Raw genomic sequence first — 69,165 nt, 5'->3', positions numbered from 1 at the left:
ACATGGCAAACTAAAATGCAACTCTTGGTCTCATATGACTAAAGAATGTGCTTCCATAGACTTCTTTTCATGTTCTTATTAAGTTTATTCTTATCGTTTGGTACCAAAGAGCTGTTCGGCTCAGATAAGAGGGGTCCAGCGTTTTTGGTGTAGGCTAAGGCTACCACAGTGTATGCAGTCCTGACAGTGAAACATGGGTATGGGCTGTGATGATATGTCTGTATGAGTGCAAAAGGTGTTGGTGAGATGACATTTATTAAATCAGTGTTTCTCAAACTTTTTTTCTGGGGACCTACTTTTTTAAAAATGGCAGACTATCGCGACCCAACTTTTTCTTTCATTCCCCACTTTGATCAAGGGGGCATTCTCGAGCCCCACCTGTCCCTCATCGCTCTAAGAAAGTGGTAGGTCAAGCTTAAAATTGTCAAATTTATTGAAATAATGACAAGTTCTAAATATATCCTCTTCAACAGAGTTAAAATCAGCTGGTGCTGCAGATATAATAATAAATAAATATATAACACACATATTTCTGTTTTCCAGCAACATATTAGGAAGCATAGGCCATTTTACAGCATTGTAGGCCTACAATATATTCAATGAAATACCAACATGCTGCATTAAATGGATCCATAATCCAGTCATACTGAGCACTGCTGGTTGGGAAATATTTTTGAAATAAACTTTGCAGGGATGTGATGTAGGCCTACTGTTTAATACATGGGATCACAAGAGTGGCTCCCAATCAGACGTTTCAGCGATTTCGCTCAGAAATCTCAAAGTCTTAATACTGTCGCGATCGAGGCGCCTGTCCCATACGCAAGTGTTTTTGGTGAATGCAGTAATCTTATTTGCTAGGTGAGGTACAGTAGGTGCTTGTCTTTGCCTTGTAACTGGACATTTAACTCAAATGTATCGCTAAGATATATCAAATATATCGCTAAGATAGGCCAGCTTCGTCAAGAAATTTTCATTAGTGAACGTGCTTGCAGATTCAAACATGCGCTCTTCCTCCAAGAAGAGGCGACTCGGAGCTCAAACACGCGCGACAGCACTTTACCTCGGGAAAGCCACCTTGCCTCGCTGTGAAACAGTACAGCCTTTTGGTCAGCTACCATCTCTTCGCAAAGTGCGGAGAATAGACGCGCTTTTAAGGGCCGGGTTTTGATGAAATTCATCACTCTCACAACAATGTTCAAAATCTCATGTAGGTCGGGACTAACTAAGCTGCCTTGACACAAGCGCTCCCCTGTTAATAACACAGTGCATCCATTGCGCATCGGGTGCTATACCTGGGCCCAGGCTACGCTGAGTTAAGTTATACTTTATTAATCCTGTAGGAAGTTCTCTGAATTGTACCCATCCAGGGGCTAGTGTACATCCACACTAGGATCACACATACACACCCAGAACAGTGGGCAGTCCGGGGAGCAGTTGGGGGTTAGGTGCCTTGCTCAAGCTAGGCATCATATTCGTGGATGTCAATGTGGGAGAGCACTTTTCAATCACTTCCCCAACCCACATTTTTCCTACCAGTCAGGGATTGAACCAGCCACCCTTCGGTCACAAGTCCAATTCCATAATCAGTAGGCCATGGATGCCCCAAGGGTCCCAATGGCACCATGCCTTCTATAAACGCCAGTGAATGCCTGTGGATAATCCAAAATACTGTCTGACAAGATGATTCCCAGTCCCCAAAAGTTTAGCTGAAGAGGAACATTGTAGCATGATAATGATTCAAAGCATACTGCTAAAGTCACATGATTTCCCAAAGTGAAAGTGAAACTATGATCTACCTTTTTTTTTTACAATGACCTACATACAGGAGCCTGGTGGAGGACTTTGTGCAGTGGTGCAAACTCAATCACCTTCAACTAAACACTTCAAAGACCAAGGAGATGGTGGTGGATTTCCGCAGGTCTAAGCCCGCTCTGCTACCAGTCTCCATTGTTGGGGTCAATGTGGAGGTGGTAAGCACCTACAAGTATCTGGGTCTCCACCTGGACAATAAACTGGGCTGGTCAGCCAACACTGATGCACTCTATAAGAAAGGACAGAGCAGGCTGTACTTCCTAAGGAGGCTGCGGTCCTTCAATGTGTGCAGCAAGCTCCTCAGGATGTTCTACCAGTCTGTTGTTGCCAGCGTCCTCTTCTATGCAGTAGTATGTTGGGGAGGAAGCACAAGGAAGGATCTTGGGCTTAATTGACAGGCTGGTAAGGAAAGCTGGCTCTGTAGTAGGAGCTGAACTGGAGTGCATCACTTCACTATCTGACAAAAGGACCCTGAACAAACTGATCAACATCTTGGACAATGAGTGTCACCCACTCCACAGCACTATTGTTAAGCAGAAGAGCCTGATCAGCTGGAGACTTCGCTCACTGCCTTGCACAACAGACAGACTGAGAAAGTCATTTGTCCCCAGGGCCATTGAACTGTTCAATGCTTCACTTAAGGACTGCTTGCTCCTCTCTGGAGCAAGCAGTCATCCCATCACTTTTCAAAACTGCCACCATCATACCCGTGCCAAAGAAATCATCACCATCATGCTTCAATGACTACCGTCCTGTAGCACTCACGCCCATAATCATGAAGTGCTTCGAACGGCTAGTCATGTCACACATCAAAGCCACCCTACCCCCCACCCTGGACCCCTTCCAGTTTGCATACCGAGCCAAACGATCCACGGAGGATGCAATCTGCTCTGCCCTCCATCCAGCCCTCACCCACTTAGACAATAAAGACTCATATGTGAGAATGCTGTTCATAGACTTCAGTTCAGCATTCAATACCATAATACCACAACAACTCATCAGCAAACTGGACAAGCTAGGATTCAGTACCTCCCTCTGCAACTGGCTGCTGGACTTCCTGTTGCAGAGACCACAAGCAGTACGTGTCGGGGACAACACTTCAAGCACTCTGACCCTGAGCACGGGGCCCCTCAAGGGTGTGTGCTCAGCCCCCTGCTCTTCACACTGCTAACACATGACTGTACAACCACTCACAGCTCCAACCATCTGGTGAAGTTTGCGGATCTATTACAACACTGGTGGGCCTCATCACTAAGGGCGATGAGGCTCACTACAGAGAAGAAGTAGACCTGCTGGCTAAATGGTGCAAAGACAACAACCTCCTGCTAAATGTCAGCAAGACCAAGGAGATTGTTGTCAACTTTCAGAGAGGCCACAAACAACTGCCACCACTGTCCATCGACGGAGATGCTGTGGAGAGAGTGAGCAGCACAACATTTCTGGGGGTGCACATCAGCGACGACCTCTCCTGGACCACCAACACAGCATCACTGGCTAAGAAAGCCCAGCAGCAGCCTCTACTTCTTTAGCAAATTGAAGAAGGCAAGTGCCACGCCTCCTGTCATGACTACATTCTACAGAGGGACCATCGAGAGCATCGTCTCCAGCAGCATCACAGTGTGGGGCGGAAGCTGCACAGATCAGAACAGGAAGACCCTCCAGCGCACTGTTAACACAGCTAAGAGGATCATTGGAGCACCACTCCCCTCCCTGCAGGACATTTACACCACCCGCCTCACCCGCAAAGCACTAATGATTGTCAAGGATACAACCCACCCTGCACACAAACTGTTCAGCCTCCTGCCCTCTGGAAAGCGGTACAGGAGCCTCCGCTCCCGCACCACCAGACTGGCAAGTAGCTTCATCCACCAAGCAATCAGGATGCTGAACACTCTACCCACTCTCCCATCACTGACAGCCCCCCCCCCACCCACCAGCCAGCCAGGAACCTAGGAAACTAGGATCCTGTCTACCCTAACCCCCCTCCCCCCCAACACCGCCCTGTGGAACTGCACTGTGACTGCGCAGCCTAACGTGTTGCTGCTTCACATCAAGCCTGATATACTTGAAATTACTGCATACTGCATATCAATGTAAATATACAGGTCACACAAGCACAAGTTTAAACTTCATGTAACTGTTAAGACTATATAAATATACAACACAACTACCTCTATTTTTTTTATATATATGTCCGATATTTCTATTTTGATACATACATGTTCTATATTTCAGTCTTGCACTTTAATTTAATGTTTATTGTCTATGGCTATGTCTATAGTATGTCTATGTCTGTATTTAAAGCATGTCTATGTCTGCATGGGAAAGTAAGAAACGAAATTTCAATTCTTTGTATGACCAGTGCATGTAAAGAAATTGACAATAAAAGCCGACTTGACTTGAAAGGAGAGATAGACTTCTCTGCATTTGGATGCTGTCTCTCCACTAGCCACTTTTACCACTGTCTTTCTGCCTCATTGTTTGCGTGCTATATTAGCACATTAGCACATATGCATAACCCCTCCCTCCATGCCACAGCCGAACTGTGGCCATTTGCACTATCACCATGACACTCATTCACACAGAGCACCTTACCTTACCTTACTATGCACAGAGAATCACAGGCTCAGTCCCTGCCTCAGCCATTACAAGCGCCGCTGATTGATTAATCACCACTATGTGGATACTATTTTTAGAATTAGATTTAGTGTTAGTTTAATTTGTATTTTAGTATATTTAGCATATTCTTTATCTTCTACTGTCCTTATTGCTTAGTTGTGTTTTTATATTATATACTTTAATTACTCTTTCTGCTGTTAAAGAATGTGTTTGTGTTGTCTGTATGCTGCTGAGACCTTGAATTTCCCCTGGGGATCAATAAAGTATCTATCTATCTATCTATCTATCTATCTATCTATCTACATAATGTATGACTATGACATACACTGCATGACAACACCTTGCATTGGACAACCCCTCCAGTATGAGCAGCTGAAAAAAATGCTTCTGAAGAATTTAGTTCCGTACCGGAACCGATTATAACCGTACTCCTGTTTGTGCAATAAGGTTTCCTGGTTTTGGGACCAACAAGGTAAATTAAGGACAAATGATTTATCTTGTGGGTAAAGGTGTTGAGAACCACTGGTTACTGATTAATAGAGTGTTGGGCTATATACATATCACTATGAGTTATTATACTGATGGGAATGAGAATGAAAGCAGGGTTAGGGGAGAAGGGGAACATTAGGTCGCGGAGAAGAACAGGGAAGGGAAATTGCAGAAAAATGGGAACACAAAAGACGGAGGAAATGATTTTATTTCGGTAAATATACAAGTGCTGGTCATATAATTAGAATATCATCAAAAATTGATTTATGTCAGTATGTTTATGTCACCATTCAAAAAAGTGAAACTTCTATATTATATTCATTCATTACACACAGACTGATATATTTCAAATGTTTATTCTTTTAATGTTGATGATTATAACTGACAACTAATAAAAATCCCAAATTCAGTATCTCAGAAAATTAGGCTACTTAAGACCAATACAAAAAAGTTTTTTAGAAATGTTGGGCAACTGAAAAGTATGAACATGAGAAGTATGAGCATGTACAGCACTCAATACTTAGCTGGGACTCCTTTTGCCTGAATTACTGCAGCAATATGGCGTGGCATGGAGTTGATCAGTCTGTGGCACAGCTCAGGTGTTATGTGAGCCCAGTTTGCTCTGATAGTGGCCTTTAGCTCTTCTGCATTGTTGGGTCTGGCGTATTGCATCTTCCTCTTCACAATATACCCATGGATGTTTTATGGAGTAAAGGTCAGGTGAGTTTGCTGGCCAATTAAGAACAAGGATACCATGGTCCACCAGGTACTGGTAGCTTTGGCACTGTGTGCAGGTGCCAAGTCCTGTTGGAAAATGAAATCTGCATTTCCATAAAGTTGGTCAGGAAGCAGGAAGTGCTCTAAAACTTCCTGGTAGATGGCTGCATTGACCTTGGACCTCTGAAAACACAGTGGACCAACACCAGCAGATGACATGGCACCCCAAACTATCACTGACTGTTAACACTTTACACTGGACTTCAAGCAACATGGATTCTGTGCCTCTCCTCTCTTCCTCCAGACTCTGGGACCTTGATTTCCAAAGGAAACTTTGACTTTCATCAGAAAACATAACTTTGGACCACTCAGCAGCAGTCCAGTCCTTTTTGTCTTAGCCCAGACGAGATGCTTCTGACGCCGTCTCTTGTGGCTTGACACAAGGAATGTGACAGCTGAAACCCATGTCTTGCATACGTCTGTGCGTGGTGGTTCTTGAAGCACTGACTCCAGCTACAGTCCACTCTTTATGAATCTCCCCCACATTTTTGAATGGGTTTTTGCTTGTACACTTTTTTCTACCACATCTTTTCCTTCCCTTCGCCTCTCTATTAATGTGCTTGGACACAGAGCTCTGTGAACAGTCAGCCTCTTTAGCAATGACCTTTTGTGTCTTGCCCTCCTTGTGCAAGGTGTCGGTCGTCTTTTTGGACAAAAGTCAACAGTCTTCCCCATGATTGTGTAGAGAACTAGACTTAGCTGATTAGAGTGTGGCACCAGGTGTCTTCAATATTTAACCTTTTCACAATATTCAAATTTTCTGAGATACTGAATTTGGGGTTTTCATTAGTTGTCAGTTATAATCAAAATTAAAAGAAATAAACACTTCAAATATATCAGTCTGTGTGGAATGAATATATACATTATACAAGTTTCACTTTTTGAATAGAATTACTGAAATAAATCAACTTTTGATTTCACTTGTCATTGTGTTGAGAGATTGTGTTCTCCGTTTTAATTGCGTGATTCACACTGCCTCAATTAAATTACATTTTATTTATTTGTTTTGCATCAGTACTGAACATTGTCTCACAGCTCAAGATCTAAGACCTGACCTAAACCCTCTTGTGCAAACAGGCAAGCGATGACAGAAAGGAAAATGACCCAAATAAAAGAGTCCATGGAGAGATATGAAGGTCAAAAGACGGGAAAGCAGGGAACCATACAAAGAACCACGCAAAGTTCAAGGTGTCCTCCTGTGACAGAGATGGGCTATTTCAGAAACGTTATACTTACAGACGTCCAGCCTTTCTCTTGTACAAATCCTATTCCCTGCTGCAATATTACTGGGGTAATTTTAGATCTTCATGCAATGGTGCTCTATCCTTGTGTGATTTACTGCAGGTAATATAGATGTAATGTAAGTTTAATAGGTAGATTAATTCCTGTAGGCGATCCTTTCTTTTATTGGACTAAAGAAATGTCTATGGTTTTTCATTTCAGTTACTTGTTCATTCATATCACTTATTGATGATCCATTACATAATCCTGTTGAGGAGATGCTAGATGTTGGACACAGTCAGACCTTGAAAATAAATATCACAAAAACATATAGTGACATACACATGTGAAACCTGTGTGTAAGTGTGTCATGCATTGCATAGCTTTAGTTGGGTGAAGACTTCGATTCTGAGAAAATACGTCTGTCTTCAGTACTCCTGAAGCTTGTCCTAGTACTCCTGTGTTTGTCTCATTTACAAACGGCCAAGTGCAGACACCAGAATTCTTTGAGAGCACTCACAGTAATTGACAGCTAGAGGAACATGAGCAGAAATATTCTGAACCTAAAATTATATACTAATATTTTAGAAAATAAATGTTGAAAGTTTGTTATGAAAGTTATGTTTTAGCTCTTGTTTAGCCCTTTTTGCACCTCAGCCATGCCTACTTTGAGAATCTGATCAATGGTCTGATGGTCTGATCAAAGCATAAAATAGGTTTACTAAGCAAATCCCTCAATGTAACTGCAGGATGGACAACCTGAAGTATCATCATTGTCAGAGGTCATTTGCATACCGGTAACTTGTAGGCTACCTGAACTCTTCAATTGTTTTTTAAACGGCAAACCCTTCAACTCACCCTGGGAGTTCACATCCTTCCGCATATGGTCAGTGTGTATTCCACCACAGGCAAACATGACATCGAAGAAGTTGAAAAAGTGAACCTGTGGAGGATCTCCATGTAGGTATTGCCGTTTTCTGGATGGTCTGGATGTCCAATTGTCTGGGTGAGTACAGAGGCCATGACATCCTACTGTAAATCCCCTTTGCTGTGGAATAACACAGACAAGGGTGAGTTCCAACAATGACTAATCCAAGTTCACAGCTAAATTAACACAGCAGCTTTTGGAAAAAGGAGGTATTCAGGATCAAGGAGAAAGACAGGTTTAAAAAGGCAAAATACAGATTCAGCAATGAGGTGAGAGGCTAAACGACTGAAACATCAATAACTATTCCTGACTCTGCCTCTGGAAACAATCTGATAGATCCCAAACCACAAACCTAAGGCACCACACTCACCACTCCATCGACGACTTGCATTTGGCCAATGACCTGAATACTTTTTGTTTATACTGAAGTTAATCCCTTCATATTAATCTTGCTGACACCATCACCTAAAACCTCAGCAATCAGCATCAACTCCATCTTCCAGCTCAGCTTCCTGCCTCAGCATGCCAGGATCATTCAGCTGGTCACATCAGAGACCTCCCTCCTTTCTACCCAACAACAACTTACTGTCACCCTATTATCTCAGAGAGGTTCACAGACTATTAGATTTTTGGGGCAGCCTTGGCCTACTGGTTAGGGCTTCGGGCTTGTAACCGAAGGGTTGCCGGTTTGATCCCCGACCAGTAGGAACGGCTGAAGTGCCCTTGAGCAAGGCACCTAACCCCTTACTGCTCCCCGAGCACCGTTGTAGCAGGCAGCCCACTGCGCCGGGATTAGTGTGTGCTTCCCCTCACTGTATGTTCACTGTGTGCTGAGTGTGTTTCACTAATTCAAGGATTGGGATAAATGCAGAGACCAAATTTCCCTCACAGGATCAAAAGAGTATAGAAATCTAGACGCACCCTAGCGGCAGCAAATTAAATTTGCTGCCAGGGCTAGTCTAGCAACTCTCCGTTGGCTTGTGAGCTCGAAAAATTAAACTTCTATCAGGCCAATCAAATCGTGTATAGAGTCGTTAGGCGGGCTTAACATAATGATTGAGTTGCAACGGTTTGGCTTGAATTCCCTGCTACTTGAAAACAAAGAAGATGGATGTTGCTGTTGGCCAACAGTATGACACGAGTTAAGCTTGTTTTAAGATGGCAAAAGTTTGAACTAGCCAACTAGCTCTGCTGGTGGGAAAACTCATGGGACTCAGCGCTGTCCTATTGCGTGCAGAGGGAATTTGAAAGACAACCAATTATCCCGCCCCTCGGACTGAGCACTGCGAACGGTGAGTGCCCAGACCCTACATTTAAATGTGGGTCTGGCTCGTCAGGCTATAGTGCCCCTGCAAAGCAGAATAACCAGGCTCTATCTGATGTTCATCAACAACTCCAACACCAATGGAGATATGGATACTTGTTTCACATTTTCCGCCATAAGTAGTTAAGTAGTCAGCATTGTCTTCCAAAAGCCTACATGGCGACTTAATGGCTGCAGACCACTGTGGCAGTGAAAGCATTTGAGCACATGGTGCTATTCCACCTCACCATTATTGATCCACTTCTGGACCCCATGCACCTAGCCCACCGATTCAACACAGATCTACACACATAGTGAACATGACCATCCACTTCATCCTCCAGTACCTGGACTCTGTAGGTGACAACTCGTCTGCAACTCCAGGATCCTGTTTGTGGACTTCAGCTTTGTGTTCAGCACTATCATTCTGACCCTATGGCAGGACTATCCCAGCTAAGACTATGACTCCACCTGCTCCATCACTTTGTGGTACCTGCTCCACTGCCAGGGACAAGATGAGTGCGTCATTTACTCTGCATAGAGGGTGATTGGTTGCAATCTGCCATTGTCCCAGGCCCTGCATGACTCCACGGACCTGAAGCAAACAGGGAATATCATGGCATAATACATATTTCACACATGACAGAAACTTTTTGAAAAACTTCTTTCTGGCAAGACACTGCGGCCCATGTGGATCAAAACCTCAAGCAGTTTCTTCCTGATGGCAATCAGTCTTTCCAGTCATTCCTTGTGTGAATACTTGGCAGTCAACCTATTTCTGACGAGTTGTGATACTGAAACACAACTTCAAAATCACATTCGAATTAGGCTACTCCATTCTAGCAAGGGTACAACATCTTCTCTATTATTTTATAAGCATTGTTTTTTGTTGTTAACCCAACTCTAAATCCAGAATTTTAGATGGTAGTGGGGTTAAGCCCTATGTCTGTTTTGTCTATGCTCCCCACACTTACACAAGTGGTCCCACATTTCAGTAGGCTATTTAAGTATTAGATGCCCATGGACCACATGAATTGTGAGTCCCAAGACCCTAAATGCTAAATGGAATGAAATGAAACAAAAATAATGGAACCTCTGTGTTTGAAGATGCTGCAGTCTTGTATGTGTCTTTTGTAGAGCACTTTGGTGATGTTGTGTACACCAGACATAATTTAACTGCATTTCTTACTTCCAGTAACTATATGCATGTGACAATAAACTTCCTTGTATCCTTGTATTGGTCTCTGATTATAGTGATTAGTGAGATGCTTGGGCGTTGGTGTTGTTGCTATCAACGTTTTCTGTCTGTCTGATGAGTGCTGTACTGTACTGGGCACAAAAGACTGATACATATCTCAAGAGAAGTGTATCAGTCTTTTTAAATGAGGGGCATGGTCAACAGGATATTCATTGCATGCTGTAGTGAAGCCTAAGTAGGCCTATGTTGTGTACCGATATTTTAGGTTTCGAACTGAAATGGTAGTCCACTCAAATAGTCCTATTCAACTTGTATCACTGTATAATACCTTGCTCAACATTGAGAATCTAAAAACGAAATTCACCTCTAAACTGCTATTGTTTCCAGTGAGTGAGTGCACATGTTTAGATCTAAAATAATATTAAGTGGTAGCTTCTACCTCCCGCCATTGACCGTTACAGCCACCGGGAACTTTATTTCAAAACTTTCTAGTGGAAGAAAATGCCTCCCCCTCGCTGAGTGAAGGTATTAAAAATGAAACAACCCGGTCGCACATTCATGTTTACAGCTGATGTCCCTGGTGTTTGCGCTAAGCATAGAGAGTTCCTCCCCGTCGCTTTTGGTCTTTTGGTAGTGTCCAAACAGACAGTGTTTTTTCACGCCGGTCAAGATGGCGGCTGTGCCGAGGGAAAGCAGCCGCTCGGCGTGAACATTTTTTTATTGAATATTCAGTAATTCACCGTGGGAATCGGACTTCGTATATACGTATTCAATTGGATAACAATTTGGAATCAGTTTCAATCTGATTTTAAATATTTCATTTATAAATCATTCAGCATGTTAAAATTGTATTGCTAGTTGTCGGTCATCTAGCATAGCTAACGTTAGAAATCGCCGGAGAAAGTACTGTAGAATGGGAGAGAAGCTAGAACTGAAGCTAAAATCGCCGGTTGGAGCCGAAGCAGCGGGTTATCCTTGGCCATTACCAGTATATGTAAGTATTCAGTTTGTCGCTCTTTAAATTCTCCAAAATCACAAAGAAAGAGTCGACACTCAATCGGGATGATAACAGGGGTAACTGGTTGACAAGCTAGCTAACGACCTATCCGAGCTAGATTCTAGATTCTAGGTTACTGTTCCATTTCACATCGAGTGAGGGAGAGATGTAGTCATGGTCAACCTAGCTGTGTAGTCTGTTCAACGTTCACCATAACCTACAACACGAGTCGAGTGTATTATGTGCAGTAGATTTTAGTCGTGTGCACCATGATTCCGCTCAGTTTATGCATGGGGGAAACTATTGCTGTAGGGTAACTTATGAACATTAATGTTGAGTTAACATTGCACGTGTTTGAGTAACGTTAGCTCCCTAGTAGACAACCAAATCGTTAGCTCGCTTGCGAGATTGATAACGTTAGTTATGGTGTCTTAAATTGGTCTGGTTACGTTAGCTTTCTATGATAGTGAGCTTGTTTACTTTTCCGATCGCTTCTATCTGATTGTGATTGTTAACTTACCCTAGCTCACTAATGTGATTCTAATGTCTAGAGGCTGGGGTTGGTCACTGTCACGGAGTATGCTCGATAAATTTGCGCTAGATTAAAGGAAATAGCAAATGTTGGTAATTACTTTGTGTCTAATGAAACAAAATACAGATAATATGTTCAAATGCTTAAACTGGTTTAAAGATTAATTCAATTTGAAAGAAAAGCTGGTAAAACAGGCTCTCACTGGTTCGCCATCAAGTTCAGACAGCTGACAACATACTTGAGTCGCTGGATTGTTGACGATCTAGTTTATCCATAAACATTGTCAAGTCACCCGGACTAAGCTGCGCTAGTTTTATCAGTGGACGTGCATTCAGTCACTATCCATTACAAAGCTTCAACGCAAAAACCGGTACTAACCCGTTATATTGGCTTTTTGTCGTCAGTATAGCTTGTAGGCAACTACACTTTGAACAAAAGATGCCCATGGTATGAATCCCAGGGATAACACTAGCTAGTTAGCTAGCAGGTCAAAGCTGGAGATGCCTTCTGTCACATCTCAACGTAGTAGTCTCCTTTGTGGAACGTTAAAATTATACGTGCTGTCGTCTTGTCAAATATTGTCAAAGCATCAATGGCATGTTTTGTGATTTGGTGACGGTCGCACGTTCAACGCAATAGCGTTAAACGTCTAATGACACGTTAGCCTACTTGGCTGGCTTAGGTTTCTACTTGGCTGGCTATGTGCCTAGCGTTAACGTTACCCAACGTTAGCAGAAACAAATCTCTTGATACTTCAACTCAGTAAGCTAGCCAACTTGGCTAACGTGAAGTGGATCAAGCCAAAGCCACAAAATAACAACCAGGCAACTAGTCACAAAGCTAGCTTGCTATCTGCTATCTTGAAACAAACAGTTCTCTTCAAGAAATACAGTAACATCGTGTTGTAACATTTCGTAACATCTCCACTTTACAGCAACAACAGTCGTTTACATTTTGTGTTGTTGCCAACTTTGTGGTTTGAAAGGTTAGCTACTAGTTCTAGCTTTGAGGTGGATTGAGTGTATGTTGGTAGCGTTACTTTAGCAATCGAGGAAACTGACAACACGGAACAAAGTATGATTGTAACCATATAGATAATGCTATTATTTTGTGGATTGCCTTCCATTAACTTTAAGTATGTGTTGTGGGGATTTTATTTTGCTAGTGTTAGCTGTCTGGCTACCTAACGCTACGAGTCAGCAGATGTTTTGTTTTGCTCTGGCAGGCAATGGTGATGGCACTCCATTGTCGAGCGGGGAAATTAGACCAAGGAAACATATGTCTGTCGTAATATTTATCATTTGCCATTGTAAATGAATAGATTTTTCATTAGTGCATTCTCGATCAAACGCATTAACTAACGATTTGGTTCATTGTAACTAGTAGGGCTTTCCCAGGCAGCCCATTGTTTACATAGCAATCATAGCACTCATGTGTCCCGTTGTCGGGTCTGAAAGCTGCCGGAGGTATGCCATACGAAGAAGCGATATTTCAAACATACCAGGAAGATAAAGATTTGGTCCATTTATGAAACCATGGCAGTCAATGTCATGTAGATTGTTCGCATATAGTAGTTAGTGATTTGCTTTGGCTACAGTGGTTACCTTAAGCAACCCCACTGCAACCTAATTATGGCTGGCGGTGTTTGCAGAATAGTCGTACCAGCAAATGTCGCCTCTGTTAAACAAAGCAACACATTCGAGCATTAGGTGCAAAGAGTGAGGTATGAGGTTAGATGTAACGTTCTAGGCTACAGTGTGTTGTTCCTCATTGGTAACACATGTTTATCCGTTGTCTCAGACATAATGCATTTGTAAAGAGCTCTTGCCTGCAGCTAAGGAATGCTAAGTGAGAGGGAGACTGCCGAGTAAAACCACCCCAAACAGGAAAATGGGTGTACGTTGTGAAGGAGAAATTATAACCATGCTCAAGTCCTGTGGGATGACTGGTAATAGAGTTCTTGAATGAAGAATGGTCCTGTTGAAGTTACTGAGTGCAACCCTAATGCGTGAAACTGAAGGGGTTTCTGTGGGCAGGAGCACATTCCATGAATAGTTTTTTCCCCTCAGTGGAAGTAGTTCTTCATCCCAAGATTCAATGTAAGGCATTTGGTAGAGCAGTGTGGTAGCCATACATACTGAATGGTTTTTCTTATGGTTTTTGGTTGTTGCACCATTCTAAAACTATTCTGAACTGTTTTATTACATGCACTTATGTGCAGGTTCATTTCATGTATCAGTTGTATTTTGTTATTTTGAAAAGTCCTTAATTATAAAATGTGTGGGATATGTGTGTGTGGTCCACAAAATCCATTCTTGGAACACACTGAAGCTATAAGTGCAGTAAGTGGTACCCGATTCAAAGAAAAAAGTGGCACACTCGAAGAGTGGATGAAAGGCTGAGGCTTTTTTTTTTCTTCAATGGGAGCATGTGTGCCTCAGCTGTGGCCTCTGCAGTTACACACTCAAAGCCTCCACAGGCAGTCATACGTTACTGGCAAAGAGTCAGGCATGAGTTTCACACCGTACAAATTAAAAGGAAAACACAACCGCTTGAGGTTTAATAGAGAAAGTGGAGGTGCGTCTCTGCTGCCTGTGGTGTGGTTTGTATCTGCCGCCTTGTGCACTCAAGCACAAAAGCACGCAAGGGTGCTGTGAACGCGATTGTGCTCAAGCAAACAAGCCCAGCCCGGCATCATCTCAAGGCTTTGGCCACTGATAAGACCAATGCTCCAAAAACAGCCACTCCCATGGAAGTACACACAGCGGAGATTGCGGTTGTCTTGGTAGCTCTTTGTCAGATTACAAACACAGACCACACTTGGGTCCATGGAACTGTGTCGGCTAAATTGCTCAATCGGTAAGTGGTTCACTCTGACAATTAACTTACACTATAATCAATAGAACTGGCTACACCATATGTGATAGTGGCACGTACGTTCGAAAAAGTTAGGCCAATCTTGTAAAGCTGTTTTTACGCTATGCAAACTGAGCGCTTCAGTTGCGCACCAGGTGTAGCATCCCTTTTAGAGTGGATTGCATATATGGAGTCTATAAAATTGAGTTTCTTCATATTTCTCCTACACTACACACACACACAGTCTGTGAGGTAGCCATGCAAACTGGTTGATTCCCAGCCCACATACTTTATCTTCAATCAATCCGCAGACCTTAGTCATCTGCAAGTGCTTCCACATGATGGACTCCTTTCCCCCAATGCCTTCTTTTCGAACCCTTTGTGACCCTATCTGACCCTACTGTTTTCTTTTTTTAAACCTACCTTGCAGTTTGTGCCAGTACGGCAACTGCTTTGCTATCCTGCACAGAAATGAATAACATCATTACCTCTGCTACCCCCACCACCACCCACATCTGCAAATGTGATTTTTCCCCTTACTTAAGCAGATACGACACAAGTCTGTGGAGTGAATACATTGACATATGGAGACAGACTGTGGCCTGCAAACATACTGATAAGCACAAAGCGAAGACTCTTCAGTCTACCGAGCTCTGTCTCACATGGGAGGATGGTCATGCGAGCCAGGAATGCGTCAGGGCCGAGTGCTGTCGTCATCTGGCAAGGTGTGGTGAGGGGAGGACAGAAGTTTGGTGGAGAGTACGTGGTGGACAGGAATTTCTTGCCCTTTTTGTTTTTCGGATGAAAGAGCGCTGCTGACATATTGGTTAGTCACATATTCTGTGGGCTGCATAGTAGCAAGGTGTAGTCCCCCACACACAGACATACGCCTTCGATTGTGACTCATGTGCCCTTTGGTGAGGAGGTGTGTGTGTGTGTGTGTGTGTGTCAAATCCGGAACACGGCACTCACGACATCACTTATTTTAATAAGGGAGAGAGAGGGGTGCAGTTAAGGAGACCAAAAGAGAAAGCCGGTCTGATTTGGTTGTCATGGTTTCTTACTCGCTTTCTATTTCTTTCTCTCGTTCGCCCTCCCCCTCCTTTGGGTGTTTCTTTTCTCAGCCAGAGTTTATTTTTAGCTGCCACACTAGTGTTGCTGTGCGGCGTGAGTGTGTGAGCCTGCATGCGTGTGTTTCTCTGTGTGTGTGTGTGTGGGGGGGGGGTGAGTGAGTAGGAGCAGGAACACCTCCCACTCACACACTGACGACACAGTTTGCGTGTGTGTGTACTGCTCACATACTCTGCTCTCTGTGTCTACACTGGCCTCCATTTTGAGATGTGGGTGCCGTGATCTTAACCCTGCACTTTTCACGACCCACATGAGCTGCAGCTTCGGTGACATGAGCAGACTTGAGACCTGGGAGTCAGCACTGGCTCTACGTTAGCCGTTTGTAACAGAGCTGCTCTTAAAATTTGTCTGCGTGTTTCCTGGCAAGGCTGTCTATGGGTGTGCAAATACAACGGTTTGATTTCAAATAGGATGTGTGTGTGTGTGTGTGTTTGCAACTGTGTGTGTGTGTGTTTGCAACTGTGTGTTTGTGTGTGTGTATGGTGTTCGCGCGGCAATGTTGAGCGGGAACACTTTGACACTCCCCAGAGGAGGAGTCTTGCTGCGGCAGAGCGCCGCTGTTCAGCTGAGGACAGGCTCTGAGGCTGGAGCGGGCAGGAAGGGGCCGTAGGAGGCTGGCTGGAGCCAGCGGTGGTGGTGTGGGGCTCGTGCAGGAGCTGCGCACAGCCGGAGGGAGGAGGAGGAGGAGGGCTGGACTTGGCCGGAGCTGGAAGAAAGGGGTTGGATTTGGACTGAGGCACGCAGGAGGGGTCCTAGCCTGGCGCTCAACAGCAGCAGCAGCAGCAGCAGCACCAGAAAGTAGGTCATTGGGTCAGGCAGAGCGGGAAGAGAATCCTGTGGAGCAGCTTGAGAGCGAACTCGATGCACTGCCTTCTTTCTCCCGTTCCATATTCAGCTTTAGAGGTCCACCCTTCCCAGTGTACCCTCCTCTTCCTTTCCGTCCCCCTCCTCACCCCCCTCCTCCTCTTCTTCACTGCTTATCCTCATTTCCACCCCCCCCCCCCCCCCTCCCTCATTTTACGGTTTCCTTTACCACAAGCACAAACAGGCTCACTGACTCCAGTGTTTTCCCACAGGTCTGAAACTTGCTCATGTTGACATGTCAGTCCTGCTTCACAGATATTGCACTCCAGCGAGAGGGAAGGAGAGCAAAACAAAACAAAACAATGAACGTGTGTTGGAGGAAAGTAAAGCCAGTGTGAGCAAAGCTTTCTGTTCAGCCTAGCGTGATGTTAGCAGAGTAGGTGTACCAGAGCATATGGGCCACGGGCCACTCAACTGCACCGCAGGCCTTCGCTTATGATGCATTGGGATTTTCTTATACCTGAGGTGTTGAGTCGTCCAGACCTGTTTTAACAACTCCAAGGTCCAAACTAGAGTGAGGTTATTTCCCCCCCCCACGGTCCTTTTCTCATCAACCACAAGGGTCCGTTTGGCATCAACAAGCAACATAAGCAATGTGTAACGTGCAAAATAAGGGAGGAAAAATAGAATGCCTTTGTTTTCTCTCATCTGCTTGTTAATTGGTCCTTTTCTTGCTGCCAAATAAGGCGGCAATGCAGTATTAATTTGCAGAGCGCATATGTATACCATTACCATACCATTAGTATGAATGACTAGGTAGCTGTCCTTTGGTCAATATTAGTGCGACTGTCAGCATTTTAGAAAACTGCATTTAATGGTGATGTGGGAGAATTTGATCAATCAGTGGCAATAGCATTGACGTTGTTTTAGATCCGGTAGCTTTCACACCAAATAGGAACCACACACGAGTTGGTGTACCCCAAACCTGTCTGTTGAACACAGTACCAGGGTGCACACCCGAGTTGAAATCATTAACATATTATTGACTGCTTGTCTGCTTGAACTAATCCCAGTCTGCACCAAAAGCTCTATTAAGAAAACACCCCTAATGGTTTCATAAATTGCATTTGTTCATTTTACATGTTCATAACATTTTCATAAACGTGTGTCACTCTTGGTCCTTTTGGCACATAGCCCCATTGGAGTCTCTCTGTAAGATCACCCGCTGTAAACACACGCTCACAGTAGCACAATCACGCTTAAACGCCTACACACCCACACGCTGGCACTGGACATGCTACTGAGTGACGCGCCGGAAAGGGAACTGAAGGCCGCAGATCGCTCAGGTTCGCTGATCGACTGAGTCTCTCGTCTAAGGGCTCGTCTCACGTCAAAGACGGGCTTCCCATATGTTGGGAGGCACACGAGGCCACCCCTGCATGACACGTTGATGACGCAATTTTAATTGCACGCCATGTGCGCGGGACACAGATGCAGGACTATATTCAAGATGCAGGACTATATTTGACACCCCTGGGTCACAACCGCCCTCAACAGACCTCTGTAAAACACTGTGCAGAGATTTTCTTCTGTCCTTCACGGAGCTGTGTGTGTGTGTGTGTGGGGATGTGTGTGTCTGGATCTGTAGAGAGAAGACTTACTCTGATGCTGCTCTGTTTTGCCAGTCTGTGTGGCCTGGCAGGATATGAGGGGGTGGAAATGAGCTGTTGTTAACGTTTAACTTCTAAGTGTCTTCCTGTGTGTCTCTAATCACACCTAATTGGTCAAGGGAATTGTTTGTAACCCTCCCTTCCTCCTCTTCAGGACAAGCACCATGATGCTGCGCACGAGATCATCGAGACCATCAGGTGAGTGACCATCTCAATGCACTTCATTGTCATCTGATCAGACCTCGGAGGTCCATCATGCCTTATGGTTGTTTCTCTTATCTGTCCATCTGCAGGTGGGTCTGTGAGGAGATCCCTGATCTTAAGCTGGCCATGGAGAACTATGTTCTCATTGACTACGACACCAAAAGGTGAGCTACGGTCCCTCTTGGCCAGTTTTGGGCATGTTTCATCTGAGGCGTTTGTTCCTAGATAGAAGATCAAAGATGTTATTGTTATTGTTTTGTATGGGCTATCTTTAAATACATGTACTTGAAACTGGCCCTATGAAAGTGTCTTGTGGATTGTCTTGTGTTGCTCTTCCTTCCTGATCAATTGTTTTTTGGCTCCTGCAGCTTTGAGAGCATGCAGAGATTGTGCGACAAGTACAACCGGGCCATCGACAGCATCCACCAGCTGGTGAGCCCACACATACACTCATGCTCACACTTATTCTTACTGGGGAGCAGGAACCTGACACCTAGGCTTTTGCTGTCAAAACACCAGGCCACTGGTAGGAGCCCCTGTGCAGTGTTGGTTTGTCTGCTCCCCTCTCCCTGGCAGTGGCCTGCTGGAGTCGCCTTCCCTGCAGTGCAGGATGGAGCCATTGCCAGCAGAGCAGAGAGTTCTCACACAGAAATGTGAAGATCCCTTACCGTCTGCCTATTTCAGGACTGTCAACTCATACTCTCTCTCTCTCTCTCTCTCTCTCTCTCTCTCTCTCTCTCTCTCTCTCTCTCTCTCTCTCTCTCTCTCTCAGCTCCTACACAACCCTCATGGCCTGTAAAACTAGTCAACGGTCAGCAGGCATCTGCAGTTTTTCCTTTTAAGAGCTGCCGAGGGCCTTCGAAAAAAAAAAATAGCAATTCCCCCATGAGCTGTCTTGCATTTTCCATGCTGGAGTAAATAGTCCGTCTATTCCTCCACCCAGAAAAGGGCGAGCTTGACACAGGTCCTCTGGGGATTTTCCATCTGCGCCACCCGTGTACTTCCTGTTCTTTGCATTTCTGCATATATGATTATTTGCTCACTGATGATATTGTCTCTGTGTTTATGTCTGTCTCTGTGTCTGTGTGTCTCACAGTGGAAAGGCACCACGCAGCCCATGAAGCTAAACAAGCGGCCGTCGAACGGGCTGCTGCGGCACATCCTGCAGCAGGTCTACAACCACTCCATCACCGACCCCGAGAAGCTCAACAACTATGAGCCCTTCTCGCCCGAAGTGTACGGCGAGACCTCGTTCGACCTGGTGGCGCAGATCATCGACGAGGTGGAGTTGATGGAGGAAGACACCTTTGTGGACCTTGGCAGTGGTCAGTTCAAATGGTCTTTCAAGCTGACAAAGAGCCATTTCCCTGTGTTTTATAATACTATAATTCCTGGTGAACTGTACACATGGTGTTTGAATGGCCTTGTTCTATGCTCCATCATTGCAGGTGTGGGCCAGGTAGTGCTACAGGTTGCCGCAGCGACCAACTGTAAACACTACTTTGGAGTGGAGAAAGCAGAGACCCCTGCCACTTACGGAGAGGTATATTGACCTGAATTTACATAGTTTTATAGACCTCCCGTCATACCTGTACACTTCAGTTAAGTACACTTCAAACTGTTTTCATACTGTAAAGTGCAGTAGTGAATGACTTAACTCTGTGTTTGTGCAGGCAATGGATAGGGAGTTTAGGAAGTGGATGAAGTGGTATGGGAAGAAGCATGGAGAGTACACGGTGAGAGACCATCCGTGAACGTGCATTTCTGAACGACTAATCAAAGGGACTTCCTCCTGTAATCAGCCATGCATGCTACCTCTGTGTACTCATTGTTTTCTGTATTTACTTTTCAGCTAGAGAGGGGTGACTTCCTCTCAGAAGAGTGGAGAGAAAGGATAGCCAACACAAGGTATGAAGGCCTCCTCTTCCTCTTTCTCTTATGTCACCTCTAGCGTATTGGCAGTGTGTCTTCACCACTGAAAGTGCTAGAGGAGATTTGTCCAAGATAAGATCGATAATATGAGATGCGCAGCAGTCATAACTTTCAGATTTATCTCAGAATATTCTATATTCCACCTAACTTCAGTGATTTCATTTCTGTGCTGTTCATGGCATCACTGTGGAAGTGTGAGATCTGATTTGCTATCTCTCCCCTCTTCAGTGTTATTTTTGTGAATAACTTTGCCTTCGGTCCGGAGGTGGACCACCAGCTGAAGGAGCGCTTTGCGAACATGAAGGAAGGTGGGTAGCACTGGAGCTGGGAAAAGGCTCCTCCTTGCAGCCCGTCTGTCTCTTGTGCTCAGGCCAAATTCAGTTATAGCCAGCACTTTTATTACCACCCGCTGCCTCATGTGACTCCAATCATATCCATTTCTAAAGGACTAAGAAGTGCTCAATGGAGCCCTGGTGTATGTTGAAGATTATGGGCCGTTCACACCAACGATAACTAACGTTAACTGCAAAAAAGTATTGCTCTAGCTAATAACAACGTCCACACAGAAATTATAAGGATGACCCCATGCAGAATGATATTGTCAGGTATCACGATCAGAGCAATTTTGAGAATCCATCCGATCAGAATCCATCAAATTTTAGACATCACTTTCACCAACATGATTAGAGACTTTCCTTATTGTTGGTCAGTCTGTGTTAATATTGTTATAGTCATCGTTATCGTTCCTTTGATGGGTTTGGTCTGTCCACTATGTAGCCAAACAGGGATCATCAGTGATAAATACCTTCAGTATCTTAACGACATGAGCAGTGTTTGTCCTGTTTTAGGGGGATTTGAGGCTGCCTGTGCTTTGTACTTGCCGTCTAACAGTCATGTACTTCTGTCGTTTGTATAGGTGGAAAAATTGTATCCTCAAAACCCTTTGCACCTCTCAACTTTAGAATCAACAGTCGAAATTTGAGTGGTGAGTGAAGAGGGGGGTGCTGTGGTCAGTGTTGTCTTGCCATAGGGCTATGAGCCAGAGTGTAAAGGCTGTTTTTTTTTTCCCCCTCTCTCTTTCTCTGTGTGTGTGTGTGTCTGTGTGTGTGTGTGTGTGCGCGTCTGTGTGTGTGTGTGCGTCTGTGTGTGTTTGTGTCAGACATTGGCACGATAATGCGAGTGGTGGAGCTTTCCCCCCTAAGGGGCTCGGTGTCCTGGACTGGGAAGCCAGTTTCCTACTATCTCCACACGATAGACCGCACCATAGTGAGTCTCTGCCGCCCTCTCACTCATGCATCTAATCCTTTGTGCTCATGCAGAGCTAAGAGCTCCGGTCTGTCTTATCACACTTTAATCATGGCTTTGTGTTTGTCTTCTGCAGCTTGAAAACTATTTTTCTAGTCTCAAAAATCCTAAACTCAGGGTGAGTCCATCGTTCTTCTTTGTCTACCTCTGATGAGATGAGGATATGGTACACAAGTGTAGGAGGATGGGTAGATCTTTGGAGACCTTCAGACGTGGGGATGTGTGTGTTTGGTTGAATGTGTTGGCTTATGTGCGGCCTGTGTTTCAGGAAGAGCAGGAGGCGGCCAGGCGGCGCCAACAGAAGGACAAGGACAGCAAGAGCAACACCACCACCCCCACCAAGGCCCGGGAGCAGAAGGTACAGAGTGCAGCCAACGCACACACACACACACACACACACACACTAGTGTACTTCTGCATTCAATCCACACCACAGCTTCTGATGTGTTCATTTTGAGTTTTGGTTTTCATTCCTCTTCTAAGTTCTGCATCAACCTCAAACGTCCTCAGCGGGTGACTCTGTGGAGGCGTAAATAACGGTTCTGAGTGTGTGTGATTGTGCATGTTTGTGTCTGTCTGTCCATCTGTTCTGTGTGTGTGTGTACACTGACTTGTGTGTCTGTGTATTTGTTTTGTTTTGTTTTTGTTTTGTGTGTGTGTGTGTGTGTGTACATGCAGCAGCAGCAACAGCAGCAGCAGGACTCGTGTGGGGAGGACGAGGGGCCGGGGTTGCTGAACACCACCAAGCCCTCGCCCAAGCGCCGCTCACGCCTCATCGCCAAGGGACGCAAGCTGGGCAACAAGAAGCGTGGCCGCCCCAAGAAGGCCCCCGGTGCGGCGTGTGCCACTGGTGGCGCTGTCCCCGGCGTGGCCACCACTCAGCGCAAAAACAAGAAGGCCCAGAGCGCCCTGGAGCTACTGCACGCCAAAACGCTGTCCGCCGTGCCATCTCAGGGTGAGCTGGGCGCCGCAGCCGGGCAGTTTGTCATGCCAGTCTTCCACGTTAGAGCACAACACATTCTACTCAGATATAGTTATCAACCAGTTCTCTGTTCATGGATTACCTACAACCCTAGACGATAAAGACTTTTTCAATAGTTTAAGTTTTCCTTTAATGTAGGACTAGGTCCATGGATCCATGTACAGGATGTCAGTAGGTTGATTTAGATGGGCACTTTTAATATCATTAGAATCGGAATAATGGCTCAAACCGGCGATCCGATTAGAATCGTAATCGGAATGAAGGTGTATTCGGTTCTTATTCCGATTGAACAGCCATGTGCACAGTAAATCGAGTTGCCTGTTGTAGCTTCTCAAGGAAAAGTAAAGCAGCAACAGCTATTCCGATCAAAGATTCAAGAGCGCTTACAACTACCTGATCGGAGTGGAATGTACCCCATGTAAACAAATGACACAAAGTTTTCATTCCGAATGTTTAATCAGAATAACAAATAAAAAAATCTATGTAAACCCACCTAGTGTCAGGGCAGATTACTCCTGGTCGTCGTTGCTCTTCACCCTCATGCATCTTTGCATTCCAGCATAGTCTGTTGTTCCTGTTATCCTGGTACCAGCTGGAGCCCTTATTTAGAGCCTGCCCTTATTTATAGCCTGTTACTGATGGACAGTAGGTCACCACTCTGTATGTCTGTAGTATGTTGCCCAGAGCAGTTTGTGTCTCAACCTTGATTTGGTGTAATAGGGGTATATTTAGGTCGGTGTGCTGCAGACGGACTCATTGCTCCCTCTTGTCTCTGGTTGGCTTTGCAGATGCATTCCGGTCATCTCAGAGCCCCTTCTACCAGCTACCTCCCAAAGTGCAGCACTACGCCTCCAGCCAGCTTCTGCAGGGGCCCACCCCACCGGCCCTCCAGCAGCTGCTGGGTATGCTGAACCCTCCTCACATACCTTCTCTTCTCTTCTCTTCTCTTCTCTTCTCTGATACTACCCTTCTCTCTGGAGTGTTGTCTCATGCTTTCTAACCTCACAACTTGACGCCACCATACTTACATACAAGGGCGTAGGTTTGGTCTTAGCTTTGGTGGGGACACACTAACCCCCCCACCACCACCAAACTCAACTCTTTCACCAGCCACTATAGATATATAAAATTATTAAAATGTGCTACTGTCCAACTACTATCCATGATTAAAATATGCTACAACTTGATCTAACTATACTGTGTAACCTACATAATCTGATTTTAATATGTATAGATATGTAGGCTATATTTAACATTTAACATTTATTTTCCATTTGGTCTGTTCATTGACCCATTTAAGCACAGCTCAGTTTTAAGAACCTTAAATACATGCACGCTTAGCATTTTGTGAAAAGAAATCATTAAGGCTACATTGACAAACTCTTAACTGTGAGCTGCCTATATATTCTCTGATTCTAATATTTACAGATATCTAGGCGATGTAAGCACAGCTCAGTTTTAAGAAATGCTTAAAGCTGAAAGACCATGTTGAATTTTGCTACAATTTATTTCAAACCCGGATTACTCTGGAACAGCTAACTATACACGAGAATGCATTACACCATTGTGTTCGGTAAGGTCTGCTGTTTATTCTGATATGGTTTGTCATGTGTTGCGTGAAGAGTGTGTAGGCCTACGATATTCCACCAAGACGAATGGATGTGGAGATGGGCGCAGAGAATAATTATTACATCTAGAAGTTATTTTTCTAGCGAACTGTTTATCACAGCAAATAGTGGCAAGCTAGCACCTTTTAAAAGCTGAGAAAAGGCTCTTTCACATGACTGAAAGAATGGGTGAATTTGGACGCCCTTCATATGCCTTGTAGTGAAGCTGAAGCGCTCACTGGTAGTTATTATATGTAACTTCAAATTAGCGCGATTTACCCTTATAGGCTACTGCACATTACAAGATCTGTACGAGATGATCCGCAGCACTGAAGTGAGAAATTATTTAACTCTTTGTGTAGCGCATGTGAGCGCTTTTTTCCCCCATTTCAACCTGAATATTGGTGGGGACATTTCAGTCGTAATTTGACATTGGTGTGGACACGTCCTTCGGTCCCCACGCAAATCTACGCCCCCTGCTTACATATATACCTCACTATCTTCTGGAAGGTCTAATGTGTGGTCAAATAGGCCTTTATCTTTTATTGTCAAATAGTGGCTTATATTGCATTCCTACTGTTCTTGCGCAGATAACTTCAAGGTTCAGTACCTGCAGTTTATGGCCTACATGAAGACTCCTCAGTACCGTACCAACCTGCAGCAGCTTCTGGAGCAGGAGAAGGTAAACACACAACACAGGCAAACACCTTTTATGGTCTGCCCTGGACTGTGCAAGTGTTCCTTTTTCCCTTCCCTTTTTTGCCGTGTTTGTTTGCTTTTATTACCTCTTTTTCACTCCAACACACACACAAACAAACACACACACACACTCTCTCTTTCTCATACAGCTTCATCGGCCCTCACTCACATTCTCTTCCTCTGTCTATCTAGGTAAGGCATAATGAGCTGTCGGGTCAGGCGGAGCAGTTGCTAAATGTGTGTCAGACTCATAAAGATAAGATCAAAGGGCTCTTCCATGCAAAATTGGATGAGGTGAGTATTACATCACACATCTATTGCTTTGCACATAACTGCTCCACATAGTACCATATTATGTGTGTGTGAACATGGCCGTATTAAACTGTTAGTTCATTTAAAGCTATTTGTTATTGGTCATTTTGTCATTATCATACAACGGAGTTAGAACTAAGCTTCAGTCATGATTGAATGTCCACCACTCCTGACCGCTGACTGAGACGCTTCTGTCTGCCTCCCTGTTCCAGCTGGGTGTGAAGGCTCTGACACTGGACGACCTGCTGCAGGCCCAGAAGGAGATCTCTGCCCACAACCAGCAGCTGAAGGAGCAGACCCGGCAGCTGGAGCGAGATATGGCCAAGCTGAAGGACCAGAGCCTGCTACTGGTGAGGCCACACACACACACACACACACACACACACACACACACACACACACACACACACGCCTGCGTCACCTCTTTCCAGTTTTAAAAGACCATGTCGCCTGAAGGCGTATTTCAGGCGTCACAGGGCACCTTTCCACCCACAGTGAAGTACAGGGAAATTCTTTTTTTTAAATTGGGCATATGCCAACAACACCAGTGTAAATATATAATTGCTTTTTAAATATGATGGAAAAACAACTTAAGCCAGTTCATGTGCCCTTTCTCTGGTCACTGGGCTCTTGTTAATCGATTTGTCAGTGACGTCTTTGTTAACTTCAGTGTTGTTGGACAGTGTGTCATCACATCCATTGATCATATCGTGTGTGTGTGTTCAGCTGAAGGCGCGCTGTGAGGAGCTGAAGCTGGACTGGGGATCTCTGTGCATGGAGAGCCTGCTGAAGGAGAAGCAGAACCTCCGCCGCCAGATTTCTGAGAAACAGCGCCACTGCCTGGAGCTGCAGGTACTTGCATTTCTACACTTTGCTTTGACCCCTGGAGGAGTGTTTACTCAGTGACTTAAAGTTATAGCCATTTTAATAGCCTTAAGAAGGTCAAGTGAGGAGTTGGATGATGCAGCTTGTGTCATATCAGTGGTCATTTCCTCCTCCACTGCTTTTTGTCATAACTTTCTTCATTTTTGAAACACCCACTTGCTGTAGCTGATTCTGAGAATAGGATATAGTCATACAAACAACTGTTAGATTTATTATTTTATAGCCCACAATAGAAATTTGGCATTAGTTACACAGACCTCATCTGCATGGCGGTGATATTCTGTGTTTGAGCTATGGAGGCACGTTTTTTTAGGTTGTAAATCTCCCAGGGTCATCATAGAAGTCTTTGAAATTTGTGAAAATTTCACTTATGATTAGGGCTGCAGCTATCGATTCTTTTTGTAATCGATTAATCTAGCACTTTATCGATCGATTAATCGGATACATTTTTTTTTGCATTTTTAAACAACCAAAACAAATAATGCATAACGAAAATGACAGCTGTAAAATGATCAAGCAACTGGCACAGAGGTATTTATTCTAACTCCAACATTTGGCTCCAAAACTAAGCCCATTTATTGCAATTTACCCATTTTATAAGTGCCAGTGCCAACAATTAAATAATGTTCAAAATGCTCTCTGTAAAATTGCAGCCTCTTGTGCATGACTTAGCTGGGCGAACAAAGCTGTCCATACTATGCTGTGAAATGCTGGGAGGGAGAAGAGGGAAAGCAATTTAATGTATTAATATGTAGCCTACAACAAGTTTCATGCTGTAATCTAGACCTGACATCAAAGTAAATATCTGTTTTATGTAGATTTCTACACCTGCAGCATTTGCCATTAGGCTACTAACAAATAATTTACCATTAGGCTACTAAAAAATAATTTCTGGGGTGAGCCTATTTGCTATGGTAACCTAGCAACCTGTGTGTGTGTGTGTGTGTGTGTGTGTGTGTGTGTGTGTGTGTGTGGAGAGAAGGTGAGGGTGCATGCATGTGTGTATAAGAAGGGGTTCTTTTTTTAGGCATACTGTCTTGCAATTGAACGTGAATAAGTTTACTACTTAAAAACATCAAAGCTAAACATTATATCACAACATCGCTACAAATACAGTATGTGATTAAACTCCGCCAACATCAATGTAGGCTGCTACGTAGATAGATACAGTAGATAGGCTAGATAGATTGATAGATAGCCTACTTCATTGACGCTTGAAACAGCATGGAGTGGATGTTTTCGGTTCAGATGCTTGTTCTTTTCCTTTTTGAGTATGTAATGATCCCAAAACTTTACTTGAAAACTTTAGACATTCTCTGCCATTTATGGACATCTTGACTCCATTATTCGCCAGCTAAATTCAGAATGTATCACGATTCACACGCTAGTGGTGTGCTTCCTGAACAACGGTCCGTGTGGAACAATCAGATCCCTCTTGCCGTATAGTGCGCCGGCCATAAGAATTTACCGAGACTTGAGGCAGGGTTTTTGCCTCGAGTAATTTTTGTAATCGAGTTATTCGAGTAACTCGATGAATCGTTTCAGCCCTACTTATGATTCAGTCCTAACTTGGAGAACACCCCAAGCTACCAGGGGAAATTCTTGTTGTGCTGCGTAATGAAACCTAGAATATAATCGGAGATATCCACGTACCTTGTAGTAGTAGACTGTGAGCTGTAGATCTGAGGTCAGCAGCACATAACCACTGTGGTTTATACAATGTAGGTTAGAGGATGGTGAGAAACCCTCTGAAGCGGCAACATTGCTAACTGTCACAAGTTACCACCACCAGTGGAACACAGTGTGTAGTGCTTTGATACTGTGTGCTTACTAATGGCGCCCCCTGTTGTGTGACCCACAGATCAGCATCGTGGAGCTGGAGAAGAGCCAGCGGCAGCAGGAGCTGCTTCAGCTGAAGTCCTACAGCTCGTGCGATGGCTCGCCCTACCGCAAGAGCCTGCCTGGCCTGGACCAGAGGTCCTCCCTGGACTCCCACGATGGCCACAAGCTGGGCCTGGGCTCTGCCACCGCCGCCCTGAACGGTATGAGCCCGGAGCTGTCCATGAACGGCACGGCCTCACCGTGTTTTGAGCGTGGCGCCAAGAACGAGCTCCTGGCGCGCTACTTGCCCATCTCACCCGACCACGAGCTTGTGCCCCCCACGCCTGACGGCCGACAGAGGCACCAGGGCCAGCCGCTGCCGGACTACACACGCTTCTCCCCGGCCAAGATCGCCCTGCGCCGCCACCTGAACCAGGACTCCGGCCCACTGCGTGGCTTGACCACGCACAGGTAAGATGGCTGCTCTCACTCTGCTCTGCTAGTCTAGCAGATGCCAACTCCAGAAAATAGTAATAAATCCCCTCTGCTAAATTCTATGAGACTATGAAAGATTTTATTGTTTTTGTTTTTGTGGACCTTGTGATTCTCACCATTTCGTGTGTGTGTGTGTTAAAGGGGAGATCTGAGTGCGGTCTCGTCTCCTCCATTAGGAGTGAAACAGGGTAGCCCCTCCTCCTGCCTAGGGGATCCCCAGCATACCAGGGGCTCAGAGAGGGTATGTAAAAGTGTGTGTGTGTGTGAGAGAGAGATGCAGTTTTTTATGCATGTGTTTGGCTTTAATGCCATTGTTTGTTGGTTAAGTTGGCTGGTAAATCTGTTGTTGGGTTGCTACAGATCAATACCAAGGGTCAATTCCATGGGAGCGCATCCACTGATAAAACATTACTTGCACTTTGAGTCAGGGCTGGCACAGGGCAGGCACTGGGCTGTAAGTCAGGCATGGGCCAGACCATTTGACATTTGAAAACAGACCATGTGTAACAGATAAAATGTTTCTCATGGCACAGAAATGTCCCTTGCTTTAAAGGAACATGCCAACATTTTGGGAAATTAGCTTATTCACCATCTCCCCAAGAAGATGATGCCATCATACCCTTCTCGTCTCTGCATGCAGCAACTCAGTCTGAAACAGTGACAAAAGCACTCAAACGTTCTATTTTCATGTTGTGACTAGTATAATTACAATGTGTACAAATTTCAATGTAAAATGCAACACATCGATTTTCTAACTTTGAACTACATTCTCATTCAGGCGAAGCACTGCTACTGCAGCTTTTCAGGTGCTGCGTGCAAATCACTCTGCTAAAGTAGCAGTGTTTTTCTTGAATGAGAACATAGTTCCAAGTTTGTACATGCTTAGAAAACCGCCTATTTGTAGCCTATATGTATCTTTTATGTGCCATAGGCTAGTTGGAACTGCCCACCTCAATGAACTGTGCTAAGCTATGCTATCGGTGGGTGCTTCAGACTGAGTTACTGCACGCACAGAGACGAGAAGGGTATGGATCATCTATTCTAACTCAGTGTCGGCGTGTTCTTTTAAGCCCTGTTCGAATGTAAATGTCTGCTCAGTTCATTAAAAGAGTGGAATAAAATGTACCACGCAAGGTGGTGTATTTTGCGGATGGTGATATTGAGTGTGTTGATGCTGATGTGAAGTGATTTTGCCTTTGTGATTAGACGGGGAAGGAGTCCAGGAGTCCAGCCGGAGGTGGAGACACCATCACCTCTCTGCCAATCAGCATCCCCCTCAGCACGGTGCACCCAAACAAGCTGCCCGTCAGCATCCCCCTGGCCAGCGTGGTGTTGCCCAGCCGAGCCGAGAGACTGGTGAGGACCGCCGGGACATCTCAACCCCAAACACACCTGTTATCACTCAAGTTAAATCAGTGTTGGAAATTTAGCAAAAGAGAACTTGATTTAAATCGTAAGCAATTTATTGTGTGAACGAGTTGCTACTTGTGACCTTGTGATTTGTCAAATAATTGTAAAGTAGACGTGATTTTATGGAGTTACGAATAAGCAAATCAGGGTGGTCAACTGCAGGGAGTCTGACTTACTGTTTCAAGCTGACCCCACATCTGATGTGATGCTGTTTGGGTTCTGTTTGACAGAGGAACACACCGAGTCCAGTGTCCCAGGGACGAGACCCCTCCGCCGGACAGACCAATGGCAAGCAGCCTCTCACTCCTACCTCAGGTGTGTATCTCCCCTTAAAGGAGAACTCCGGCAATTCTTAACACGGAGCTCAGTTGATCATTTTCACGGAAAACTGTCGGCTGGAAAAAAAATGTGAAGAAGAAATCGATGCTGTCTGACGCGAGTTAGCCGGCTAGCTCTAATGGGCACTAAACTGTGCCTTTGTGCCTCTTGACCGACTCAAAGTGTCATTACAAGTGCTGTGCAACATGAACAGGGTCCTTACATGACACCACTGTGTGTGTCCAATGCAATAATTATGAAGGAACAGTATAAATCCTGTGTTTGTAGCCCAGGCTGTCACATAACCTACCCGTTTCCCTCGGTTGCTACCTGTCCATACCGAAGTCAAATTCCTGCCTGTTCCCATTTCCACGAAGACCAAACGTGAAGTTTATTTTTAAAATAATATCATTTCCTGATCCCACCCCATCTCTCTCTCTCCCACTTACTTTGTCACACTTCTCTATCCTAAAGGCAAAAGTCCTAAAAGGTATACTTAAAAAAATAAGTCTTAATGTGTCTATTTGTCCTTGGTTGTGTGTGTCCTCAGGGTATTCATCCAGCTCAGGGATGGTGAATGGTGGGCCACACTCAGCGCTGTTATCTGACCAGGAACAGCCGCCGCACGCCAACCCCCTGCTGGCCCTGCAAGGTCGCAACTCCCCCAGTGCCACAGGAGGGGTGCTGCAGTATGCTGACGGCCCTCCCAGAATCCTCCCTGAGGACGGTTGTGGCGCTGTAGGCGAGTCAGAGGGCGAGGGCCCGGACAGCGAGGCGGCACGCCGCAACTTCTTCTCCTCTTCCTCTTCCACTTCATCATCCTCATCCTCCTCCTCACGCCTGCATCACGGCTCGGCCAAGGCCGGCCAGCATCACCAGAACAACATCAACCATCACCACTCGCCTGGCACGCAGGAGGGCCGCAAGCGGGGCCGCCGGAAACGCAGCTCCACCGGGGCACCATCTGCGTCCACATCCCCCAAGAGGAGGTCCTTCCCTGGGCTTGGCTCCACCGGACACCCCTCTGGTTCACCACTCAACATCAATTCAATGGTGAGATCTACTAGCTAGAGAAAATATCTCATGTTATATTACACTCTTCACTTTCCTGACACTGTATTGCATTCTATTGTGTACACACACACACACACACACACACACACACACACACACACACACACACACACACACACACACACACACACACACACACACACACGAGGGCTGAATACCAGCAGCTACCTCCAATTGAATTGAAAGTTCTTATATGCGGAGCATGTCTGGCCATCTCCTTCCCTCAGGTGAACAACATCAACCAGCCTCTGGAGATCTCGGCCATCTCTTCCCCAGAGCAGTCAGGCCGCAGCCCCTGTGGTGGAGACCTGGACCAGCCCCCTGTGCTGAAGAGGGAGCGCCCTCTGGAACTCAATGGCTCCAGCCGCTACCCCTCCACCCCCAGCTCCGAGGACGAGGACTCCGGCTACCCCGCAGACAGCTCCAGCTCCAGGTAGACACCCAGTTCCCCCTTCGGCTCCTCTCAGGGAATGTTATCACTGGGGAACATGTGTAGGTCCTCATGGCCTCATGGAGGTGTAAAGGCCAGACATATATAGAAGGTGATTTCAGTCTTTATTGATGTGACTGACTGTTCTGTATCATATCTGCTGAAGGATTGAAAGGAAGATTGCCACCATTTCCTTGGAAAGTAGAGATGGGAGAGGAGGGGAGGGTGAGAGAGGTGAGAAGCCAATGAGTGCAGGATACTCGCTCTGCTTGCTGTACTTTTGCTGTTTCTAAATGTCATACCATGTCAACTGTGTCCACCTGCGAACTCACATTTGCACTGTGTCTCTGTCCATCTTTGTATCGGTGTCTCTCAGGCTCTCTGGGCCGTAAATCAGGGGGCAGCTGTGACGTCTCCTCTTCCTCGTCCACTTGCTCTTCCTCCTCCTCCTCCTCATCGACCAGCAAGTGGAAGTCCACTTTCTCCCCCATCTCCGACCCCAAGCCCACGGCCTCAGACCTCCGACAGGGCGGCTCCCCGTTCCGAGCGGGGGCGTCTGACGCGGAGAACAAGGCGAGCGCTGGCCAGCAGCAGCGGCCCGACTCCGGAGCGGCGATGGGGGGCAGCCCCGGTCGCTGCCTCCCCTCCAACCTCTTCCTCAGTCAAGACCCCGGGGCCGGTCGGCAGGGGGGGCCCGCAGCATGCGGCCTGCCCAAAGCCAAATCCCGTGAGTGGGAGCGTGGCGTTGGGGTCAGCAGTGCCGGGGGCGGCCTGGTCAGCCAGAACCTCTTCATCTCCGCCGCCACCAGCGGAGTCGGCAGCATCCTGGCGGGCAAGATGGGCGCGGCCGGAGTGGGCGTCACGTCCGGCGGAGGAGGAGGCATGGGCGGCCCCGGGGCCCAGTACGTGGGCACCCAGTTCCCCCTGGGTGGCGCCTCGGTGCTGCAGTCTCTGTTCGGCAGCCAGGCGGCTATGCCCCCGGTCAGCGTGGCACCGCGACTGGTCAACGGCCACAGCAGCTTCTCCAGCGCTGGCCTGACGGGAGGGGCGGCCGGAGGTGAGATGCGAGCTGCGGGGGTCAAAGGTTACTGTTAGGGAAGGGGGTCATTTAGAGACACGGCAGTAGGGCTTTTGGTGGGATTTGGAGAGATATTTGGGTAGGTTACTAGAGTTCAAAAGGTCGCAGAGGTGAAAGGGGTGGAGGGTGCTCCGCCAGCGGGAGCAGGGGCAGGAGGTGGAGGTAAGTGGCAGAGCTGTCCATTGCTGGCTGCCCATAGCTGTGCTTCGCTGTGTTGCTGTGCTGTGCTGTCCTGCCCTGCCCTGCCCTGCGCTGTATTGTGTTGTGCTGCAGTGTTGCTTCTATATTAGACCACACTGAGACTAAAACTGCATCCCCTTGGCTTAAGGTAATGCCCCATACTGAGTGGGATGCATGTCCCGATGCTTCAGTATTAAGTATGGTGTGACTGAGAGAATCAAAATGTACCCAAACCTCAGTCAAACATTGAAGTGATTAGACAGCAGTCACATGTTCTGTGAGTGCTTTGTGTTGTCATGGTTGTTATAAAAATAGAGACATTTAACAGGTGGCCCGATCCTCTTTGAGCATTTTTAACCTTTGAACATGAATCTGCAAAAAAAGTAAATAACAGATGGAAGAAGCTGTGTATGTGGAGGATCTTGGCTCACCTGTGAAATGCCTCTCTTGCTTTCTATGTTATGCTCGTATATGTGCTTGTGAACTTGCTTGCTGCTATGCACAACTTGGCTCAGCCCCCTCCCGGTCTCTCCCTCTCTGTCTCTCTTTCTGTCCTCTCTCTCTCTCTCTCTCTCTCTCTCTCTCTCTCTCTCTCTCTCTCTCTCTCTCTCTCTCTCTCTCTCTCTCTCTCTCTCTCTCTCTCTCTCTCTCCCTGTGTCTGTCTGTCTGTGTCTCTTTGTCCCTGTCTCGCTGTCACTCCTCTGGCTCTGTTGCTGTCTCTGTCTCCCTCTCGTCTTTTTTGTTGCCCCCTCTCTCTCTCTCTCTCTCTCTCTCTCTCTCTCTCCCCCCCCCTCTCTCTCCCCCTCTCTCTCCCTCCCATTCTGTCTGTCTTTTCTCCTTTGCTCTCTCTCTGGCTCCCTCCCTCCCTCCCTCCCTCCCCCTGTCTGCTGTGTATTCACAGGTATCTTTCACCACACGCTGCCAGCTTCAAGCTCCGCTGTTCCGTTTGGCTCCGTAGGCCTGGGCTCCCTGCTGAGCCTGTCCTCCTCCTCCACCTCCTCCTCCTCCATCTCCTCCTCCCAGCCCCGGCAGCAGCTGCAGGCGCAGCAGCAGGACTCTTCCCAGGCCAAAGGAGGTGGCGCTGGCCCCGGCCTGGCCCTCCTCGCGCTGGCCCCCGCCTCGGTCTCGGCCCCCCTGCCGCTGCCCAGCCGGGATCCAGTCCGTCTCCACACGCCCCTCAAGCCCTCCGTCCCTGCCCCGCCTCTGCTCAATGTCTCCTCTTCGTCCGCCGCCACAGCGCTGCTGCTGCAGCAGCATCACCACCACAGGATGCATGTGTCCTCTGCTCCTTGTGTGTCTCTCTCCTCCTCCTCCTCCTCCTCCTCCTCCTCTGCGTTAGTGTCTGCTGCTGCTGCTGCCAATGCTTCTGCCGCTCTGTCCTCCTCTGTCATGTCCTCTTCCTCTTCCTCACGCTCCACCTTCACCATGCACTACCCCCCGCACCTGGCCCCACTGCCTCCAGCGTCGGGCTCGGGCAGCTCCTGGAGGACTGTGGGGCTGCAGGCTCAGGCCTCGGCCAGCCGGCCCAGATAGCAGCCGGCGGGTGGGGGGTGGGGAAAGGTGTGGGGAAGGAGGGAGGGAGGGAGAGGGAGGGAACAGAAAGGAAGAGAGGAGGGGCAGTGAGGGAGGGGGTCAGGGTGCTGACCCAGACGGTGTGTCTCTCCAAAAAAGGTATGTGGGGTTGAGGGAAGGGTTGTTTTCATTTGTTTAGATGCATGAATGGCGTTGGTTTCACATTCGTGAATTGCCACTAGGTGGTGCCAAAACCCTGTCTTTGAGTATTAATGTACTGGCTGACTGAGTCAAGTTTCTACTTCCAACATGTATGCTAGGATATTAATATGTGATATCTTTCTTTGACATGGTACATTTGTATAGGCCCCTGGTGTACTGTAAATCCTGCAGTTGTGTAGAATGTCAGAATGACTAGTTCATGCAAAATACCCCATCTTCAATGTCACAAAGTAGGACACCAAACTCATGATGCAGATAAACAGGAACTGTTTTAATGACCCCTGTCTGTCCTGTAATACAAGTCATCTGTCTTAGTACACAGCCAGCTCACCTATCTGTTCTATAGTCTCAGCATGTCTTCCCAGTGCCTTGTTGTAGTGTACAGTAACATGATCAGTGAGTCTCCCCCACCCCTCCCTCTGACTGAAGCGGCTTTGCTCCTCTCCTTGACAGGAACATGAAGAAAACTACCTCAACCCAGCAGAAACCTATGCAAAGCTCAGACGGACAGGTGTGGACCAAGCCAATCCTGCCACCCCGCCGCTCGCCACTGCTCTGACCTTACCCTCACCGCTCCACTGAAACCCAACGCTGGCATGGACAACACCACACACACACACACACAGGCACACGCACACGCACACACACAGGCACGGTCACTGTAAAGCATACCGGCGAGAGGACAGAAAGGACTTGGCACAGTTGCGTGTGTGTGTGTCTCTGAGTGTGTGTGTGTGTGTGTCTCTGAGTATGTGTGTGTGTGTTCAGACTTCTGACAGTGACTGTGCTGTGTAGCTGAAGTAGGCTCTGTGTGACCGCTGTGTCTGCTAGGTGAGCCGACGCAGTTGTCGCGAACAACGAGAGCTCTCAGCGCTCCTCGACTCTCACCTCACCTCCCATCCTCCCTCTGATTCTTCCTTCAAAGACCTTTCTACTTGCTGTGCTGGTCCTCTGCACTCCTCTCAGCCGATTGGTGTTTCTGTTATCTTGTGTTGTACAGGAGTGGAGAGAAGGGATTTATGTGGAAGCATAAAGAAGCTCACCCCTCCTTTCCTTTCTGTCTGTCCATCTATCTCTCTCTGTGGGTCTGTCTCTCGGTCTCACAACGGCCTCCCTAAGACCTAACACGCCCTTACAGCTGCAGTGGCTTAGTGTAATGCTGCACTGATGCATACCAATGGGTTTGTCCTCCGCTACATATGTCTCTTGACTTCCAGCATACTCAGCCAGACACAGCACAGCCAGATTCAACTTTAAGCTCACACATATACACACACACACACACACACACACACAACACACACTTAGAATTCTTGTGAGAAGGGGATTGTGTGTTTCAAAGGTGCATTGTTTTCTGTGTTTTCCTGCGTGTCTCTGTGTCACACATACAAATGTTTTTCACATGGTGCGTTTGGCTAGGGAAGATGAATTGTGGGAATTCTCAGACAGACTAAATTCAGCTGGACAGTCTTATCAGGTCTGCCACTTCAACTGCCGTTTCCCTATCCTGGTTACGCTGTTTCCTGCGGCTGGACAGACCACCATTCCAACGCAAGACTTTATTTATCGGACAACTTCCTTATTTGAACAACAAAACGCAATGGCGAGCATCCTGCTGACCCGATGCTGTTAGAAAAGGTTCTACGAGCCCTTCGAGACTGGTTGTGTTTCTGCTCAGTCTAATGTTTCAGGTAATCATTTGGGTTTTGTATAAATTTAGAGGTGTGGTGCTTAAAGGAATCGCTACGGGAACCCTGCCTTACCCCCAAACACTGTTCTAGTCCTGTCCACCACCCCATACTGAAGCCGATGCCCATGGCAGTCCTGTTGACCGCCTGTCTGCCCAACCAGCACACACTGAACACACACTCATATAGCCTCAACAACACACCCCTCACAACACACACTGGGAAATGCAAAAAATAATAAGAAAAAGAGGGGAAAAAACACAAAACTACTGGGCGATAGTCACTCTTTTGCTTTTGGTCTGTTCTGTTCTATATGTTTGTTGGTGGGTAATTCCTTTTCTAATGTTAACGAATCTTGTACTGTGAATGGGAGGTCTTCTCATACTGTGTAATTGTGCATAATTTAGTGTATTTATCTTTTGAGTCTCTTCCCAAGCAAAGGTGATGGTGTGTGTGTGTGTGTGCGCGAGTGTATATGTTTATCTTATGTTTTTCTGTTTGTTTGTTTTGTTTGTTTTTAATCTATTGATAAGAGTATAATTGTGTAGAATGCAATAGATTGTTTAAAAAAAAAGTGCGTGCTTGACTCACAGTCTGAAAAGAAAACTGAAAAACAACAACTAAGATGGTGCTACAATCTGTACAACTCTGGACTGTGCCTATTTATATGAAGAACATCAGTAATAATAATTATCGATTCTTGGTGCTTCTTTTTCACAGGGATGAAGCGGAGGCCGCTTTATGGCTCTCCGGTGTTTTTTTTTGTTTTTTTTTTTTTTTTTTGTTGTTTGTTTTCTATTTATAATGTAATTACATTTCCTTAAGCGCGTAGTGTGAGAGTCCCTGCACGTTTCGATAAACTTAGTTGCGATGTTGTTTGGCACAGAGTATATATGTACATATATACAGTATTTTGGCATATAGCTAAACACCCGTTATGTTTTGTTTTGTTCTTGTTAAGACGTGTTTTTTGTTTTGCATTCAGGATAATGTGCAAGTGCATGTGACGTCAGCGGGTGTCTGTAGAGCTTTCTCTAGGTGTAGAGAGACGTTATACAGCCAGAAGGTTGGCAGGCTTAGTACACAGAACCAGAATGGTTTCTTTGGTGCTGAACTCTTAAGGTGTGACCCTTCACCTTTAACCTTTTGACCCTTCTCATTTATTGGTGCTGTAAAAGTCGTTAGTCAGTCAGCGCTGTGCGGCTCTCTGGGAAGCGGACCCCCACGGGGTCATCATGTACATGGATAAATCCTACTTCACCTGGTGCTGCACAGTTGTGCCTCGTAGGTCTTCGTTGTGCACAGTTCTCCCGCCATCATCATTATGGTGCTTGCGCAGTCACGCGCCTTAGCAGGGCTCCTCGTTTCTCACATCCCTCTGAGCCTGGTCACATCTCCCATGCCTCAGAAAGCTCCCTCTCTCACACAGCTGTGGGAACGCTCAGCTCTTCGCCTTACTGCTGCTGGAGAGCGAGATAGCGAGAGCGAGCTTAAAGTCAACAACTAATTGTGGTGCTGCTTGACCTGCTGGAATCAAAAACACCAGTGATAGCTGGTGCATCTGATACCAAAACCCGCCTCTCTGACCTTTAAAACTTTCAGCGCCTCGGTGTTGGTGCCACATCATTAGTGAATGATCTTAAAATGTGAGCTGTCATAGAAATACTAGCACACAGACTTTGGACTGTTTCTCCCATCAGTGTAGCTATCTGTGGGCCACTCAACTTTCTCTGCACAATCGTTTCCATCATCAGGTTTTTGGTTTGGATTTCTGTTCTTTCCAATTCTTTTTCTCTTCTCTTCTCTTGTACACGTTCAGGGAGAGTTCGGACTCACCTCAGATTTACAGTCTGAATGCTGTGGGGTAGGACACACTTTTTTTTTTTTTTAGCTAATCAGAGATGTTTCCTGAGCCTTTCTGTCTCTACATCTCCCACAAAACGAGGAAACACAATGACAACAGGAACAACACACACACACCCATGCTGTGGACCAGAGAAGCGAGTCCTTCATTACCAGCACTGAAAGGGTTTTTATGTTTATGGGTTTTTCTGTTTGTTTATGAATTGTTGTTATTGTAATTGTTACAACTTTGATTTTACTCGTGTTTGATATAATTGCAAATGGTGATGCTTTTAATAAGACTTATTAAGAGATCCAGATGGTTTTAATACTCTTTAGACAGTAAGGTGCTCTCCTACACTTAAAACAAGGAAAAATGCAGCTATGAACATAATGAACGCCCTCTGCTGTGCTACAGAGGTGCAACTGTCTAATAAACTTCAGTTTAAACCTGGCCTCTCTCTCCGTCTTCTATCTATGCCACTCCATTTTCACCGTGTAGGTATAAATGTCAACTAACCACCCCTCCAAAAATACCCTTTTTTATCTTGATGTTTCTTCATATAAAGCCTGTGTTTGTTAAACATTCAGAAATAACTGGATGTTTATTTTTGTGTAGTTGCCTTTGTACATCACTGTCCAATGCTATACAGTCCTCAGCAGACTGGTGTTTTATACCCAACGTTTTCCCCTCAGGTCGTTGCTTGGGTTATGCACTGTTAACACTCCAGTGGTCAAATATCACTGTGTGCACACACACCCCTTTGATACTGCCCTGTCACTTGGGGTGACCTTATCGGGTTACTCGTGTTCCATGATGTTCACTGTGGCCTGCAATACAACGCTACTACAAACTACAAGTGACCAAAAGCACAGAAGGTTCGCTACATGTCTTGGTGGTTTTGAGAGTTGTCCTGACCCCAACCCCTTGCACATAGTTGCACATTAACAATGAACAGGCGTTGGAATTTTTCATTCGGATGTTAAGTGGGTTTTGTATTAAGTAGAAAAAAACTTGAAAAACAGGGCTGGAAATGTGAACCTTTTGTATGTGAACCTTTGATTGTATTGGTTTGATATCGCAGTTTATGTGTGAGGAAGCGGGAGCACAGCAGTGGGTGCTGGCACTGCAGCTGAGCATGGAATGGCTGGCGGCTTGTTTTGTCCGTCTGCAGGGGAGGACAGTATGTGCAGAGCCTTATCAGAATACTCACCAAATATGGGTCCCACTGTTTTGGGAAATCGCCCCTATGGTCATTGTGAAAGAGTATCCCCTTGAGTTTGTTCAATTCATGAGCCACTTCACTTCAGTCAACAGTGCCAACAGTATTCACGTGAGTTTCAAGTAAACTTGAGAAGTATGAGAAGTCCTGTTATAGCTTCAATCATTGTCACAAAAATATTAATCATTAAGGGGGCACATCCAAAGGCAATAGAGGTGTAACATCTTGGTCAAAGGGGGTTCCTTGAAGGACAGGTCTCAAAGGTTCATGAAAATATGAATCTTCCTCCAGTTAATGCTGTGAAGACTGTGAGAGACAGGGTTAGAAAAACACTCCCTCCCCAAAATAGGACATCCTATTTTGTCATATTTCTCTTGATTATTTCCTTGGATCCTGGGGTTCTTTTTTTGCAAGGACCTTGACATCTGTTGTCACCCGGCACCCGCTGGAAACAGGGGAGAGACCTTGAGATTCTGCAAAACACAAACGCAGCTGTCTTCCCTCTGGTCAGGAACAGAGGTGAGACACATTTTTCCCTGAAGATTATATTCTAGCTGATGCTCACATACCCACTCATGCACTTCAGTCCACAGAAAGAAAAGAGTGGAGAATTGATAGCGGCAATCACATTTATTACATAACAGCCGCCTATCTAGAACTTCTTGAACGCCCTCACGGAGTAAATATAGCCTAAATATGTGCCGTTGTATTAAAATTTGATTCATATTGAAGTTCCTTCGGTTAGCATTAAGGGAAAAATGTGTTAAGTATACTTAAGTAATAAATGTGGTAAGAGATGTTACAGTGTGGGACAGTCTTCTTGAGAACTGGAGCTTCATGTTCTACTACTATTAGATCCGTAGCCTACTCACTAAATCATATACTCCACATGGCGAAGGAAAGGAATATTAACACTATTAACAGAGGGAGTATTTTTGGAGCTCCAAAAATGTGAGTCCCATATCTCGCCTCCCCTGATATTAACAGAATTGGCCAGACAGGAGGGTGTGTGTGTGTCTGTGTGTGGCCTCCAGGCCTCCCCCTCACCACACACACACACTGGAGAAGAGTAGTAAACAATACCTCTATGTGTGGACAGCAAGTTTCATGCCTCTCCATGAGACAGTGCCCAAACTCCACCTCCCATAACCCATTCAAGGCCGTAGTCCTGTCCTGCGCTGCTCCTCTCCTCTGACAGCTCCCGCTCTGGGGAACCCGGAGAAGGCTGCGGCTGATATAAAGCCAGTCTTTCTCTCGGGGCGCATCCTGACAACAACTGATGCAAGCGAGTCAAAACCCCTTTGACATGTGGCTGCCCCTGCTCCTACTTTTGCCACTGGGTATTGCCCCTATTAGCACCACACCCCTGGAAGACAGCGAAGACCGCAACTTAAAGCCTCCCAGACAGGATGTGGGTCAGAAGCACAGGTTGGATCACCCCGGGCCAGTTCAGTCGTCTGCTATGTCTGCTCTCCACGAACATGTGGGGCTTTTGGGAGCTGGGATGCTGAGAAGAGAAGCTGATGATGCCCATGGCCAGGGAGGAACTAGAGGTGTGTCGTCTGCATTTTTTTGGCTGTATTTTCCATGTATGTATGTGTCGATCAGCCATATTGATTTGTAGATGAGACTGTTCTTAGATCGTATTTCTGTATGTTTATGAGAATATTTTTGTGGTTACATCTTTTGTATTGTTTGCAAAAAATTGTATGTAATGGGCTTACGACAACTCCATATTGTCAAATGTTTTACTCAATTAGCGAGAAATGCATTATGGTCATTATTTTGCCTTCAAGGAAATCAGGAGGTGGATGTCCTGAAATCCAACCTCGGCCAGGATGATGCACAGAAGGGAGAGGAATTGCTCACGCAGCCTCCAGTGATCAACATAAAGCCCTTCCCTTCCCTGCACAGTGAGGAGTCTGAGGAAGCACCATGTTTTGCCATGGCTGGAGGTTTAGGTAACGGACTGAAAGAAGCCCTGTCTGCCCTGCAAGATGGCTGGAGCAGGGAGAGTGAGTTGGGTAGAGACACCCTGACTCGGTTTGGGATTTGCACTGGGAGAGATGGGTCAGCTGAGGCAGGGCTCTCGGCTCTGGCCACACTGATTGCAGACAGAGATGGTGACAGTGTGGGCCCTTGGGCATCCAATCTGGATAAAGGTACATGTGTTATCGTGGTACTTATTTCACATTTAGTTGTGGATGTTCAGGATGTTCAAAAGAAATTCATTGTCAAGACTTGTCATATCCTGTCAAAGCTACCTCACAAAAAAGTCAATGTGTACCTTTTTAAGGAGAGTACTTTTAGAGTTGAACTCTAAACCTTAAACATGGTCTTTGTTCATTTTGTTTCGAAAGGGCATTTTGGTATGAATAGCTGCAATGCTGTAAGAGTATTGATATTGCTTACTTTGGGTTTGTGTTATGTCAGAACTCTGGGTTCCTGGAGAGGAAGCAGGAAGCGTTTCTTTGACCTTTGAAGTTCCTCCGGCCTTTGAAGTGAGGACACACCTCAGCACAGTGGCTCCCACGATGCTGCTGTTCTTTGTTGCCTCCAAAAGAACAGAGATCCTTGAAGTTACTTTCAGCAGCGATGTGCTCTTTCCCAACAAACAGGTTAACCTCTGAGAATTTTTTTGTTTGTTTGTTTTCTTGTTCATGGTGTAACAACTTTGTATGTGTGCTGTGTTTTTAAATCACATTCAGTCTATTGCATTCTGACATTTAGAACCGAGTTTTACCCAAGCAAGACCGAATTTAGGCTTGATGGTGTTTTAAGTTCCCAACGTCGTCCTCAGGGCAGTGCTGCAACCGTCGACTTAAAGACACCTAATCCTAACCATAACCCTGACCCTAACCTTAACCTTAACCCATGCCTAACCCTAGCGCCTTCCAGGCAGCACTGCCTTGAAGACAACGTTGGGGGCATTAAACACCAAGAAACTGAATGCAGCTTCTGAAGCAGGGAGACATTTCCACTGAACCAGAAATCAAAATTAATTACAAAATGTCAATGACACTAAACTTTCAGGCACTAAAACCTAGCAACTAGTCACCATCTGCTTGTGAAAATAGCATTAACTTGTTGATTTCTGGGTCTCTCGGTTGCATAAAACTTGTCAGTGACTGCAAAAGACCCCTCAGAAATACAGTATGTCTGCCTCTGCTGCTTCCTGTGTTCTTAGGCCCACATCTCCCCTACCAGCATCAGAGATGCAAATGCCAGATCTCCTCCATTTGCAAACTAAATGTCAGCCAGACAGCCACTCCACCCCAAAAAAGCAAAAAAAACTTCATCAAGTGAAATGTCTCAGTGAATAGAGAATATGTCAGCTACTGCAGAATCTGTATACTACCCCATATACCATGTCTGACCAAGTGTCATGGCCCTTCTCCCAGACAGCATGCCTTTCAGTGGAAACTCAGTTCATCGTGCTGACCAGGAGAGTGCCTGAAACAGGAAGTCCTAGACTGCAGACCATACGAATCACTGTTGAGTTGAAGCAACCAAACAGGGGTAAGTACCTGTCTTTTCTTGTTTGGAGTTTGACCTATGTGAAAATGGATATTAATTCTCTATATGTGATTGAAATGATTGTAGGGCCAAATCTGTCTTTGTCTGAAGTTCAAAACTTTTTAATGAGACGTGGTAAAGAAGAAGTTGCCCTGAAGAGACCTCTGCTGGTCTTTTTTCCAAACAAGTCACCACATGAGGATAAACCTGGGGGCATTACCTCCACTGATCACAGGTGCGGCCTTATGTGTTAAGTGAAACTTGCAAAATGAAACTTGATCGTCGCTGAAGTGTGACTGGAGTAATGGATGTTTGCGTTTTGTTTCCTCCTTGTTTAAACAGTGCCCCATCTCCAGTGCTGCCACCTTCCAGAACGTACCAGTTCTTGTGTGAGCTCCAGAGGTTCCTTAGTGATGTTCTCCCCCAGAAGAAGGCGTTGTCTTCACCTGACGGAAATGCCGTGGCTCTGCCGCTGGCCTCGCTGAGCTCTATGCCACCCCTGACCCTGGGTGAGTCCTCCAGCGAGAGCCTCCTGCTGGGGTTACTGAACTCCTCAACGCCGACCCTTTTCTCCTTCCCCCAACGGGGCTCTGGGCTGCTCAGCCACCGAGTGGCGCTCTCTCTCCAGCCACCGCTGCTGTCCATGCTTCGGCAGGGGCTGGACGACGCGCTGGCCCAGTTTCGGCACGAGGAGGTGGGAGGTGGGCATTTGACTGACAGACTAAAGAGGCTAAGTGATCTTAGTGCCTTGCCAGCTGAAGGGATGGATCAATCAGGTGGTGAGAGAAGTTTCTCATTGTGTTCAGGACTAGGCTAATCCATGAAACAAGATGCATGATTTATATCCCAGTTATTGTCTCTGTTTAATCCAAACATACCACAATTTAATCTACTTAATCTACCTAAACACATGCTCACACATAAACTCACAACTCTTAATGAATTAGGATGAAATTGCCCTTTCCAGCAATGCCAGAATTGTCCTGACATTAGCATGTGTCTGCAGGTGATGGGGAGTCCGGTGAGGTCCAGTACTGTGCCCTGCTGTTGCTCAAGGCCTTGCAGACTGTCCTAGGGACCTGGGAGGCCGAGCGATCGCAGAGGTTAACCCGCGGAGGGGGCGAGGAGAGTCAAGGAAAGCACAACCCCTGTCGCCTGCAGAGCTTGACCATCTCCCTCGAGGCCTTCCTTCTGGAGCCTTCCGTGGCCACCATCAACAACTGTGAGGGCGAGTGTAGCTTCCCTTTGCCCAAGGGCAACAACCATGCCATCCTGATCAACAGCATGGTGCAAAAGGGGGGCTGGACTGGCCGCGCCCCCTGCTGCGTGCCCACAGAGTATGGAGACCTGCTGGTCGTGGAGCTGGACAAAGATGGCACCACCATCTCCGCCAAGACAAACATGGTGGCCAAGGAATGTGGCTGCCGCTGAATTAATTCAGAGTGATGTTTGTGTTTCTGACCACAGCCCACTAACATGACAGTGCACAAATATATATGGACTTGTGCATGGTTTTTTTTTCTTTTTGATTCTCACTACCATCATGTAATTGTATTATAATTACGCTGTACATACGCTGATACATCACAACTGTATTTATTTCCCTATCTACATATTTTCACAATTGTGCTTTAACTGACACATTCCTTATGACAGTAAAGGTATTTTTATGTACGTAGGGACTCACAGAACAGATGTTATTTCAGTAGAAAACATTAAAACCACTTCAGTTATGTAAAGGTGAAAGGCTGTTTGGAGGATTTGTAATTTTGTGTACAAATTGAAGAACATGTGACTACGCACAGTAGTAAGTATTGACTGACTTGCCCCAAGTAGCTTCTGAATAAAATACTATAGGAAGCAATAGCATTACATTTACATAGATGGACAAAATATTTGAACCAAGAGATGTAATTTATTAACAGCGACAAAAGTAATGTTACAAATACCGATTTATCAAAGCAAACATTGCTTCTCTTTCTCTGTTGTCCAATCTCTAATGGCTTAAGTAATGCTAGTGCTGAAAAAAGTGTGAAATCTTGGGGTAGATCAATCTGCCCTCATGGCATGAGGCATAGTAACATCCTGTCATTGGCTTTGTTTCTGAGCTTATTGAGTCATGCAACTATCTGATGATTCAGTCATCACCGCTGTCACCATTGTCTCCTCTTCCAACATGTCCCTCCCCTTTCCTTCCCTCTTTTACTTTTTTTTGTATCACATTCTCTATCAGCCTGTCTCTTCACCCCCTATCCCCTCAGTCATCTCCATCCAGTGCTTCCAGCACAGATTTCTCCCTCAGAAGTCTGACGGTCGGGTCTCGTTTATGGATCTTTTTGCGTATCGATCGTCTCTTTAGCGTGTCATCTTCCAGGCCCCAGTTCCAGAATGCCAAGGTGTCCCACAGCAAGCTGCCAGGCTGGTACCGACACAGAGGGAGCAAGTCATGTGATCAAAGCAGCACCACCCACTGAGCGCCTGTACATTTCTCCCAAAGCAATCTCTCCCCAGGCAAAGAGACCTCGAACCAAGCAAGGTCTGTGGCTTTAACTACCTGATTAGTTCCGTCAGTCATGCTCAGACCATCCTCCTCCTCCAGGAAGGTATCCAGGGCCTCTGAAATAAAGCAGGATGCTGGATACATTACAACCATGTGCTCAACAACACAAATAATCAGTTACACCTGGTAAACATAATGATAACCAACAATACTGAATCCTAATCTGTTTTTGATGATAATACAGAGGACCTGGCAAGGAGTGCACACCTGTAGACTGTAAAAAAAAACATTTCTATATGCATCTATTGCATGGGCCAATGGAATTGTTCATGTTCAAAGTTCATGTCAAACAACAGTAAAAAGAGTTATTACCTTGCACTTGCTCAACACTTGAGCTGACCACCACAATTATCATGGCCAGGGCAATACATCGGTTCAGTGTGATGCCTTTCCATGGATTCTCCACCTGACTCAACGATTCAACAGGAAGTTTCCGGCGATAGGGCACTACCATAACATAACAACACCATGTAAACAGGCACCTTCTGGCCTCATGAATCACATGATCTATGAGAAATCAATGCCTACACATAGTCTTCACATCCACTTAGTAAGCTCTAACGGTGGCACATCCTGTTAGGCTATATCTAAATCAAAATGTTACCCTTGTTTAATAGGTATGCCTAGTAGGAGTAATAAGCCAAAGCTGCATTGGAAAAATGTTTGAGTGGACTGCATGGGCCCCTACCATTTACATTTGACATGTTTTTGCTTGCACACAGGCATGCATTAGGTTTACTGTTTTTTCCCCCCAAAACCACTGTATAGGCTATTGTTAAACAAACTATTTCACTTTAAGATTAGACGCTGTAAGATTAAGGTAAGTAACAAACTTGAGGGCAGGTCTTCTTTAGAGCAATCAAGGAACCTGAAGATAAACAGGAAACCATTAGCAAGTCCCGTTTTCCAAGAAAAGGTAGGCTTCAAGTAACAATAATGTGAATGCACCAGAATTCATCTTAAACGGCATTGTTAGGCGTGAAATTGTGATATTTCAGCAAATGGTAGCCTATGCTAGTCTACGTTATGTTTAATTTGAATGAATGACAAAGATATCCAAGTCTCTATGAAAACGGCTCAGTCTGCAGCTGACGAAACCGTTGTGATAAACATCCCAGAAGACTGTAGCCCACCACAACTACTTACTTTAAATAGCCAGGCTCAATCAAATTGGACCAAGAGTAAGATAAACACCGTCGTCTATGACCACAACATATGCTGATCCACATGCAAACAAACCGCAGACAATCGTGACCTTGTGAATTGGTATGAAAGTGGCCTACCTGGATTAAACTGTTGGGTTGTGCGATTGGATAAGAGCTGTAGACTTCAGAATCTGGGTGTCAACCCACGTGTCGGATTTTACTTCAGACACTTGACACTGAGCGACGGGCACAGCTGGGTCAGCAGCAAAAAATAAAAACCTGGCGGTGATATGGACAGTGGTTTCATCTTATGTGATTTAAACTCATATTGCAGGTACCTCGAACTAGGGGACATTCTCATCTGGCTGCATAGTAGGCTAGGCCTAGACTAGGTTGATTTTATTGTTAACCTAGCCTGCATATTCACACGGGCACGGTAGGCCTATGGTAACAGAAAATAAACCGCAGCTGCTCTAGCATCAACTTAAAATATATCTCGTTGAATTGTTAAGTCTTGAATTTGTAACAAATGTTATGTAAATCAATTTCCACGGTTGTTTCAGGGCATGTAAATCTCGGTTATGCAATAAAATATAGCATAAGATCATTTACGTAAGATAAAGCGCTCTGCCCCCATTATGACTCCATTCGGGCAGGGCCCGCCCCTTGCTAGGAAAACTGATCGTCGTTAGAAAAACAGTGTCATTTGGTGGAGAAGCGAGAGAGATCTGCGGGCTTGGACGTTGGCCGGATGGTTAAATCCAACCTACAGACGATACTAAATAGCCATTGTTTTGTGCGCGAAAAAGAGAGAAATATATCAAAAATGCCTATCATCGATCTGAATAGTAATAAACCCGAAAGTGAAAGGTAAGTTGTGGATCATAGAGTTGTTGACATGGAAATGGGCCCAACTTAGCTGCTATGTTACCTGTTTAGTTAGCCATCCTGCTGAGCTAGCTAGCAGCTTAGCATGCCTTTTCATCAAGATTTGGGAATCTGGGTAGGTAACGTTAGCTAGCATTGTGGGCCTCGTGCCTTGTGCCTTGTTTACACGCAATACATTTAATCCAATATTGTAATATTAGTATGTTAAACTTGAGCGGCAAGTATTAAATTTGCCTTTGGTAAATAAACGTATGTGCTTTATTTCCCAAAGTGTCATCGGAGTTCAATTCAGATGTACGTTGAACAATGGTTGAAATGCAAAGCGCTCGGCTATGCTGACTAACCAGTCGAGAATCCTATTAAAACAATTTAGCAATCGGACATGGTTAGCTACATAGAACTAGATAGCTTCTAGCCCGCTAACGTAACGTGTTTACCTTGCTAGGTGAACTAGCTCTGGAGTCTAGGGTTGGCTGTATGCAGCTATATCTGTGCGATTGTCTTAATTAGCATAGACTAGCTTAACAGGCAAAAGTAGTTGATAAATTGAGAAATTGTTATTGGGAGGAACAGTAGCTCACCTATTCACGTATAGATAAATGCATTCGTATACATTAATTAAAATAAAGGTACTGTTAATACTAGAAATGTAGTTAGCGGCTAGCTAAACTATGCTATGCTACTTTTTGCTACTAACTCGATTTGACATGCTAACGTTAGATAGCTATTTTGGCGTTAAAATGTGCTTGAACTTGAATATGGATAATGACCACAAGTAACCTTAATTCATCTGAGGGAGTCAAGGGCATTTATCCAGCCTTTTATGGTCTGAACAATGCCATGACAAGTGGTTAATAACATGGAATATTCTAGAAATTGTTGGCTAGGTCCGAGCAAAGGGTCCAATCTGCGGCAACGTTTATTTACCGTACTTACTGGTGGTGTTAATGCTAGCCTCTGGATTACCATAGGAAGCTCACAATAGCAAATATTGAATATTTAAAATGGAAAGCGTGTAATAAAAAAAGCCCAAACCTGCTGTCCCTCAAGTAGAGCTAGATTTGTGATAGAATCTTTTAGCTCGCCTAATTTCCGTGCTCGTAGTTCCTCAGCCTTCTTGTGTTGCGTAGTTAGCTGCTAGCTAGTTAGCACTAGCTAAACTAGCAAGCAAATCCTCTGATTTGCAGTGTTACATCTACTTGCTACTTGTTTATTGAGACATGTAACGTAATGTTACTATAGTTTGGTCGAAATTGAATAACGTTAGAGCCTCAGTTGCCTAAACGTTTCAGACGGTTTAGCATTTAATAGCGATCGCTAAGTCCAGGTTTACAGTTGACGTTAACCCTAACCATGCGACGACCTAAATTCCTAATGGGTCAGATAGTAAAGTAAGTAATGTGACCTTAGTGATATGGGCCATTGATCGAAACAACATCATTATTGCAGCACACTTCTTGTTTAATACCACCGAGTCTATGATCAATTGATTAAATATAATGATTGTTGTCGATCATTTGAATTAAGGCAGGATTTTTTTGTATTTCATTTCATTGATTATTTTCAAGGAAATGTATAAGTCCGTTCAGTTTTAAGGGAAACAATTAAAGAGTTTGTCTAGTTGGTAACCGCCAACACGGTATGAATCGTGTAAAATCTAAAGCTCATCTACGCAGATTCTTAAAGTGGTCCACACGCTAGCATAGTGGTCCGCGTGCAGATGTGGTGTTGAACTACCTACGTGCGACTCCGAAGCAAAGTTCTGATGAATCACACAGATGAGTTGGTTTCAACATTGATATTGCGACACATTGTAGCAACGCCAGTTTACACTTAAATTTGCGTCAAAATGCTCAGCGTGACCTTCGAAAGAGAAAGTGGAATACGATTAGCTTACTAGTAGCCTGACATAACTAGCATCAAGCTGTTAAGATGGGGTTAGTTAAAATAATAGGTACTTTATTGTCCCTTGTCTATAGTTATAAACACCGAAGTTCCTTATAAATGTAATGGCATTTAGTAGTCTACAGCCTGACAGCATCTTTTAAAGAAATCTGATGGTATTTTGTTGCAATCAGGTAAATTGTCCCTCATAACTTTAAATATTTATGTCCAGGTCAAGGTAGGGCAGTTGTATCCTCTTAAGTCAAGCTCCTGTGTACCACTCCATACCGTGTATGAGTGGGAACATGGCATCAGGATGTCTTCCTAAGAGCCCTTCTGACCCGTGCAGGTTTTTTTGGCGGATTTGCATCTTGATTTATGGGATTGGATGGGAACTGTTATTCTGGCCACTCTAATCCTCTCTCGTAATGCTTGTGATTCAGCCAAGTACGAGCCACTTCATTCATCTGCACTGTGATTCATTACACAACAAAAAACTGGTCCTCTGCGTCAATCACCCCAGCTGTCTGATGCTTTCTAAGCCTCCTTTTATCTGTGTATGGTTTTCATTTTATTTTGTCAGTAAAGAGCCTGTAGGATTTTGTATGAGTCATGCTTAGGGGCTTGACAAGAGGTGTGTGTGAGACATGGAGGTTCAGACATTTCATCACACATTCACTCCACATGTCACACCACCTTAATGATGACGTAGAGTGTGCAAGTTGTTATGGTCATTCCCGTCTCAGACGTTGCAAAGAGTGCTTATGACCACATTTCCTCATGCTTGAAACCCTGCTGACTGCCTCCTGCCTGGATGGCCTGAGATCCCTAATCATTTATGATTGGTCATATCAGCAGAGTTTTAATAATTAAACTTTGACCCTCTAAATGGCACACTCTAGTGGTAATGTTTGACAAGAACCGCTAGTGCAGAGTAGAGAGCAAGTACAGTGAACACTCTGATCCCACATTGCTCAGGGGTTGCCTTAGAAGTGCTAGCGAGTCACACATTGTTGTGACAGACCACACTCTGAAACTACCTCATTGTAAATCCACTGGCCACCTTAGCAACCAGGGCTTAGTTCTCCATGTTATGCAAACACAATCAAATTAATTTGTAGTGTTTTTAAATATGTTGTTAATTCAAAAGGATATTGCTTTCAACCCTAGCATGCTCCATAATGTGCAGATACAGCAAATATAACTTGTAGTTATCGGTAACTAGTGCTTGCAGTCTTACAGATTAATTTATAATGGACCTGCAGTGTTTTTAAGTGCTCTTTACTCAGCAAATTGACCATGTAATGCAGCCCAGATGTAGTTTGCCATTATTGCCGGATGTTATTTTACTGAACAAAACAACTTGCAAACCAAATTCCAAATAGGAATGAGTTTCAACAAGGAAATGCAACAGTTTTTATTTGTATTACCAAATCGTGTCGGCGTCACCATTCCACAAGATGGCTGTTTTGAGGCTTTGTGAAGCCAGGACCCAGATTCCAATCCCTGTCATCTGAAGAATTTGTACTAGTTGTTTTCTTGAACTATTTTGCTCCATAAACTCAGAATAGCTTTGTTGTAAACAATGGAAAATTGGCAGAGATTCTCTGAAATGGTTAGATAAAATTATGGTGGGAAGAGAAGGTTTGAGGTTTGTTTGCTCAATTGTTTACAGTGCATTGCACTCTGAACTCCTTCTTTGAATACAACAAGCATGTCGACTTTTTGAAAGGTGGATGTGGTTGTTAACATTACCCATGTTTTTGGAAAGGTAGCCTCATGTTAATCATTGCTTGACGGTACAAGTAAACAGCCTAAACCTTGCCTGATTGACTTCCTCAAAACAAAACATTTGTACAATGTGAGCAGTCACAAGATTTGCCCTATGAACAGTTCCTCTTTTGCCTCAGCCTATAGGAATGTTTAGTAATCAACTTATCACAAGACATTAAGTTAAAATGAAGTAAATTTAATATGAAGTCTTTCTCTCTTTCTCTCTCTCTCTCTCTTTGTCTTTGTCTTTGTCTTTCTCTCTCTCTCTCTCTCTCTCTCTCTCTCTCTCTCTCTCTCTCTCTCTCTCTCTCTCTCCCCCCCTCCCTCCTCTGAGTGTGCGTCGGTGCTCCCGGTGTTGCAGTAACCCGTGTCCGGGGCCTCTGTGGTGTTCCTGATGCCCCTCTCCCACCCCTGAAGATCCCAGGTGGGCGAGGGGAAGGCCAAAGGGATCACAATCTTACAGCTAAGCTATTCTATTCTGTAAGTAAACACTCATAATTCACACAGATACACACACACAGCCTCCCAGCTAACCAACTCTCTCCTGTCAGTCTGCCAAGAGTTTAATTAGGCTTCATCCATGTACGGGAAAGACTAGTCCAACTAGCTATTCAAAACAAAGCAAGCATGCCCTCTGTTAAAAAAAACTTGAACTTCTAGTTCAGCAACTCTGCCCTGTCAGGCCTTTTTGCCACTGTCTCTACCAGGCCATGGTGTTCTATCTCGCCATTGGATGTTTCTTTTTCGGCTGAGCTGTACTGTCCTCTATTTCCCATGTTCTTGGCAGCAGTTAATCTGTCCAGTCCAGCCACTCTCAATCTCTGTGCTAATCTGCTCTCTGTTCTCGGTGGCTTGTCTGCCCCGTTAAGAGCCCTGGCGGCGACAGTGGCCTGTCTAAGCTCCTCGGTCTCCCCGAGCGACTGGCTTAGCAGTCATGAATGTTTTTTTTGTTTTTTTCATTTCAGTGAATCTGTTTGCAAATGATATCATAAACCCAAGTGGTCTCCCTCATGAGTACACCTTTTTTATTTATTTTTTTGGTCACCGAACACAGTGACCGAAAGACCAAAATAGCTTTGTTGACAGATTTATGAACAACATCACAACCCTCAAGGGAGTCTGTGACTCTCCCTCAAGTGAAATTACACCCCAAAGCTGTGTGTTGTGATGAGCCAGTCTGAGCCAGCGGTTTGACTTCTGGGCTTTTCCATGTCCTTTGGGTAGGGAGGATCGGGGGGCTCCACGGTATATCTATACTCAGCCATCCCCTTGACCTTTACTGTATGCAGAGGTGGGGCTATTATTAACTGGAGGGGGGCGATTTTTCTTGAGCGCCTCTTTTCCTTATGTGTCCCTTGCTATGCTGCAGAGCCGGTTCTGCTCTCACACTCTGTCTGCTCTGTGTGTCCGTGCAGGATTCTCATCTGCTGGTTTTTGAGGAGCCGCCCCCACAGACTGGCCGAGTGCGCTTCCTGCTGTTTGAGGCGAAACGCGCCGAGGCCAAGGCACCGGCCTGGAGGGCGGCACTGAAGGGGGCCAGCCTCTATGTGGAGATTCCCCCTGGTGTCCTGCCCGAAGGCAGCAAGGACAGGTGGGCACGAATGCACACACACACACACACACACACACACACACCAATTTCACAAATATACTACCTCGAGTATTTCATATTACATGTTTATTAGTCTTTAGACTGATGGTCAGTGTGTGTGTTTCCAGCTTTGCTCTGTTGCTGGAGTTTGCGGAGGAGAAGCTTCACGCGGATCACGTCTTCATCTGCTTCCACAAGAACCGAGACGACCGAGGTGAGTCTGCCGTCAGACTGTTTTGCATCTGTCTGGTTCCTCTCTCACTTCTCCCTGGTGTGCTTGTCTCACTTCCCTTATTGCCCAGATAAGTTACGGTCTTTCTCTCTCTCTACCCAGCTCAACTGCTTCGGACGTTTAGTTTCCTGGGCTTTGAGATTGTGCGACCAGGTCATCCCCTCGTCCCTTCCCGCCCTGACGCTTTCTTTATGGCTTACAGCATCGAGAAAGACTCATCTGACGACGAATAAGCTTAATCCTCTCACACATATACACACACACACATGCATACTCACACACACATTCACACATTCTCACATTCTTTAATGTACACACTTTTTTTTTCCCACCATCATCCTCAGTGAAGGATAAAGATTCAAGAATTTAAAGGAAAAAAAACGACTAAGTAGACATTTCCAGTGACTTTTTTTTTTTTGTTTTTCATTTCACGCCTCCCCTTTGGAGTTGTGCTGTAGAAACGTGACATTTGCACTTGTTTTGGGTCTGGATATGGGTCTCATTCAAGCCTTGCTTACACCTGGCACACATTAACTTGTTACCTTTCCTACCAGGGCTTGTCCCAGTTCACTGAGGCACCTGCCTTTCCTCCTCCACTGAGTCGAGGCCACTGGAGAGGGAGGGCTGTCTGGCTGATATCCCACTCACTTGACTTATCAAATGGCCCAGTGGAATGTCAGCCATTTTGTTTCTGCCTATCCAGTTACCCTAACGCAGTTTGAGGAAGGGAGGTGGTGCGAGCAATGAACTGGGATGGATCCCCAGGATTCTTATTTGTTTGTTTGTTTCTGTTTAATTATCTCTAGTCCTCCAACTCCCTCCATCCTCCACTTTTACCAATCATCTCTAGGGTGTAATATTTATGATTTATGAAGGTGTCCATGCAACATTAAAAACATTATGTAAGTAGTTTTGTTCTCATGGCTATTTCATGTTGATTTTAATGTTTGTATTGAATTTTTTTTTAATGTGTGCATGAATCTTGAGTTTTAGTTGTGATTTTATTGAGACTGAAATCTGCATGTTGTAACAGTGCACAGAATAAAGTGCTCAAACAGATTAATATGAATGGGTTTTATCATTGGATGTGTATCCTGTTTCATTTCTGAGTAAAGGGATTACTTTGGAATCCTTGGTCTCTTGTTAATGGTTGTGTGACCTTGTTCATGCTAATTCTTCTGTGTCTGTGATGCCTGTCTGACGTGCACTCAGTTAAAGTACAGCAATGAATGAAACTAAAACAGGTGTTCTGTCCTATCGTCTAAATTGTAGTTGTTACTTTTGACCTGCCTCTATCTCAGCCCTGTGGTTGAGGATTATATAGCTCTGTTAAAATTCTGGATGTGACTTGGATCATGTAGGTTCCTGTACCTGTGCCAGCTTTGGTAAATAAATAAACTGATATCGAGCCTTGTTCTCACAGAGTGTCCATGGTCAAGGTCAAGGTACTTCACTCAGGTGATTGCAAGCATTGAGAACACTTTTGCCCACCCATAAAAGTCTTGAATATTACTAGCCTAGAAATCTAGATGCGTCCTGGTCTGGCTTGTCAGGCTAGAATATTACATCACCCAAGGTGGGAAGTTATAGGGCATAAATATACTACTACACTTGCATAATTTTTTGATATGTCTCATTTAGCTAAGGTGCTGTAGAGGGTATTTTCTATTTTGCCTGACAGTGTGAACATTACAGTTCAGTTAACACCTCAGAATCCATTGCACCATTATCTTTAATAGAAAATGTAGTTTACCATTTTGTCACTTAAACATGAAATGACCATTGTAATGGAATAAAAGATTGGATTTCAACATCACAACTAAACACATTGCTCATCTATCCCTGCTCAGTTTTAGCTGGGGAATAGTTTGCAAGACATCAGAATCCTGTGTTTGATATGAAATATGAAATGGCTGGCCAGTTGGGGAGTTGAGAGGTTAGCTGTATAAGGCTCCCTTGCACCACTAACTCAACAGAAATTATTTAAAAGTCTCATGGCCACAGAGTATGTGAGATTTATGGAAAGGCAACATCAGACTTTCATGCTAATGATTCATTTATGTTGATTTAAAAAAAGAAAAAATGTGGGCCATTGACAATAACTTTAGTTCTAAATAGAAAGGCCCTTTTTTTAGGTCAACCATCAATTTTGAGAAAAAATCTAAATGGCATCTGTGATGAATATATAACTTGCCAGTTCATCTGGTAAGTAATAAGAGTAGACAGCAGGGACAGATTTCTTTCATTGCTGTTTGAGGAAGATGAAAATACTGAACCAGAGCACTTATCTGTGTGTCAGGGGCAGTTATTAATAATTGAATGTAGCAACTGTAGCGCATGATTCTTCAAACTCAGAAGAAGGTTAAAAAGAAAACTAAATGAACAACCAACATGGCCTTAGTTTACTTATTTACTCGGTTTTGTAGCATTCTTATGACATTTCATATCCTGCAAGCTCCTTCCACGAAAAGCTTATCTGTAACTTTGTTACATTCAGAGAGGAGATCAGTGGAAGAGCCCTAGCAATGGCATTTATCACAACAGCAGCCCCAGTAGCATCAAACCCAGCCAGCCAGTCTCATATCTCTGTGTGGTGGAGGCCCAGCTTCGCAGTGGCATTAAGCACAGTATGGGGATCAGTGAGGCTGAAGTATTGAAGGCAGAGGAAAGCCTCCCAGTCCACAGAAGACTGATCTGAGAACAGACCTCTCTCGGCCAGCTTGAGAAGCAGGAGGGAGCGTTTGACCAGCAGCCAGTTGTGGACAGTGGTGGGGTTGTGGAGGCTGTGCTGGAAGAGAGAGGCCCGTGGGCCCCAGAGAAGAGCCTGGAGGAAGGGGGCTGTGTCGGTCATTTGCAGCTGGTTCTCCGGAATCAGGAGCTGGGAGAGGAGGCACATGAGGCCCTCAGAGTAGGGAGAGTCTGGTAGGGTGCAGCTCCTGTGGGCATCTGGGAGGTGCAGACAGTGTTGAAGCAGCCGGCCCAGCTTAATCTGGTGTGAGGTGACTGGCTGAGATGAATTGGTTGTAGAAGGGCATAAGGTCAACACTACTCGAGGGGTCCCCCACTTCATCCAGAGGTTCTCAAGGTTCCCCAAATGCTTATCTTCCTGCTTTTCCACTGTGTCCTTCCTCTCACAGTTGTTCCTTCTTTTGTTCACTCCTTCATTACTCTCCTGTGACTCCCCAGTCTCCCTCCTCTTCAGCTTCTCAATGCCACCATCATTTTCTGCCCAGGACAGACGGATGCTAGGTGGGTCCAGGTCAGCCACCTGAATACCGTGTGTCATAAGGTGCAGGAGAGCCTGGCTCACCTGAAGCAGCAGGAGGACTAGCCGCCTGTGGTACACCTCAGGGTGACTGCTGTGGAGAGCTCTCCCCTCCAGCACAAACCCCTCCAGGTCTCCCTGAGGCACGTCTCTGCTGACCGTGACATGGTAATCCTGTTTGAGCAGAGACAGGACTGAAGGCTCTCTCTGCATTTCTGCCTGACTGCTGCCACCTTGTGGCCAATTTGGGGACAAAGTTCCTCTTTCCCTCTCTGGTGCCAGGAGTAGGTCTGTAACTGGACCACCTGGGAAATGACTTACCACCTGTTGAACATTGGCGTGGGGATGCTGAGGTAAAGGTGATGCTGTGCTCACCTGAAATGGAGAGTTAGAGGTGGGTCATTAGGGCAGAACATCAGTGTTTCTGATATACCAAAATCTATAATCTCCCCATTGTAGTTTCTGGTCATTTTTTCTTATGATTTTCAAATGATAACATGCACTGTGGTGGTGTTGGAAATGTAGCTTGTGACTGTATTAATGTGTTTGCAGAGTGACAGTTAGATTTCTCAACACCTGTTGCCAGCTTGCAGGAAGTGGCTTTGTATGACAGATAGTGTAGTCAGAGGCCTTCCTTATATGGGAGAGTGTGCTTGCGTGTGGTTTTCATCTAAAGCATGAGAATCTCTTTCCAAATGATAAGCATCACAGCTTACTGTTATTACCTCTGCAGAGCTGTAAAGCTTGCCAACTTGATCTCAGATAGAACTAGCAAAACGCCTCAAAATGCTCACACGCAGAGGAAGTAACTGAAGTGTTATGGTCTATGTATATAGTGTCACATTTGCCTTTAAGCTGTGACTGTATGAGACAATAAGCTATTTCTGACATATTATGTGCACAAATTAGCAATGTCCCATGTCAAAACTTCAATTGAAATCTGGTCTACTCACCTTGATATCAAACTCCTGTTCATGCAGATTGGGGCATCTCACTCTGTAGTGCCATACGCCGTCCTGGGCATGCAAGAACAGGTCATCCTGGCACAGCAAGAGGTCCTGGGGCTGGATCTGCCCCAGGCTGGCATCCGCTATCCCGACCCCCTTCTCTATTTTTTCCACAGTACTCCGCAGGAAAAGCAGGAGGCGCTGTTGGAGCTTCTCAGACACCTGCGCCTGGTCGCCAAGGTTCGAGAAGAAGCAGGGTAGCTGCTCATCTGGAGTGTCAAAACCTAGCTGAGGGAGTTGGGGTGGAGACGCAACGTCCAGCTGTTCCTCAGGAGCCTCCTCTTCGGCACTGCAGCCTGGGTCAAACACTGCGTCCTCGAGAGGGGACAACCTGGATAGAGGGTTGAACTGAGGCAGAAGGGTGGGACGGGTGTAAGAAGAGCCAGGGAACTCTTCTGGCAGGGACATGGTGCGGGCCAGTCTCTTTTTGGGAACAGGGGGAGGGGTATTCTCTGAGAAATATCTCTCCTGGTGGCAATCAGAATGTTCTACAGTAGAAGAAAGATACACACATAATGAAGAAGACAAGAATAAGAACAAAATCATCATTTCTGAGAAATCACAATATCTTTCTTACAACATTTGAGTTTCTTCAAGTAGTCCTAAGCTATCGCTGTTATCGCTAATCGTATATTAGTTAGTGGCTAAAAGAAAAAGAGTGTTAGTGGCTAAAAAAAAAAGAAAATATACAAACAAGCTATTTTCACATGACCTAGAACATGTCTGGTCTTGGCCTCAATCACATAGCCTATGTGTCTCAGTCCAGGTGTCGTGTGCTAGCGTTAAGTAGCCATATTCGTATGGCGGTGATTTGTAACAAGCTTGTCTCGATGTGGTTGGCCTGCTAGTATTGTCAAGGTGTGGTTTCAGGTGTCACTTCCCTTGATTCATTTCCCACGGAAAAGGAGGAAGGGGAGTGCTTGCCACAAAGGCGTTAAAAAAAAGCATGTCAAAAGAACACAGCCATCCCTTTTTTGGAAAGTTATACTTTGCAGTGCCAACACACTGAGAGACTGCTCTGAAAAAATAACATGTTCAATTGCTTATCAACGACATTACTACTGTGTCATGATACGCACTGGTTTCGTCTTTACTCACCATAGCGGTGGTGTATGGGGCACTGCGGTGCGAAGCAGTCACAGCAAGGCGAGGTGGGGACAGAGAATGAGCCGGGGGTCAAGTCAGGAGAAGGCAACGGAGAGGGGAGGACCATGGAGCTTGCTCTGGACTTCCGGTCAACAGAGCTGGTGCTGGAGCTTCGAGAGTACAGACTCCTAAACACACACACACACACACACACACACACATACAGATGAACTCTTTCAGTGCTTCAAAGAGGTCTACTGTGAATTCAAGGCTCTCACTTTACTGACAATTCCAGAGAGAACACACTACTAACTGAACAAGTGGATACACATTCGTCTCACACCTAAGGATGTGATTAATCAAGGAATCCTTATCATCTAAATGGCAAAAAACAAACACTTTCAGACGCCTCTCTGGGACAATCTCACATTCGTGCCAGCCTCTGCAGCTCAGGACTTGCCCTTCTGTCGATCTCTTTGATGTGGTGAGATCTGCAGGCATTGGGTGCCAGTGCTGAAAAAGCAGGTCGAAGCGAGGACCTTGTTCTGACAGGTCTTACCTGCGTTGTTTGGCTGGCAGGGCGGGAGGCAGGTCCTCTGCTCCGCTCGAAAAGGAGTCCATGGCGGGAGGGATGGACAGATGGATGACTGGCTGGCTTATTGGTAGGCTGGCTGTCGCTCGCCGACGGTACTTGAGCCGGTCGTGTCCTCTGCCCCCTGCAACTGCAAGTTCCTGCTGTCCTTCCTACAGTTGATTTTACTTTCTCTCTCTTTAATCTTCTCTTGTGGTCTTCCGAAGTCTGCGTCTTGTACAGGAACCCGAGTGTGTGCGACTCTCTGAGTGTGCGTATGTGTTTGTGTGTGTGCATGCATGCGCCTGAGCGCATGAGTGAGTGTGGGGGCATATCTCCACTGTACACTGACCTCAACTCCAAAATGAGGAACAACCAAAGACCCACAGCAACTACAGCATACTACATCTCATCATTCTCCTGCTTTCACAGGGTGCAATCAGACGGGACTTCTGCAAGTCTAGTCACCATGCTGCAAATGCCCTGCTTCTGCTTAGGTAGTATTTCCCAAGAAGTAACAGTTCAGAGCAGGGGATTCCACAAAACAACACAAACTGGGACTTCTCTGATCTTATTTTAGCATGCTGCACAGGTCCTTACCTATGCCTGCTGTCTGGGGCCCTTCAAGCAGAAAGTCCTGAAGACTTGGCTATGCTATGTCTACAAACACTTTACTTTAACACAGAACATGGTAGTACTTCAAGAGAAGTGCCTTCCTTTTGTTTTTGAGATAAGCATTTGGCAAGTCACAGAGAGGAAACCATGTGTGAGTTTGGAGTGGTTTTTGGTGCTATCTCTTCCTGTCTGTTGATGTTGCCGTGGTGTCTCATGCTGATGTGTTTCACTGGAAGAGCGTGACAACTGGTGGGAAGTGTGTGTGTGTGTGTGTGTGTGTGTGTGTGTGTGTGTGTGTGTGGTGGGTGTGTATGTGTGTGGGTGTGTATGTGTGCATGTGTGTGACTGTGAGACCACACTGGCTGTGGTTGAATGAGAGAGAATTGCAGAATGTGTACAGCATGTTCAAATAGTTACCTTGGTAAAATGAATGGGCTGAAATGGGTCTCAAATGACTCTCATATTATTTTTGCTTGCTTCTAACAAAATGATAAGAGGAAACTGAAATGTTATAATTGACAAAAGTATGAAGTAATGTCTGGCAAGAGCTTAAATGTCTGCCTTGTTCTCAACAGATTTCTCACTCACAGCTACAGAACCCATCTTTAAGATTACCAGCATGGTTGAGTCAAAAAAGAAGTTCACTGATTTGTGACATAAAATAGAGGTTGACTGTGTTGTGACTGTGTGTCACGATATGATGCCACCACTATTTTCCCCAGAATTCAGAAGTTGGAAATTCTGAACAGAGAAAAAAAGTCTGAGCACAAAATCACATGAGACTATAAACAGCATACCTAAAGGTCTCGAGGTCTGACCTGGTTCGTCTTTACTATCTCCACCCCTTCCCTCCCACACACTCTATCACACACACAGACAGATAAATCACTGTAGTGTAGCACACAAGTACATTATCCTCTTTGTGTGTCTTTGCCGTGACGTCACCTTTGGCCTTTCCAGATGCTGATGTTCATCAGCATGATAATGGCCTTCGCTCTCCTTCGGAGGCTATGGCTCCCAAGCTTGATGAAAATGCATGAGGTGGTGCTATAGTGGGATCCCTTTCGTCTACACATACTGCCTGCTCGGGCAGTGCAGTGCACAGTCCCCGTCTGGTAATTACGCGCCTAAGGAAGTGGCGATGCTCCTGGGTCCTCATAGAGAGAGGGAGGGATAGAGAGAGAGAGAACAACAGAAGGAAGGAATGAGTCAGTGGCCTTAGGGCCATTGTCTGCTATGATTCACAATCCCAGTTAAGGTAATGATGATGATGCAAGCCAATCGATGTGAGGAGGCAGACACAAGAAGCTTTCAGCATGAACCCTCTCAGAGCTGTGCTCACTGAGTAATGAGTGGTTCTGAGAAAATATATGAATTTTAATTATATTATATTTAAATATCTGAATTTTATAGGATGCATAAATGTCCCAGTGGTCACAGTATGTTTTGTAAAATGAGTAAATAGTGGAATAACAATGATGGTGGCTTTGTTTTGCAAATTCCACCAACATCAATAAAATAATCTGCATCTATCAGAAAACCAAAAAAAGAGAAAATTAATAGAGCAAAGGCTATATTGACTTTCCACACAACATTGATCATTGCTGAATTACTGGTGCTAACATTATATTCAACTGCCTTGTCTATTGTGACGGAGGGATTCACTGATGTTGATGATGATGAAACTGAAAATCCCCCAATTTATGGTCAGGTAGGAAACACTTTTTTGCTGTTTTGCATGCTGAAAGGCTCAAGGAGGGAAGAAGAGCTTTTTTTGGGACCCTTTTAAAAGCACTGATTCAAATGAGAGAATGAGGGGCAGACAGGGGCAAGAGGGAGGGAGATAAAGGCCCTTTAGCTCTGCTGAGTGCAGCGTCATTAAGGCATTGAGCTTTCTGCTTGAAGAGCTCCTTCAGGGTTAGATCCCAGGCAGAGATGGAAACCTACGTCAGCTCCCACAACATCAGCACCACGGTGGGGAGCTCAGTTCACACACAAATGGGATGCAAAAGAGATAGGAGATACTCTGTGAGATAGGCAGCCTATCCCACTGTATAGGCTGATGGGAAAAGTCAAGACTGTACATTAACAAAACTAGAAACTAGACTATGGGTTCATGGGTTGTTAACTTTCCAGGTTGTGTGATTTTTTTTTTGCACCTCCTCCCAGCAGACTAAATATTTAGTTTAACCCATAATAATTCTTAATAGTGAATAAGGAAAATCACTTGCTCAGTCATAGATGTTTTCATGCAGATTCATTTAATCTGAATAATGAATTAATCATTATTAATTTGATGAATTAATCACAGACTATCATTTCCACAGAACAGTGTGGAACAACCACCTGGTCAGGTCAGGTCATAAAGTTGAGAAGATGAAGAGAATGAACAGTCATATATCCAGTAACACATGATGTCTCTTATAAATATATATTTATTTTACCTCATTTATTGCAACAATCCACAACCTCACAATCTTTTTTTGTTGATCAGCAGGTTTTGTCATATTTATAGCATACATCAAACTAAACCATTGCTCCACATGACATCAAGAGCGACTTTAACTGCATAATGATTATAGACATGAGAGCGGTGAGGTGCTCCCTCATACATTGTCCTGTCTCTGCTTCCCTTTCTGGCTGACAAAGTGTTTGCGGAGGACTCCCCAGAGCCTGCACTTGGGTTTGCTCTCTGAGCTTTTGTTGTCTGTGTGATGTGGCTTCGGTGCCATGCTCCCCTCTGTCATTTTATTGCCAGTCCCTTGCAGCAGGTGGGGTGCGGGTGCTGGAGGAGTGTGAGTGTAGCTGGAGGTGCTGGTGGCAGGCCGGGTTTGGCAGTGTGGGAGGCTTCTCCTCAGCTCTGGCTTGAAGTGCCTTTGGTGAGTGGCACTCTCCTCCTCCAGCCTGCCCCACCGCCGGCTGAGCCCGGCCTGGAAGAGCAGGGCCTCCTCGCTGGCCATCTGGGGGCTCTGACTGAGTGTGATGAAGCCGTAAGGAGTGGTGACTTTGGGGAGGTGAGGGAGAGAGAGGGCTGCACACGAGGCCGGGTCATAGTGCTGCTGGGCTCCTCTGGAGATCCTCCGCTGTGCGGATGGCCCCTTCAGGCTTTCTGGGTCTGAGATGCTCCTGCAGGCTTTTCGACTCACCGCAGGGGAGGATCCAAACCCTGAGGATGTGGAGCCTGAGTGTGATGACGATGAAGAGGACAGAGATTTAGACATGTGTACAAAATCAGTTTCATCCAAATCTGCCCAATATATGTCAGCATCCTCTTCCATCCCTGTTCTCTCTTTATCATTAACGGTGGACCTCACGTTGTCTTCTACCGCCAGACGTGGAATGGTGAACTGTGGGATGCTGCTGGGCGTCACCAAGTTGCTGAGAATGTTGTCCTTGCTTGTCACTCTCTCCCAGCCCAGAGAGTGGGAGCTGTTGTTTGCCCACATGTGCGCCCTCATCCCCACGAGGCTGTGTCTACGTGCGCCCTGAATGTCCTGAGGATCAGAAGCACGCGAAGAACCTGAACAGTTTCCTATACTGAAAGTTCGTGTCACTGCCATACTTCGACTCATTTTCGCGGATCTGTTCGTTGCTGGCTTCCTGTTAATGATGGTAAAGTGATTAGCCTACAGTCTGTGTTGTGAAAGAGATGCTTGTTGGGGAGCTTTTATATTCAGAGGTCCCCAAGCCCCTCCTCGCCTCTCTGAAGAGGAATGAGACTTGCCGTGCGTAAATGTGACGGAGATACTCCAACGGAAGCATCAACAATGCCAGACCAAATACTGAAGCTATATGTAGCCTGCGGTCTATGAGAACAAACTAAATGTAAATAACCGTAAAAAAGGGCTTGTGCACATCCATCAATATTATTATTCAGATTTTCTTAAAAAATAGGGCTAAATACAGGCTTAGCCGGTAAATCACACAAGTTGCTAAATTACAATGTCACATATTTATTTCTAAACAGGCTAGACTAATCAAAACATAAAACCAGAACAGTTTCGGCCAGCTGATTAGGCTAATTAACGAGATCACCGCAAATTGATTGTAGGCCTACCAGAAGATGTGATTGGTTGACCTTTGTCAGGCACTGGATTTATGCGAACACCTGCATCGGTGGTCACGCAACTGCCGTCATTGCCCACGCAGTAATCCGAACAACAGCATCATGACATCGCAGAGCAGCGTTGTGATCGAGCCAGAGAAGACAACTTCTGAGGTTTATTTTATAGGCATTTCTTTTTTTCGACGACCAATACTGTGTAATTGCTCAACGGGCCATTAGTTTATTGTGTGTCTTTTAAAGTCTTTGTTGTGATAGAAGTTGTACCTTACAATTGACCATTAGTGTTCGCTAAATTGTCAACTTCAACGTTAACGTTACTTGAACCATGTGATTGCTTGCTAGGCATCCGGCAAGCTAGCAAAAGTTAGTTGAGAAGTTTGTGATTGGGACTCTGGTGCCCATAAACTTGATTAACATGTGCTCTGTCCCCCCCCCCAGGATAAATCTGAACAGAAGAGAGTTGGTGTCGTTTCTACTGTACTCTGTCGAATCTCCCAGTTCTGGCCCTTCAGATTCACGGTAATTTCGCAGTTTGCTGAAACCACTTTAGCTAAACTAGCCTAGCAGTGTAACCTGGCCTAGGAAGGCCTAACCATGCTGACTGACATTAGTTAAATGTTTGCCACAACGTAACTAAGATATTCATAATAGAGCAGATGTTTTCTTGTATTGGGGGGTCTTTAAAGTTTACATTTATCAAGCAATTCCACTTTATGTGTTGTAGATGCGAGCTTTCCGTGGTTTCTGGTGGTTTTTCGGTTTCTCCACTCCAGAGAAGCCTATTGCCCCCGCTGAAGGTGACTCTCCGACCCGTCCTTGCCGCACAGGCCGTAAACGATTGTGGCGGGCAACTCGCATCCTGCTTGCTATTTTGCCATGTAGGGTTCAGAGTGCTTTGGGCTACCCGGTGTGCACCAGCATCGGCCGAACGGTTTCCCCAGGTAGAAATTCAGCTAGTTAATTAACTCTGTCTTTACTAGATACAAAACATAGTTGATTAACTTCTTTGGGAAAACTAGTGCAGTGCTTTTTAGTTGGGTAAGTTACTTTTATCTGTTTTACCCTGCATTGTAATGGGACGTTTGAACTGTTTAATCATCCTAAAGAGGTGCAGACCTCTCCCACCAAACCATGTGGAAAGGGCAGCAAGAGGAAGCAGGATGATGTGGATGATGACGATGAAGATTCAGAGCAGCAGTCCTGGGTGGAGGCCCTTAATCAGGAGCTGGCTGATGAGGACGAACCTGATCCAGAGGATCCTGACTATGAGGTGGCTTCTGGATTTAAAAAAAAAAAAAAAAAAAAAATCCGTACTAGGTGTGTGTGGGACTCTGCTTCTCATTTTGTGGCTTAACCGGTCTTCCATCTATCCACAGCCAAGCAGCATAGTCACAGACAGTGATGAGTACCGTTCTCACAACAATACAGAGAGTGACATTGAGGTGGACAAAGGTGTTATAGTTATCAATGATGTCCCATTGGTAAGTGGCCTCAGTTAATATAAAGTGATTTCAATCCCCTTTTGTTTGATGCCCCTGGACTTGTTGGACAAGGAATGAAGACGCGTCTTGTATATTTACAATATACAATAGTGTCTTGTATACCTAGAGCCAAAATGTAATGTCGTTACAGGATGCGGCTTCCTCTGACTCGTAGTGGAAAGGGAATGGTGTCTGTTAAGGTAAATGCTTTGCCTTTTTGCTGCCAAGTTACTGTTCAAACTAATTGAGATTTGATTTAAAGGTTAAATGATTTGAGTTTGCTTGCACAGCTGGATGAGATTCTTATTTGTGTCGTTTTCCTTCACAGGTCTTGTTCGTCTGGACTGTTCTGTTTTTTTGTATATGTGTATGTAATATATTTTTGAAAAATAAAGTGGTTCTTTAAAAATCGGAAGATGTGTTTATTGTCTGAGGGTTGTTGTAGTGCATGGCCAGTAGAGGGCAGGAGTAAGCTGAACATGGCCTAGTTGTCCCTTTCAAAGCCTTCAAGTGTGTAAATTCAGGAAATGCATATAAAAAGGACTCTGCAGGGTTTGTAAGCATTATCTGTCTGGGGAAAGAACTTGCGTATGTCCAACAGCCTAAGTTATGTCTTTCAAAGAGTGCTAGTTGAAAAAAGGGGCTCCATTGTCTTGATTAGGCCCACAAACACATGACTTGACCTGTGCTAGCTTTTTGACCTTGTGTGAACCTGCGGGAGTGTGGGGGAGGCTTATATAAGCCCTTTTACATAAAAAAAAAAAAAAAAAAAAAAGCGCAATAATAAAAGGGGCTGATTTAATGAATACCTTGTGTAATTACTTTGGCAAATGAACATCGGCATCTTAACATTGCTGCACAACATGCTGCTGGAAGTGCAGTATTTAGAGCCTTTATAAAAAATGTTTTGTCAGGTTGGTGTGTTGGAAGGGGAAACTGCTTTTTATCCTGTGTCAGATGTCCTTGCATCACCCAATGGATTTGTAAGAAGAAATGACTGGTCAGATGTGTTGTGGCAGCATGCAGAGCCATTACCAGGTTTGGCTTTCAAAGGGTGTAGCCTCTTACAGTAAGTATTCACTATTGTCCCTATCGGGTGTCAAGCAGGCAAAAATGTTGGGTGGGTGTAGTCGGGGAGCTAGGCCCATGAGGTTCTACAGAAATATTGAGCATATTCAAAGACTTAAAGATTAGTTTAGAAGTCGAAATATTCAGATTAAAAATCTGGGTGTGCACGTACCTGCCTAACTTGGCACTGTAATGCTGGTCCTTGACCCGTTGCTTTCTGAATGTATGTGGCTGTTTACCTCCTCCCTCCCAATGTACTGTTTGGGGTGAGTCAGCCAATCTCTTGTAGACTGATGGGTTTTGTCAGCCAGGAGTGGCACTCGGGTAGCATGGTAAACAGGATGCGGTTAGAGGGCATTGGAGGGAGGAAAGGTGAAAGTCCAGCCACCCACACTGATCTCGCCAGCTCGCCTGCTTGGGGTGTATGTGTGTTCATGCAACAAGCTGGCAAGAGGAGGGTCAGTGTGTGTGTTTGATGGTGAGAGAGAGTGTTTTGTATGCATAATTGGTGTTTGTGTCAGGTCTAAGAGAGCAGTGGGTGTTTGTGAAGAATCCTTTGTGCCTCTCAACAATTACTCTTCCAGTGTGCTCGCAAACAGAAGTGCTGTTCTCACTAAATGGCTAACTCTTATTTCGCCCCTTTCCCCACGCAAGATGTGAGCCGCCTTTGAGCATCCATAATGAGTACCACACACTCGAGTACGTTTTTCATTTTGTATCAACAGATAGAGAAAAAGTACTGACTCTGGTCCTGTCAGGCCTGGATAAGCTCATTAACTGATTTAGGGATGCAACGCATGGTTGACAGTTTTCCTGCAGTCAGCTGGCATTTGTATTTTGTTGTCTGTATTTTTTGAAAGCTTGGCCTTGGAGGACAGAGCGGGGTAGAATAACGGGATTTTGGACCCGCTCTTGGATGGGGGAGGAGGGAGGATGGCAAAGAGCGGAGCTTTGAAGATGCGGGCGAGAGGCGGCCTCAAAAGCGAGCGGCGGTGGCCTGCCGGGATTTCTCGGCCGTCTGCATTTGTGAAGAGGAGACGGCTCAGTCGGGGGGACCGTGTCTGTGGCAGGATGGAAATAAACCAGCTGTACCTCCTCTCTCCCTCTAACTCTTCCCTCCCTCCCTCTCCCTCTCTCCATTGCTCTCTCGTGCTCTCCCTCCTGTGTGTTTCATATAGTTCCTCTGCTATTTCCTTCTCTCTCTCTCTCTCTCTCTCTCTCTCTCTCTCTCTTTGCTGGCTGCCTCTCATCCTCATCCTTCACTCTATCACTCCTCATCTGCAGGAAACAGAGTGCTGGATGTGGATGCTGATAAAGTGAACTTTTGCTCTGCTGCACAGGCTACGGATTAAAACAACAATCCCTGTTGTGTAGTGGATTTTAATTGTTAATACGCTGTGCATAGCCCATGTTTATGGATGAGGTTCTGCTCAACCACATGGGGCTTCAGGCTAAGTGTCGGGTGTAGTTGATGCTTTTAATTTCTTTGACTTGAGTATGAGGGTGAATAACAATATAATGATATCGAAGAAATAGTAACAGCACTCAATGCCTTTTATTTCTGGGTTTCTGTAATAAATTATTGAAATCGAGTATTTTGTTTCACACACTCTTTTTAAAAATCTTGTAGTTTTTTGTGTTAAAAGCTAAACATTTAACATCTCCTTGTCTCATATTCCCTGTCTGTTTCAGTGTTGTTTTTATGACTGGATTCATAGCTGCTGCTACCCTCTTGTCCGATGCTTACATCATAGCCCATAAAATAAATGAGTGAATTTAATTAAACGTAGAGCTATTACAGGGGCCTCTATAGTGTGAGCATATTTTCACAGGCTAGCTGGCTGACTGCTGACACTGCTGTGCGGCGAGGCCTGCTGCCTGGACGCTAGGCCGCACTTTCACGCAGTTCTCGCAGCTGGGTCCGTCCTCCGGCTGACCTTGTGGGGACTCACCGTGGGTGTGAGAGGCCCCCTTCTGGTGTTTTTGGCAGCAGACCCTGCTTCCGTCAGCACATCCTGGGTGTGTCCGTGCACTGTCACCTTGAGTGCGAAAAGGCAAGCGCTTACCGTCTTTAGGTTGCATTTTCTGACCCTTCAAAATCCATTACCTGCTGGATTACACAGTGTTTGATGAGTCTCAGCTCCCCCAGGGCGCCTCGTTTCATCCATGACATTGTGTTCTCTCTCTCTGCCTTTCTCGCTCTTCTCTGTCTCTAACCCTGTCATATTTTCTCCTTCGTCCATTGTCAGTTTCTTTCCCACAGTATCAATTCAAATTTAAATCGCATTTATGTTTTTGTTAAGTAATGTCTACTCGCTCAAAGAGTTGCAATTGGAAATGACTCTTTCAGAGGCATTCAACTGTCTTGTACACTTCAGAACAGCACTTCCTCCTTCAGCTCTTGAGGTCGACTTTTGAGTCAGTGGTTTAATAGACGAGGCTGAAAGTGCCATAACTGACCTTGGAAGGTGGTGTGTTAAAAAGAGAAGGGTTTGCTTTTTCATACATTCTCCCAACAGTCGTTTATTTTCACCTGTGTTCACACACCATTGCATTTTCGGTGCCAGCGATTGCCATGGCCGGAGGCATTATGTTTTCGGGTTGTCCGTTCGTCTGTTCTGTAGAGGGCAAAGTTCAAGGTTACTGTGATCACATATATGTCCCATTCTTGTGACCGCAATATATCAAGAATGCCTTCAGGAACATTCTTAAAATTTAGTATGAATGTTTACTGATTTTATTTTTTTTAGGTCAAAGTGTCACTGTAAACACATGTTGGCTACATCCTTTTATTGCCATATCTCAAGAATGCCTTGAGGAACATTCTTCAAATATCATTTCAACGTTCACTTGGGCTAAAA

The 69,165-nt window shown here is 45.3% G+C and overlaps 6 protein-coding genes across 12 annotated transcripts; 4 read left to right on the top strand and 2 right to left on the bottom strand.

Moving 5' to 3' along the window:
- The first annotated feature begins 10,949 nt into the window (after positions 1-10,949).
- dot1l (DOT1-like histone H3K79 methyltransferase) lies at positions 10,950-35,855 on the top strand. Of its 5 annotated transcripts, none has more exons than XM_048252031.1 (29): positions 10,950-11,341; positions 18,492-18,535; positions 18,631-18,705; positions 18,910-18,973; positions 19,638-19,866; positions 19,990-20,084; positions 20,215-20,277; positions 20,394-20,449; positions 20,702-20,781; positions 21,390-21,458; positions 21,633-21,739; positions 21,855-21,896; positions 22,056-22,136; positions 22,457-22,733; positions 23,549-23,662; positions 24,958-25,049; positions 25,259-25,360; positions 25,591-25,728; positions 26,105-26,230; positions 28,125-28,555; positions 28,721-28,820; positions 29,786-29,935; positions 30,220-30,304; positions 30,858-31,360; positions 31,609-31,814; positions 31,978-32,045; positions 32,188-32,868; positions 33,971-34,740; positions 35,257-35,855. In XM_048252031.1, exons 1-28 carry the CDS (start codon positions 11,261-11,263, stop codon positions 34,600-34,602), a joined length of 4,791 nt encoding a protein of 1,596 aa, XP_048107988.1. In that variant the 5' UTR covers positions 10,950-11,260; the 3' UTR covers positions 34,603-34,740; positions 35,257-35,855. The 5 variants fall into 5 exon arrangements, with proteins under 5 accessions (XP_048107988.1, XP_048107987.1, XP_048107991.1 ...); XM_048252030.1 differs by having other exon boundaries at positions 10,951-11,341; positions 22,047-22,136; XM_048252032.1 differs by lacking the exon at positions 10,950-11,341 and adding an exon at positions 15,997-16,241 and having other exon boundaries at positions 22,047-22,136.
- Positions 35,856-40,709: 4,854 nt separating this feature from the next.
- Positions 40,710-44,818, top strand: amh (anti-Mullerian hormone). The gene is made up of 7 exons (XM_048251725.1): positions 40,710-41,109; positions 41,353-41,718; positions 41,990-42,174; positions 42,958-43,075; positions 43,160-43,307; positions 43,415-43,851; positions 44,079-44,818. The coding sequence occupies exons 1-7, from the start codon at positions 40,836-40,838 to the stop codon at positions 44,501-44,503; spliced, it is 1,953 nt and encodes a 650-aa protein (XP_048107682.1). The 5' UTR covers positions 40,710-40,835; the 3' UTR covers positions 44,504-44,818.
- A 149-nt stretch (positions 44,819-44,967) lies between these two features.
- Positions 44,968-49,225, bottom strand: LOC125300136. 3 transcript variants are annotated; one of them, XM_048251730.1, is made up of 6 exons: positions 48,701-49,225; positions 46,916-47,056; positions 46,466-46,500; positions 45,945-46,079; positions 45,627-45,688; positions 44,968-45,491 (listed from the first exon to the last, which is right to left on the bottom strand). In XM_048251730.1, coding segments are annotated over exons 3-6 (360 nt in total). In that variant the 5' UTR covers positions 46,467-46,500; positions 46,916-47,056; positions 48,701-49,225; the 3' UTR covers positions 44,968-45,329. The 3 variants fall into 3 exon arrangements, with proteins under 3 accessions (XP_048107687.1, XP_048107686.1, XP_048107685.1); XM_048251729.1 differs by lacking the exon at positions 48,701-49,225 and having other exon boundaries at positions 46,916-47,372; XM_048251728.1 differs by lacking the exons at positions 46,916-47,056; positions 48,701-49,225 and adding an exon at positions 46,779-46,903.
- On the top strand, positions 47,460-54,204 carry oaz1a (ornithine decarboxylase antizyme 1a). The gene is given in 6 exon segments (XM_048251727.1): positions 47,460-47,647; positions 51,657-51,714; positions 51,716-51,802; positions 52,738-52,913; positions 53,042-53,127; positions 53,248-54,204. Coding segments are annotated over 6 exon segments (657 nt in total). The 5' UTR covers positions 47,460-47,528; the 3' UTR covers positions 53,379-54,204.
- A 1,333-nt stretch (positions 54,205-55,537) lies between these two features.
- Positions 55,538-59,489, bottom strand: peak3 (PEAK family member 3). Its single transcript, XM_048251726.1, has 4 exons — positions 59,063-59,489; positions 58,516-58,691; positions 57,364-57,905; positions 55,538-56,785 (listed from the first exon to the last, which is right to left on the bottom strand). The coding sequence occupies exons 1-4, from the start codon at positions 59,122-59,124 to the stop codon at positions 55,724-55,726; spliced, it is 1,842 nt and encodes a 613-aa protein (XP_048107683.1). The 5' UTR covers positions 59,125-59,489; the 3' UTR covers positions 55,538-55,723.
- Positions 59,490-63,799: 4,310 nt separating this feature from the next.
- Positions 63,800-65,647, top strand: org (oogenesis-related gene). The gene is made up of 7 exons (XM_048253048.1): positions 63,800-63,908; positions 64,194-64,274; positions 64,480-64,696; positions 64,862-65,025; positions 65,132-65,236; positions 65,388-65,436; positions 65,565-65,647. Exons 1-6 carry the CDS (start codon positions 63,858-63,860, stop codon positions 65,409-65,411), a joined length of 642 nt encoding a protein of 213 aa, XP_048109005.1. The 5' UTR covers positions 63,800-63,857; the 3' UTR covers positions 65,412-65,436; positions 65,565-65,647.
- Positions 65,648-69,165: the final 3,518 nt, after the last annotated feature.

Source organism: Alosa alosa, chromosome 9 (assembly GCF_017589495.1).
Source record: "Alosa alosa isolate M-15738 ecotype Scorff River chromosome 9, AALO_Geno_1.1, whole genome shotgun sequence".
NCBI classification, from domain to species: domain Eukaryota; kingdom Metazoa; phylum Chordata; class Actinopteri; order Clupeiformes; family Clupeidae; genus Alosa; species Alosa alosa.
The sequence above is the reverse complement of the archived record's forward strand: the minus strand, read 5'-3'. Positions and strand labels throughout refer to the sequence as shown.

Bases quoted from the DNA above. Each gene is read 5' to 3' on its own strand.
- dot1l (XM_048252030.1), top strand. From the start codon at position 11,261: ATGGGAGAGAAGCTAGAACTGAAGCTAAAATCGCCGGTTGGAGCCGAA. The intron at 21,740-21,854 runs GTGAGTCTCTGC...TGTCTTCTGCAG, and splicing joins ACACGATAGACCGCACCATA to CTTGAAAACTATTTTTCTAG. The intron at 32,869-33,970 runs GTGAGATGCGAG...GTGTATTCACAG, and splicing joins GACGGGAGGGGCGGCCGGAG to GTATCTTTCACCACACGCTG.
- amh (XM_048251725.1), top strand. From the start codon at position 40,836: ATGCAAGCGAGTCAAAACCCCTTTGACATGTGGCTGCCCCTGCTCCTA. The intron at 41,110-41,352 runs GTGTGTCGTCTG...TTTGCCTTCAAG, and splicing joins TGGCCAGGGAGGAACTAGAG to GAAATCAGGAGGTGGATGTC. The intron at 43,852-44,078 runs GTGAGAGAAGTT...ATGTGTCTGCAG, and splicing joins AGGGATGGATCAATCAGGTG to GTGATGGGGAGTCCGGTGAG.
- LOC125300136 (XM_048251728.1), bottom strand. From the start codon at position 46,861: ATGTGGATCAGCATATGTTGTGGTCATAGACGACGGTGTTTATCTTAC. The intron at 45,689-45,944 runs GTAATAACTCTT...GCTTTATTTCAG, and splicing joins AAGTGTTGAGCAAGTGCAAG to AGGCCCTGGATACCTTCCTG. The intron at 45,492-45,626 runs GTAGTTAAAGCC...TGTCGGTACCAG, and splicing joins TGACTGACGGAACTAATCAG to CCTGGCAGCTTGCTGTGGGA.
- peak3 (XM_048251726.1), bottom strand. From the start codon at position 59,124: ATGGACTCCTTTTCGAGCGGAGCAGAGGACCTGCCTCCCGCCCTGCCA. The intron at 58,692-59,062 runs GTAAGACCTGTC...GTGTGTGTTTAG, and splicing joins CTGCCAGCCAAACAACGCAG to GAGTCTGTACTCTCGAAGCT. The intron at 56,786-57,363 runs GTGAGTAGACCA...TCTCCATTTCAG, and splicing joins AACAGGAGTTTGATATCAAG to GTGAGCACAGCATCACCTTT.
- org (XM_048253048.1), top strand. From the start codon at position 63,858: ATGACATCGCAGAGCAGCGTTGTGATCGAGCCAGAGAAGACAACTTCT. The intron at 63,909-64,193 runs GTTTATTTTATA...CCCCCCCCCCAG, and splicing joins CAGAGAAGACAACTTCTGAG to GATAAATCTGAACAGAAGAG. The intron at 64,275-64,479 runs GTAATTTCGCAG...TATGTGTTGTAG, and splicing joins TCTGGCCCTTCAGATTCACG to ATGCGAGCTTTCCGTGGTTT.